At 40.5% G+C, this 72,089-nt stretch overlaps 1 protein-coding gene, 1 long non-coding RNA gene and 1 pseudogene across 2 annotated transcripts; 1 reads left to right on the top strand and 2 right to left on the bottom strand.

Moving 5' to 3' along the window:
* LOC119245560 (uncharacterized) overlaps positions 1-10,835 on the top strand; it is a 24,637-nt pseudogene extending 13,802 nt beyond the window's left edge.
* Positions 10,836-28,077: 17,242 nt separating this feature from the next.
* On the bottom strand, positions 28,078-31,874 carry LOC119246583 (cilia- and flagella-associated protein 251-like). The gene is made up of 3 exons (XM_054695623.1): positions 31,014-31,874; positions 29,123-29,336; positions 28,078-28,297 (listed from the first exon to the last, which is right to left on the bottom strand). Exons 1-2 carry the CDS (start codon positions 31,600-31,602, stop codon positions 29,155-29,157), a joined length of 771 nt encoding a protein of 256 aa, XP_054551598.1. The 5' UTR covers positions 31,603-31,874; the 3' UTR covers positions 28,078-28,297; positions 29,123-29,154.
* A 9,639-nt stretch (positions 31,875-41,513) lies between these two features.
* Positions 41,514-64,406, bottom strand: LOC129145865 (uncharacterized). The gene is made up of 3 exons (XR_008551988.1): positions 63,747-64,406; positions 61,246-61,302; positions 41,514-42,052 (listed from the first exon to the last, which is right to left on the bottom strand). It is a non-coding gene; the product is annotated as an uncharacterized LOC129145865 (long non-coding RNA).
* Positions 64,407-72,089: the final 7,683 nt, after the last annotated feature.

Genomic DNA, 72,089 nt, shown 5'->3' with positions numbered 1-72,089 from the left:
CTTTGTGCCCTGATCATATCATATCTCTTACCAGAGTACTCTATGTATATGTCTTATTTCCCTTGAAGTCTGTAAATTTCACTTCTCATATCGATAGCTGAATTCTTTCCACATTCTTTCTCATTTTAAACACAAACTCTTTTTGTACACTATGATTTATATCCTGAATTCTTACCCCCATTTTACAAATGAATACAATTGGAGCTTGTGCGGATTATACTGAAAAGTTATTTTAACATCTGATATCCAAAAAAAAAAAAATTAGGGAAGTCATTTTAGGTACTAATTGACATTGTAAAGATCTGAGTGGGAATAAAAAATCAAGCTTCAATTGATCAATTCCACAGAATGTTGCCTAGGTGTTCTTAATAAGCAAAAAGCTACATTTGCTTCTCTGGTTCACTTTTCTCTTTTCTAGAAAAGTCAAACAGAAGAGGAAAGGTTATGTGAACTGTTTATTTGATATATTTCTCAGTTTGTGTGTTTGATTAACTTAAACCATTGGTTTGTTCTTGGATATTATGGGATTGTAAAAAAAAATGAGCCATCTTCTAGTTTGTTCTTCAGGTTGAGGGCATATATACATCCATATAATCCCTTGAATTTGTAGAGTGCGCTAACTTAGAAACCAAAGGTGAACTAAAACCTCATTTCTTTGAACAGCATTATTTCCCATACAACAGGATGACAGGAACCCACTGCTGCTCTTGTAACAATTTCCATGGTCGTGACATTGTTTACTAAAGAACTGCTCTTTAAAAATTCAAATTATAGTGAATTACTTGCCCTAGATTTCATTTCTCCTCATGGAATATATTGAGTTGAGTTGAAGCATAAAGGGTCAACATGCCTCAGTACACAAAGTCACCAAGGCTAAGCTTGTTAATAAGATACAGCCAAAGTTGCACAAAGGGCATTTGGAACAGAGTGCACACATATTCAAGTGCATCAACCTATTTCAAAAGCTGTTAGGTCCAGAGAAGCTTTGTTGTGGCTTTGTAGATCCGATGTGGGAGTCAGCTATGGAAATGAAGTCAGAGTGGCCGATCTTGTGTTCCATTAAATGTGAACATATTAAGAGATGCACATGACATAATGTTCATCCTGACTTATCATCTGGGAAATGCAAAACAAAACCATGATGAGATATGACCTCACACCCCGAAGAATGACCCATGTCAAAAAAAAACAGAAACAAATTATTGGGGAGGGCATGGGGGAAAAGGGACCCTCATCTACTTGTGGTAGTAATGTAAACTGGCCAAGCCCCTATGGAAAACAGCATGAAGGTTTCTCAAAATACTAAAAATGGATCTACTGTATACCAAGTAATTCCACTCCTAGGTAGGTATGTACCCAAAGTATACAAAAACACTAATTCAAAGGGGTATATGCGCTCCTACGCTCACTGCAGCCCTATTTACAATAGCCAAGTTACAGAAATAGCCCAAATGCCCAATGACAGAGGAGTGGATTAGATGAACACTTGCCATTTGCCACAACATGGACAGAACTTGGAGAGGATAATGCTAAGCAAAATGAGTCAGAAAGAGAAAGACAGATAATGGGTGATCTCTTTTATGTGTAGATTATAAAACATAACAAAGGGTCAGTCAAAATAAAATCAATAATAAACTCTTAATATCTGACTGTAAAACCAAGACATCCAGAAGGGCAGAGTGATGGGGTGAGAGAAGGGGAGGGAAGGGACCCAGTGGAACATGGTGGAAGATTGTTGGGGCCCTGATGGTGGGTAGAGTGTGAAAATATACATTTGAACCTTTAACCCTCAGAAAATATGCAAAGATGTAAACCTATTTTACCTCAATAAACATAATTTGGGGAAAAAATTAAGTTAAAATATCCCAGTCACGAACCACAACTTCCTACTCATGCTGCACTCCCTTCCTACTCATGTACACATGATCTTTTATCTCACCGAGACCTCCTATTCTTTGATCTCTATTTTCATTCCATCTGTTCTCTCCCTGTTCTTTCCCTCCCCTCACCACTGATTAGGTGTGGGGGTACTTTACCTTCTTCTTTCTTCTCACACACAGGCTTAGCAAGTTGCCAGTCCACCCACTTATTCTCCTACATTTTCAATACCTCCTATATACCCACACCCTGCCACAGCGCATGTGCAGTCACTATTGATTTTCCATTCTCTCACTTCTCAATGTGCTTTCTGCTTCTATTTTAGTTTAGACCATCACCTTCTCTCATTCAAATCATTGCTATAGTTGGCACTCCATTACTGTCTTTCTCTAATCCTTTCTTCAATACTGCTTCTAGAATGACATTTCTAAAACACAAATGACTTCTCAAAGTAGAGCCCTTTGGTGACTGGTAGTAGCATTAAGGATGAAGTATAAACTACTGTTTCTGGAAACTGAGGTCCCTGCCTGCTCCTTTACTCTCACCTCTTACCGTTCTATCTTATAAAGCCCTTTACTGAAGTCACACTGAAACATTGGCAGTGCCCCCAAATATTCTTTCGTGCCTCTATGACTTTCTCTGAACCTGCCATATCTTCTGCCCAGGAACCTCTCTTTCATATCATTATTTTGCAAACTCCTCATCTTTCAAAACTCAGATTACCTGATACCACTGAGTGTTTACTTTGTACCAAAATGGCACATACCCCATTAAATTTGGTCATTGCACTATCAGTCAATAAACTTCGAGCTAGCCATTAGACTTTTTGCTAGATATTGAGCAACACTGAATTCGGAGACCATGTCTTTTACTTTGCATCCCCAGGTACAAGGTTAGGAACAGGTATATAGTAGGTATTTTTTTCAATAAATTTGTATAGGTTAAGTGAAGAAATAAACTACTTTCTCACCTCTCTTAGACTTCAGCATGATCCTGATGATAGCAATAAAACTATTTTCCAGGCCTTAGGTAATTTCTTTAGCACAAGACAAAGCTAAATGAGTATAAACACCTCTTATGATACCTCAAATAAACTAGAATGCTGCAAATGTTACCCAGTGATCTAGCTATAGCTTGGCACAAGACCACCCCAAAATGAGTCCTTGAATTATCAATGAATCTTCAGAGACAAAGAAACAAATTTTAATTCAGCATGAAAATAATACTTGGAAATATGACTGTTGGGATTGATGATGACCAATCCTTAAGGAGACTTGTCCAGTTTAGTACCCAAGCAAGTCAATTTAGAGAACAACACTAAATAACTCATGACAGGGACCTCCCTGGTGGCACAAGGGGTTAAGATACAGCACTATGAAGCTATCCGCAGCCACCACAGCACAAGTTCAATCCCCAGCCAGGGAGGTGACCCACAAGACCTCTCCCATCTTGCCTGCTGCTCTGCTCAGCAGTGTATTTCAGTAGATCTGCCTGTTCTGCTCCCCACTCTGTCTCTGGTGAATCCTCTCATGCTCCAGCATCTCTGGCCTACACCCCAGCTCTTATATGCATAAATAAATAAATCTTCAAAAAACTTCAGGACAAAGTGCCATCAATGTCACTGACTTTCCTCAGCCTCATGCTGAAGTGTCCCAATGCCCAATTTCACTGAAAGACAAATCTGTTAACTCTAGTGCACCTGCAAGGAGACTTGCAGGACAGTCTCTAAATTTAAAGTGCCAGAAAAAGAGGTTTTATTTTTTTATTTAAATTTTATTTTTATATTCCCCATACAATTACAACTCCCTTATTTTGACCCCAAGCCCTCCTTTCCCCGCCCCCCACCCCCCATAGAATGTCTCTTGATCATAGTTGTTTGTTGATTTTAATATTTTCTTTCTTATAGTTATTCTTTTTTCTGGTCCCTTATTTAAGTTTTCTAGATTCCTGCTATGAGTGAGACCATCCGGTATTTTTCTTTTTCTTTCTGGCTTATTTAGCTGAGCATGATCCCTTCCAGCGCCATCCATGTTGCTGCAAATTGCATGTGTTTATCTTTTTTGAATGCTGAGTAATATTCCATGGTATATATGTACCACATCTTCTTGATCCAGTCATCTATTTTTGGGCATTTGGGTAGAAGAGCTAAAGAGAAACTTCTCTGAAGAGGAAATGCAAATGGCCAACAGGCATATGAAAAAATGTTCAACATCACTTGTAATCAGGGAAATGCAAATCAAAACTACCATAGATACCATCTTACACCAGTGAGAATGGCACATATTAAAAAAGCTAGCAACAACAAATGTTGGCGAGGGTGTGGAGAAAAAGGAACTCTCCTGCACTGCTGGTGGGAGTGCAAACTGGTCCAACCACTATGGAGAGCTCTGTGGAGATTTCTGGACCTACTAAACATAGAGCTTCCATATGATCCATCCAGCAATTCCACTCCTAGGTATTTACCCAAAGGACCCAGAAACATCAACTCCAGAAAAAGAGGTTTTAAAGAAATACATTCACCTTATCTCATTACTCCCATTGTACATGGACCCAGATATAGAATAAGGGAAGAATAGGGCAGAACTTGGCAACCTTTCTGAGACCTACTTCCAAAATGTCTTTTGTTCACTCTTTTCCCCAAACCAGGGAGTTAAAGGCAACAGTTCCTTTTCTTGTGAGAAGCAAAGTAGCATTTTAAGGATAAAGAGAAATGGGAAGCCTTTTCCTTCCTTCTACTTTCTGTTTCAGACCCAGATTGTCATCAGGATCCCTAGTTAGAACCTTGTGTCCCTCTGGGTAGCCCCATTGGGTCTAAAAAAAAAGACCATGGGGGCCTCCCTGGCGGTGCAAGGGACTAAGATGCAGCACTATGAGGCTATTGGCAGCCACTGCAGCACGAGTTCAATCCCTGGCCAGGCAGATGACCCACATGGCGCAGCAGACCTCTCCTGTCTCACCTGCTGCTCCCCCCAGCAGTGTATTTTAGTCAATCTGTCTGTTCTGTTCCCCACTCTGTCTCTGGTGACTCCTCTCACCCCCCGCTGCTCTGGCTTGTACCCCAGCTCTTGTATGCACAAATAAATAAATCTTTTAAATTTTTTTTTTAAAAAGACCATGGTATATGGAATTTATTATTCCTTTTCTGCTGCCTCCCCATAGCCTTCTCCAAGCCTTCCTGATGACCATAAAGGATAAGTAGAGCAAGATAGCAACAGGAAGGAATTAGAATACCAAAGACTCAAGGGGAAGCCCACCTAGACACTAGGCAGTCAAGGCCAACCCTGGCAGGACAGACAGGAAACAGCCCATTTCTCTTCTACCCTGGGGTCCTTGTCTCCTTCCGCCTCTTTGGATATCCACAGCACAGGACTGCTTGGAAGTGCAAGACTGATGAATGAAAGACAGAGTTAGAAGTTGGAAAACTTCAGCACCCAGAAACTGGAGTTTCATGGGATCAACTATGGGGGCAAAGTGCTTATAAACTCAGAGGATTTGGTAGTGAGGGAAGCTAAAAGAGGAGCAATCAGAGAGCTATTTTGGATGTCCTGTTTACTGTTACATCTCCAGCGTTTAGAATGATGCCTGGCACATATTAATTGCTCAATAAAGTAATTATTGATGACTGAATGAACAGACACATAAATGAATGAGCAAATAACTACATGAAAGGGTAACTCTTCAACAAAAACAAAGATGGCACAAAGAACAGAGAAAGGGCGGGGCTTATTTGGGTATAACCTAATAGGTTGGTATTACTAGATGTACCAGAGCTAGTGGACAATTTCTGTGTGGATCTTGAATGCTAGATTCATTGTGTATGCTTAGAATCATCATCAAATTTTTTCCTTACAAGAATTTGGTATGATCAGAGTTGGGTTTTATGAAGGCTAACTTAGCAAAGATATGGAGAATGGATCTGTGGGGAAAGTGGAGGTAGGAGAAAGTTAAGAGATGATGCAAAGGTCAGAAAAGAAGTGATGAAAGTAATTATACCAAGAATTGGTGAGAGTGTGGAATAAGCTGAAATGTCATCCTCTGTTTTGGAAATATAAACTACTAGCACAGAGACTTTGGAAGAGAATTGGCATTACCTAGCAAAGTAGAACTTGAGAATACCCTAATGTCCAGAAATTTCATGTCTAAACATATCTCTTGTTCTGGACTTCTTAATCCCAGTCCTGTTGACATATGGGGACAGATAATTCTTGGTTATGGAGAGCAGTCTTGGTTATGGAGAGCAGTCCTTACAGCAGTCCTGTAAGATGTTTGTCAACATTCTCAGCCTCTACTCACAACATCCTCAACCAATAACACACCCCCAGTCGCATGACTTTGTTTCTAGACACTACCAAATGTCTCTAGGGGATGGAGTAATTTTTCCCTCAATTGAGAGACTCACTGGCCTAGATAAACTTTTGTACATGAATATCAAGGGCAATGCATGAAAAGGGTTCATAACACCATAATTTGTTAAAGCATAAAACTGAAATCAAACCCACATGTCTATCAACAGGAAAATAGATACAATGTTGGAGTCTCATATAATGAATAACTATAAATTAGTGAAGATGAATACAGTGACACATATAAACACAGATAAATTATACATACATCAAGATGAGAGGGAGGAAAGAAACAATCAAGCAATATATATAGTATAATTGCAATTAGATAAAGTTTAAAAATGGACAAAAGTAACATTATTTAAAGGAATAAAGAAAGAAAATAAGTGAATTATTAAGAAAATTGAGAATATCAGTTACTACTGAAAAGGAATGAGAGGATGAATCAGGAAGGGTTCAGGTGGGCTTCAAAGGCATTAACCATGTAGCTTTCAAGCTTGGTGATGGCTATACCGTTTTTTATGTTATTATGGCGTGCCCTCCATATATGCTATTTTATCTTCTGTATACATGAAATAGCTCACTATTTGTAAGGAAGTTATGAGATCTAAAATAAGGTAGGAAAGATGGAGAGGGTCAAGCCAGAATAAATGACTAATTGTATGAAGAAGAGAGAAGAAACAACTTATAGATGCTTGAATAATTTCAAGCTCATTTTCCTTATAGATTTCAAAATCAAATCAATGATTTTTTTTTCTTTTCTAAATAAACACATGTAACCCATTGCTTAGAACTCTGAGAAACATACATTCCATGCCACAAAACCATCACATTATCATGATGTGATTCACTGGAGTAGATAATGGTCTGTTTAACAAAAGTCTATTGTCCAAGAAATCAGCTGTTTGACGTCTAAAATGTGTACTCATTTGCATTCCTTGAAGCCATAAGCTTCTTAAAATAGGGGGATTAGGGTAGAAGTGGCTCTTCATCTCTAACATTTATCATCAGAATACCCCAACTAGTGCAGAAAGCTGTTTCCATCTATGCCACCCATCCTCTCTCTCCCCCTTCCTTTTCTCTCCAAGTGGACGAGGTAGTGGAATAGAAGAGAATTTTTTGATCAAATTATTTCAAAAGACTGAGTCATGACCAAGTTAAAAATCAAAACATCTTAACCTTCCCTGGGCAAGTCAGAGTGGGGCTAAATCGGCCTTTCCCTAGAAGAAGTACAAAGTTTTCAAGGTTGAAAGACTCACTGAGAACATATTTTACATATTGTGAAAATAGAAAAATGCACAAACATCCAGAGAAACAGGATATGTAGAAATGTCCCTGACCTGATTTAGGGACAAAGTCTCAGAAACACAAGTAGCCTAATATGCTAGAGCTATAGCAAATCCTCAGAGTGGCTAAGTGTAATTTCTGGGACTTGGGAGGTGAAGTGGGACCCAAAGAGGAGAAATTTTTTGACTGAGTTCCCCTGGCTTAACAGAGGCAAGATGAGGCCAGAGTCCATTTCTCTTACTCCCAACTCGATGTTTTTTACCATTCCAGAAGTTAAGAATTTTGCAATGGAATACTGCTCAGTGATCAAAAAAGATAAACACCTACCATTTGCAGTAACATCGATGGAGCTGGAAGGGACGATGCTAAGTGAAATCAATCAGAAGGAGAAAGACAAATACTGGATGGTTTGACTTACATGTAGAATCTAAAGAAGCCAAACAAAGGATCAGACAAAGACAAATTGCAAGACTGACCCTTGAAAGGAGAAGTTAGATCTGAGGCAATCAGGAAGGGAGGAGGAGGAAGAGGGGAGTGGAGAAGAGTAAAGATCAGTGGTGGAGGGGTGCGTGGAGTGTGGTCGAAGATTGTGGGCATTTTGGTGGTGGGAAAACTGTGGTGACAGCACCTGAGGGGAGAAATCCTATATTGTGAAAAAAAAATAGAGGATGTTTAAACAAATAAATTTTAAAAAAATTTCAGAAAGAGCCATGATTATTGTTATTTTGAATGTTAGAGCTAGAAGTGCCCTTAGAGATCGTTTGATAAAATTGCTGACTTATATTGGTGGGCAATTTAGACCCAGAGAAGAGGAGACTTGCAAAACTCGTAGGACTGACACTAGAACTCGGTCTGCAAACTTTAAACACTGCAATTAGCAATATTTTTTGGGTTTTGACTTCCAATTCAAAATTTTCAGTTTTTAGCAATATGCTTAATGGTCAGTGATTTTTAATTACCTGTGATAAAACACCTCTCAATTGACTTAAGCTGAAAGAATCAGTGATTATGTAATTGGGAATTCAAGGTATCCAGTGAGTTAAATTGTATTATTAGCTCACTTTTTCCTCTCCTTCCATTTTTCACTTCTGCTTTCCTCTTAGGCTTTTTCTCTCATTATAGATGGAATTTCTGCAACAATTTTAGCAGCTCTAGGGGAACACCATCTCTCAAGAACTTTATATTTCATGAAAAGCCTCTGATAAACCCTTGCCTGGATCATGTTCCAACCCACAGACATTTCCTCAACCTGGATGTCTTTCACCATTTTGTTCCTAGCGTGATTTTGCTATGGAAAGGGCAAATGTCAACTCATCTCTTGATGGGTGTTTCCTTTGGTTAAGTAGACTTTACTGTCAACTCACTCATAACTGACTTTGAAGGCAAAGGGAAATGATAGATAGAAAAATAGGAGAATGAGGGGCATCATAACCCTGATAGATCTGGAATAAAGAGTTGGTCCTTTTGCAAAATAACAGAGTAGACAGCCCGACCTGTGCATCCAGTGATTCTGTTTCCTATTCATTGCCTGATACCAGGCAAGTTACTTCATAATTCAAATGAAGCAATCTCCCCGCCACTCTGGGCCCATTATATTTTCTCATCAGAACAAAGAGGATAAGCATCTTTGTGTAGTCTACTGCAAATGGCTGTGGTGACCATAATTGGCATATTGCTCAACTAGAAAGAAGTGACAGTCCCTTCAAACTTGTTTATCAGGAGGGCGAGGAGGGGCACGGTGATCAGACTGAAGGCAGGAGGAGAGAATCGTGGTCACGCAGCAGCTGGCAGTAAGCCACAGGGGGAGGGCGTCCCTCAGTGGCTGGGCTGCTTGATCAGGGTGCCCTGAAGAAGTGCTGCAGGAGCCGGGCCAAGGGAGGGGGTGGGGGCTGTAGGGAGGCAGGAGATTGTAAGAGGCAGGAAGATCCGGGACATCCATCATGCAGGCTTTGTTTGTCAGGCCCTTGGGTGAGGAGCATGTTGTACCCCCTACTGCTTGGGTTATTGTACCATCTGTTGCCCATTGAAGAAAGGGAAAGGGGCCTCCCTGTGGCCTAGGGGTTAAGACTCAGCACTATCACCACTTCAGCCTGATTTCAATCCCCGGCCAGGGGATAGAACCTACATTTGACATGGCAGACCTCTCCTGTCTCTCCCGCTGTTCCCCTCAGCTGTGTATTTCAGTAGGTCTGCCTGTTCTGCTCCCCACTGTGCCTCTGGTGAATCCTCTCACATTCCACACCTCTGGCCTACACCCCAGTTCTTGTGTGCATAAGTAAATAAAAGTAAATCTTTAAAAAAAAAAAGAAGAAAGGAAAAGGTAAAATGCTCCTTTGATATGGAAGCTGAGCTCATGTCACTGAAATCAGCTATTAACGTGCTGGAGATGACTGAGACAGAATTTACACTGGCAGGGACAGTGATGGGATCCAGTAGAAACTTGATCAAGAAGGCTGCTGTCATTATTTGCATTCAAAACAAAGACTTTGACAAGATTTCCAAACTTTAGGAAAACATGCCCAAAAGCCCTACAACTCAGAAGCTGAGAAATGATCTCCTGAACATTATTAGTAAAAAAAAAAAAAAAAAAAAAATTTGGGCACATCCTGTCCTACAGAAATTGTCCTGTGACATCTTTCAGATGAAGATACTGTGCTTCTTCAGAGTCACCAGAGTCTGTGGAAAAGTCACTTAGGGAACCTGCACGGCAGCTGCGGAATACTCTAACCACCCCTGGAATTAAAGACTCTGAAAGCAGCTTTTAAGATTGTCAAGTGGACAAGATTCTGAGGCTGCGTTCTCAAACTGGACCAAGGAGATCGGGTACTTCCTCATCAAGTATCCCCATTATCATCCTCAAAAATAAGAGACCCATAAAAGATGAAGATGAAAATTCAGTCTCTACTGAAGATGAGGGTGTCTCCGCAGAGCTGCAGCTTAAGACAATGCACAAGAAAATGCACAACACTAAGTAGGTTGGTTTTTGAGGACAGCCTTACCTTTCTCAACAATCCCTTCCCTGGGGAGAAGAATCCCAATGTACCCAAAGGCAAGTGGAACTGCTCTAATAGGGTTGAAGAAAAGGAGTCTTCGGTGAAAAAGGACAAAGTGTTTCAAGTTCAGGGTGTACAGATGAAGACAGTGCAACCAGAGTAATAAAAAAAGCAGAAGTGGGCTGTAGAAGAAATTGAGTGGGGCAAGGCTCGAGGGAAGAAATATGGGGAAGGAAACCGGGCTGCCATTTCTAAAAATTACCCGTTTGTTAACCGAACAGCTGTGATGATTAAGGATCACTGGCGGATCATGAAAAGACTTGGCATGAACTGAAACAGGCTTTCATTTCCATAGAATTCACAGGAGCATGGTTCTTAATAATAGCCCCTGGTAGTTTGCTATTTCTTTCAGAAGCGGGACAGGGATGAGAATTTTGGGCATCCTTTTCTGACATGGGGGAGGTCCAGTTTCACTTTACCACTGTTGGAGATCATGGAGATGACAAACAAAGCCAAGTCCACCCCATGTCCTTGGCAGTAATGACAGGCACGTAGCCTGCACACTGCCAGAATATCATAGTATGTCCCTTCTTTAGTGGTTTTCTTGAATTTAAATCCCCTGCAATTAGAAGACCTTCACCTAGGAAATGGTGGAGTCTTTTAGGAACCACTTATGATTCTACAACCTGGTAAAATTAGCAACATAAGCATTATTTGGAATGAACTTGATCAAAGTAAATCTTTGGCCTGATGCAAATTGCAAAGGAACTTTGTTATGAACCCAACTTGATGAGACTAGTCCTGGTGGAATCAGTGTCCCTTTAAAACTGATTTAGCCCATTGTGACATCAACACTGAGGCCTGAATTCCTTGGTATTTCCTTGTAATATTTGCTGGACTATATAGGCAGGTTTAACCTCCACTTCTCATATGGTTGAACCAAAGTGGTTTTTTTCTTTGTAAAATGGTGATTGTAAATAAACATAGCCCCTCCCTTGTCCCCTGTTCACAATTCCCTTCCTTATGATGGATTTTTAAAGCTTAAAAAATCTTGACAGGGAAATTCAAATAAAAATCACAATGAGATATCACTTCACACCACTAAGAATGGTCCATATTAGGGCCTCCCCTGGTGGCGCAGCAGTTGAGCGCTGGGCTGTGAGGCTCTGCAGCGCCGGTTCGATCCCCGGCCACCAGCGAGGGTCCCACATGGTGCACAGACCTCTCCTGTTGAGCCCACTGCTCCTCTCAGCAGTGTATTTCGTCACTCTGCCTGTTCTGTTCTCTGCTCTGGCTCTGGTGAATCCTCTCACCCTCCTGCGCTTCTGACTGTACCCAGTGCTTGTATAAATAAATAAATAAATCTTTAAAAAAAAAAAGAATGGCCCATATTAAAAAAACTGACAACAAATGCTGGCGAGACATGGTGAAAAAGGAACTCTCCTACACTGCTGGTGGGAATGCAAACTGGTCCAGCCACTGTGGAAAGCTATGTGGAGGACCCTCAAATTACTAAAAATGGATCTAACATATGACCCAGCAATTCCACTCCTAGGAATCTACCCAAAGGACACATAAACATCAGTTCAAAAGGAAACTGCATTCCTATGTTCATTGCAGCACTATTCACAATAGCTAAGATATGGAAACAACCTAAATACCCCAAAACAGATGACTTGATCAAGAAGATGTGGTACATATACACAATGGAATACTATTCAGCAATAAAAAAGATAAACTCATGCCATTTGCAGCAACATGGATGGAGCTGGAAGGGATAATGCTCAGTGAATTAAGTAAGAGAGAAAAAAAAATCAGATCGTTTCACTTATAGGAGGAATACAGAGAAACCAAACAAGGGATCAGGGGAAAAAAAAGACAAAACTTGCAGACAAACTATGAATCATAGACATACCACAGGGAAGGGAGAGGGAGAGAAGTCAAAAAAGGGGAGGGAAGAGCAAAGGAGAGTATGGTGATGGTTTGCGGGTTATTTGGGGGTGGGAATTTTATGGGGATCATGCCTGAGGGGAGAAATCAAACATTATGTAAAGTGAACAATGATGTAAATAAACTTTTTTAAAAAATCCTAATTGAATATGAATGTCTAATTCCATTCTTTGTAAATGGTTGCCTTCATTTGATTCCCTAATTAGTTAGTGTCTTGCAATGAAATTTAATATTCCCTTCTTTTGTACTGGTTTGTGCTTGCTGTTGCATGAACATCTTAAAAGACTGTCTTTTTAGCAAAAAAAAAAAAAATCAGTAAAGTGTTAAAGTGTTCTGTAATTAAAAAAAAACTTAAATGGCAGCATGGTGAAACGAATGTTGGTCAATGCTGACTGCATGTTATGACCCTGATTGTGATAATTCAATGAAACTGTTAATGTAAAAGTATTTTATAACCAATAAAATTTGTCAAAGGTACTGTATCTGCCCTCAAGAATCTCACATTCAAGTTTAACCAGAGAAGCAGAACCACAAAGTGATTTTTTTTTTTTGCTAGACTACTGGGTATTGCACTTTATTATTTTTTTATTTAATTTAATATTTATTTACTTTTATTAACTAAAATTTTTTTACATCATTGTAGCCCCTATAGTTCTCCCACCACATCACCTGTGAACCATCACCTTATTCCCTTGCGTTTAACCCTCCCATGTTTTGCACCCCCCCCTTCCTTTGCTGTATGCTTCAGTTCCATAGTCAGCTTGCTAGTTTTGACTTTTTCTTGACCGTCTGTTTGGTTTCTCTATATTCTACATATAAGTGAGACCATCCAGTATTTAACTTTTCCCTTCTGACTTATTTCAGCTAGCATAATCCCTTCCAGCTCCTTCCATGTTGCCACAAATGGCATGAGTTTGTCTTTTTGATTGCTGAGTAATAATCCATTGTATAAATAAACCACAACTTTTTGATTCATTTGTCTATTTGAGTTGTTTCCATATCTTGGCAATTGTAAGTAGTGCTGCAATAAACATAGGAGTGCAGGTTTCCTTTCCAATTAGTGTTTTTGTGACCTTTGGGTTGATTCTTAGGAGTGGAATCGCTGGATCATATAGTAGCTCCATTTTTAGTGTTCTGAGGAAACTCCACACAGGTTTCCATAGTGGCTGGACAAGTTTACATTCCTACCAGCAGTGTAAGAGGGTTCCTTTATCTTCATATACTCTCCAGCATTTGTTGTTTCCATTTTTTTTAATGTGGGCCATTCTTACTGCAGTGAGGCAGTATCTTAATTGTGATTTTGATTTGCATTTCCCTGATAACTAACTAGTGATGTTGAACCTTTTTTCATATGCCTGTTGGTCATTTGCATTTCTTCTTGGGAGAAGTGTTTTTTTAGTTCTTCTGACCATTTTTTGACTAGGTTATTTGCTTTGTTTTTGTTGAGTTGTGTAAGTTCTTTGTAGATCTTTGATATCAGTCTTTTATCTGTTGTATAGTGTACAAATGTTTTCTCCCATTCAGTAGGGTGTCTCTGTTTTGATTATTGTCTCTTTAGCTTTACAGAAGCTTTTTAGTTTGATGTAGTACTGTTTATCTTCTCCTTTGTTTTCCTTGATTCTAGAGAAGAATCCTCAAAGATGTTTCTGAGGTTTATGTCATTGAGTGTTTTGCCTATGTTTTCTTCTACACAATGGGATTTTTTTCAATACATGGATTTATCACAAGGATTTGACAGCTGTGGAAATGATTAAATGATCTCTTTAGGGGGTTGTCTTTGCATCTGATGTTGTATTTTAAAGTCCACAGGTCAGGCAGAAGGGGAGGGAAGATGAATGCAAAGTGTGGTGAGCAAAAGAAGGTGGAACCCACACGCATGCACTGGAAGTCTCAAAGATGGACTGAAACCATCACCATACTTGCTGCCTCTGACTTTGATGGTATGGATATCCTGGTGAACATGGTGCCCTTTTTCACTTAGCTGAATGCACAACCTGGTCCAAAAGTGAGAAACACTGCAATGGGATACAGGGGAATATAGAGTAGTTGCCCATATGGCTGCTGCCTTACACCCACAAGGTGAGGCAGCAGATATGTGATGATGCTTGTGAGTGGGAAAAAAAATGACTGCTGCCTCCCTTCTGCCCTGTAAATCCCCCACAGGTATCTCTCTTAGGGAAGAGAAAGCATACATTGTACAAAAAGGTAGAATGATGTCAAAAATAGATATATATAATAAAAAATTTAAAAAAAATATTCTCTCTTAGAGCCCACCCTAATCTACAGAAAAGGTAACTCTGGGAAATACAGCTTAGCTTAGACAATTTGTCAAATTACAAAATCGAGTGCTATGTGAAACATTGGGAAATACTGTCTGATTGGAAGGAATAAGCAATTCTCCAAAGAAGAGATAGGTTGAGTAAGGACTTAGACATGAGTTATGGGATATGTTTGAGAATCAATCAGTAGTCCAGGTTTTCAGGCACTTGGTCTATAGGAATTAGGCAAATATGAAGTTGAAAGATAACTAATTTAGTGACTCTTGAGTGACAGGTAATAAAACTAATACTATAATGAATGGAGAAATGATTGAAGGTTGCTGAGCAGGTGAGTGAGATTTTTGGAAATTTAATGTCAGCAAGTATAGGATAGATCAGACTACCACTGTAGCAGGAGAGAATCTTAATGCCAAACCCAGGACTTAAGCTTGTTTTAGTTCCATCCCATCTGATGTTCCAAACATCAGTGTGCTGGGAGGGGGCAAGAATTATTCAGCCGCTTCAGGGCCTACAATTGCCACCTCTCCTGCTCTGCGTGATCTTTCAGTCCCTCTGACTCTCATCACAAATTACTTGTTTCCCAAATATCCCTCCCCATGCCCAAGAGATCTTTTACAACCATTAGTGGTTGTTCTGAAAATGAGAGAGGCATGTTTTCCTGAGAGGATGGATGTTCGGGGCTATCTCAAGGGGTTGTTGGATGCTGGTTGCACATTTGGGCCAATTAAGCTCTGTTCTTGGAGGCACAGATGGACATATTTGCACATTAGAGGAAAGGAAGATGAAAGAATAAATCCCCTACTGGCTTGAGACTACAATAGCTCTTTAGCTCCCATCTCAGCTGGTGGTAGAGAAGAAATGCCTCCCTGTCAGGTCCACCACAATTAATGTGCACTTGCTAAGTCTAAATAGAGCTGCACCCTAGCCCAGAACTTGGAGTCCTGATACTGAGCCCTGGCTGTAAGTGTTAAAGGACAGCCCCGATACAAAACGGGGTGCCTGACCGTGGGTCCTCACCCACGCGTTTAAAAGGACTTATCAATGCTCTACTGCAGGCACACGTGAAAGGTTAATAAAAGGTTTATTTACAAGGGAAGGGGAAATGAGGAAATGTACAGCGCAGGGAGAAAAGTGGGAGACAAAGTTTTAAATGAGTCCTACCCGATCCGCCGATCTGGAATCCCAATGGCACTCTGAGAGCTGGCTGCAAGCCAGGAGCCGTGAAGCCAGGAGGCGAGCGACAGAGAGCCACCCCAAGGCCCACGTGTTTGGTTTTTATATCCAACCTGGCTGCTTAACTTCACCCTCAGGTCCCAGCCACCTTCCCTTTGGTGGTGACGGGATTTGTCTTTCCCAATGTCTTGATGGCTTTGGTCTGGAGTGGGAGTGGAGTCCACAAAGCCTGTATGGGATTAGCTCAGGACATCATTTCCCCCTAACAAAGCCCCCCTTTCACTTTTTGTCACCATTTCCATGGTGATGAAGATCAAACATATGGATGCTGGGATATAGTCTCAGATGAAAATTTTCCAGGGTTCCAGTGTGAAAGAAAACCAGTCCCTCCAGGTATTGTCCATTGTGGAAAGCAAAAGTCCTCCATTCCTGGAAAAACAGTTCATCAGTCCAAGCCGAAAGAAAACATCTGGAGGCATTAGCCAGAACAAGACAGCAAATATAACCTGTATGGGATTAGCTCAGGACATCATTTCCCCCTAACATAAGCTTGAAAGCAGGGAACCTGGCAGCCACTCATCCTCTCAGGGCCTCAGTTTCTTCAAGTGTACTGTTGAAGTAATGGTAATTCCTGCATTGCCGAACAGAACTGCAGTAAGGGTGCCATAAGATGACAGTTGTGAAAGCACTTAAACTATAAAGAGCTGGACGCCGGAGGAGTCATCACTGTGGTTATTGTAAGTGGATCTTTACTGGACTGAATAATACTTTGGTCCCCATGATGCTTAATAAATAATTCTGGGTGCTGCTGCTGCAAGTGACCATTTGATTCTAGGGAAAAAATTAATCAGGAAAAATAACAGAGCAGCCATCAGTGAAAGGACCCTGGGAAATAGAAACTGCTCCTGTCCCATCAATCTCTCAGCATTTCTTTTGGACATTTCTCTCTTTGGCTTTTGCTCCTCTCCCTTTTTTAAAAAGCTTTATTTATTTATGTGTCCGGAGCCGTCCGGAATATGTGCTGTGTTGCATATGCGTGCCATGAGTTCGCTTTATCGTTTCGCCTTCGGAGAACCACAGGTTTTTCCTGTAAAACACATGAGACTGGGAGATACGGGGGGAGGAGCTACGAGGGTATAAGAGGAGAACGCGGGAGAGAGAGGGGGAGAAGAAAAAGAGATTTAAGAGGAGAACCATGAGAGAGGAGAGTACTGCGAGAGGAGCAGAGAGAAGGCCAGGGAAGCAAGAAAGACAGGGAAAAGAAAGACATGTAAAAGTAGGAAAAGGATAAAGGAGAAATAAAGAAGCAAACACTAGCGTCAAGTTGTCTCAAGCCCCTCATTTCGTGCCCTTCTCTTTTCATGCCTCCGAATCCCGCGGGTCGGGACATTTATGCATACAAGAACCGGGGTACAGGCCAGCGGTGTGGGGTGTGTGTGTGAGAGAGGATTCACCAGAGACAGAGTAGGGAACAGAACAGGTGGAATGACTGGAATACACTGCTGAGGGGAGCAGCGGAGGAGTCAGGAGAGCTCTGCTGCGCCATGTGGGCAGCTCCCTGGCCGGGATAGAACTTGTGCTGCAGTGGCTGTAGACCGCCTCATAGGCTGCGTCCCAACACCTTGCGCCACCAGGGAGGCCCTGGCTCCTCTCCCTTTCATTTTTTTCTTTAACTGAGTTAATATCATAGCCCATTCCCTGACTCTCTCCATTTCCTCTTTCCCTTAAACCTTCTCTCATACTCTCTCATTTCTTTTATTTGCTTTACACTAAGCCCTCTCTTTTGCCTACCTCTGCCTCTGAATTTCATTCTGTCTCTCTCTATCCCACTCTTTCTCTGCTTTCCCACATAAGTCTCACATATACACATGAGTATTTTTCTGATTGAGATAATATTGGTCTATAACCATCATATATTGATAAGTTTCAGGTGTACATTATAATTTGACATCTTCATACAACTATTTCACTTCTAGGTATTTATCCAAAGAATCCATAAACACTAATTCAAAAATATACATGCAGCCCTATATTCATTGCAGCATTATTTACAATAGCCAAGATTTAGAAACACTCTTACCCACTTTTTAAACCAATTCTCTCTGCTGAGAGATTCACGAAAGAAAGCCTTTCAGCCAGTGTTGCTAAGCAACCCAGTATCACCTGGTCAATCCCATGTTTTTTTTCTGCTTCTCCTTCAGAGCTCTGCTACTCAGACTCTATACTATAGCTGAGATTCAGCATATCCGAGAAAAGAATGGGTCTGCTGGCTCACTGACAGTTGGCCAAAGGTGTCAGCTTTACTCTAGGATATCTAAGTTGCTGGAAATATAGTAGGGGGAAGAAAGCTGAGCAAATGAAAAACCAGTATAGGATTCATTCCTACATACTGCTTGACAGAGCAGGGGTTTTTAAACTTGGTATCCATGGAACCCCAGGGCACACTACTGAGAAACTACAGGGGCTGAAACCCCCTTGAAAAGTCTTGCAAAAATCAAATATTGACAGCTATTGATATTTGTACTTTGTGTTGTTATTATTTTGAACATTTATAGCTTTTATCAAATTGTCAAAGGGAGCAATGTGTTCCAGTGATAAATAAAATAAAGCGAAATGAACATGGGGCCATCCTGAAACAAGATAACAACCAAAGAGAGTGTGGAGACTGTTAAGGGTTGGACCCAAGGCATGTGTGGGCACCCAGGCATGTTCAGGCTTGCACAAACTCTTTTTTTTTTTTTAAAGATTTATTTATTTATTTATTCAAGCACTGGGTACAGTCAGAAGCGCGGGAGGGTGAGAGAATTCGCCAGAGCCAGAGCAGGGAGCAGAACAGGCAGATGGACCGAAGTACACTGCTGAGGGGAGCAGCGGGTGGCAGGAGAGGTCTGCGCGCCATGTGGGACCCTCTTCCGGTGGCCGGGGAGCAGCTCACAGGTAGGAAGTAGTAACACCGCAACTGGCAAGCCACGCCCAGGATTGAAATTCAACCAATCATTGCTTGACAAACTTTCCACCAATCAGGACTCATTGACTGAAAACCTCATTTACATAAAATGCACTGAGCCCCACCCTCTCTGTCTATATAAGAATCCTCACAGAGTGTTCTTTGAGTTATCGCCTGAGGTAGTGCTTGAGTGTGTATCTCCCGGTTGCAGTCCTGTAGGCTGTAACACTTATGGTGTAATACTTAGCAAGAGCTGTTACACCTGTGCTGTAATATTTGTACTATAACACTTCCGCTGTGACACATGCGGCTGTAACACTCAAGTTGTAACCCCGTTGCTGTAATTGAACCAGGCCAAAATTCACTATCACAGTGGACACTAAGACCTTTTTTGTGTTTTCAACTCCTATCGGGTTGTGCTGAATGTTTTCCATAGCCCCTCCCCACCCTTCTATATCCAGCTCTGATCTGCATGGATTGCTTCAATGTGCCCCTTCATCCTAAGGTTTCAAGTTGATTTCGGCCAGTGGGAAGTACTTCCAGGAGATAAGATGGAGAATATGGCTATTTCTCCATACTGACGATCACATATGCTGCCGGGCAGCTCTCTCAGTATGGCGATGATCCTTAGGTCCTGACAAGTGCTCCCTCCCTTCTCTTATTTTTTCAGGCCTAAGAAAAGTAAGGATTCCAGCAATTAATAGACCCAGATAACTTTATTGGTTTCCTTAAGCCCTGCCTACACTCCTGTTAATAGTCTATTAAACCCTCAATTACCATTTTGAAAGAACCATGTTTCCTACTGAAAACCTGACTAATAGGGTATTACAAAATTAGAAGGTAGAGACTAGATAAAAAGATTTGGAAGTTTTCTGCAAATTAAATAGATATAGTGTTTTCAAATCCCAACTTTAGTGGCCAGACCATTTTATTTTATGTGACTTCATTTTGTTCCACCAGGGTTCATTGCTAATAATGGATAGAGCATGATTAGTTGAGGGTTCTTAGCCCTCAACAATTCCAATAGAACAACTGATGATACTTGCCTCCGTAACAATGACACGAGATTAAAAGCAAAATCTTGTCATTTCTTTGTCATCTCACCTTGCTTACATGGTTAAGAAGTTGAGTAGTGGAACTAAGAAGAAAAATTATGTTTTGTCTCAAAGACAATTTTGAGACAACAAAAGCTTTAAGTTAAATATTAGAAGGAGGTTTGTGAGGAATATCTTTTTACAAACATATAACTATATAGGGGAGTAGAGTTGGGAATCTTGAAGGGGCTTTAGGAAAGTACATATTAAGCACCTTAAACTTGGGGCAAGGATTTAGAAACAATTGAATTTCCTCAAATTACACTTACTGGAAAAAAAGAGAATGTAGCCTCCCCAGTTGCTCTCTGTCTAACTTGGACCCAAACATCACCGCTGTCAATGTAAAAAACTCAAGAATCAGGCCAATGACCCCAATTTGTGTTTTAGGAATTAAATTGTGCCAAATAACAGATTCCTTCTGCTTTTACTGAGCCTCTTTCACTATCGCTTTTCTTGTTCTCCCTCTTTTCCCTTTCTGAACTTTTTGGTCATGAACCTGAGAGCAGTTAATACCTTCTATTTCAGATTGCTTTGTGCCTCTTGGCAGTGACTCCTTTTAAGGAGACATTTTTCTTTCCAAATAAGTTTGGTCAGAGTGCATTGGTGGTTCAGTGATAGAATTCTCACCTGACAAATATATTTAGTCAGGAAGTACTTTTAATAAGAGTGAATTTGAGGTTGAAAAAAGAAAGAATCCAACAGTGTTCTGTCCTCCTTACTAAACGAATTCTATTTAAAAACCATTAGTACTTGTTAAACACTTTGTGCTTTCTTACTGAGTTTGCACTTGTCCCTACCAGAGCCTTATTCATTTTATTTCCTTCTGGACTTTGGGCATCTTCACAACAAAGCCTGGATCTTTTCACTTTGTCACCCCTAAGGCAGTAGCAAATGCTTGAAAAGGTATTTCTGAGTGAGTACTAACATATTCCTACTCTATCATCATAATTAGGTCTTTAAAATGATCAACTCTCCCCGGTGGCGCAGCGGTTGAGCGCTGGGTTGCGAAGCTGTCCGCAGCCTCTGCAGTGCCAGTTCGATCCCCGGCTGCTCCCCGGCCACCGGAGGAGGGTCCCACATGGCGCACAGACCTCTCCTGCCGCCCGCTGCTCCCCTCAGCAGTGTACTTCGGTCCTTCTGCCTGCTCTGCTCCCCGCTCTGGCTCTGGTGAATTCTCTCACCCTCCGGCACTTCTGACTGTACCCAGCGCATGTATAAACAAAACAAACAAACAAACAAATAAATAAAAAAACATGCCTCTAAAAAAAATGAAAATAAGATAAAATGATCAACTAACAGGCAATCAATTAATCAAATACTTTCATATTACTGTGGTAGGGACTTTGCTTCCATGAAGGCCACAGGCAAACAAGAAAGTCAAATGACAATCTATTGTAATATGGAAACATAAACTCGACAATAGTATGAGTGTATGCAGAACAGACCCAAACTAGGGAAAAAGTGTCAGAAAATGTAGGTGATATTTGATTTTAGTCCTGAAGAATAGGTAGAATTCGTTTAGTCAGGTGAAACAAGAGGATGGTGGGCAGGAGGAGCAGCATGACAATGCACAAAAGCATGAGAGAACATTTTATGTTATTCAAGATGACTGGTGAGTAGCACATGAAATGGAGAGATGAGATTGGAAAGGTAATCAGAACTCAGATAATTCAGCACATTAAATGACAACTTGATGGGATTAAACTTTACAACACATGCAATGGGAAGTGACATCAATTTATAATATAATTTATGACGATGAAGGCACTCCAGAGGACCGATTGGAGAGAACTGGACTGATTGCAGAGAAGTAGGTAGGAGGCTAATACAGTCATTGAGGTGAAAAATGTTGATTTGAACAAAAATAGTGGCAATTAATATGGAAATGAAGAAATGGGCTAAAAAGATACTTGGTAGTTCACCCAACAACAGCAGAATACACATTTTTCTCAAACACACATGGAATATTCACCAAGAGAAATCACATTCTGGGTCATAAAATACAACTTGACAAATTAATTTGTTTTTCTCAAATTTTATTAACTTTTCAATTGTTTATATAGCTATATAATTGGGGGGGTACATTTTCACATCTCCGTATGTGCACATGCTTCACTCACCCTCCACCAAAACTGTGCCAATGTTAGTATTGCGTGCAAAATTTTTCTCCCAATCAGTGGGGTGTCTCTTTGTTTAGGTTAATGTCTCTTTTGCTGTACAGAAGTTCTTTAATTTGATGTACTCCCAGCTGTTTATACTTTCCTTCACTATCTTTTCTAGCTTGCCTTTACTTTGTTTGTGCTGAGCCTAAAATAAGCCAGAGGTAAATGCAGAGCCCTTTCTAAAGACATGTCTGAAAATGCATCATGCCCTGGTGGTCTTTTAAATCTCCCATTATATGAGAAAGTTCTCCAAAGCCCTATTCCAAGTAACACTCTTCAGCTTTTCCAGATTTTTGGTGATTTTTTTTTTTTTTACTCAAATTCTAATCTTTTGCCCCGAGTACTAAAGGCTTGTTCATTTGCCTTTCAGTATTTTCAAGGAGTACCCCCTGCTTAGCCATTTTTCTGCCCTGAAAGAGCTTTGAATTAGCAAAACAAAGACAAGTGCTTTTTTGGCATGAGACCTTTTAAGGGGTCCCCAGACAGATCAAAACAGACAAACTTAATTCCTTGGGAACAAGTTCCACTCTATTCCTTCTGGAATCAGGTACCCATACATACTACCATCTTTAGACTTTCATCACACTGGAGAGGGCAGTGGAGCAAGGCCAAATCAAACGTCACAAAGCTCTCCTATATTTGTCCCCTTTTTCTGAATCCAACATTCACTTGGTCACTATAATTCTTTGACTACATTCCAGAATTCTGACACAGTTGATTCTAAAGTTTTATTTTTTTGGTGCATCTGTGGAGGTACAGGCCTTTGTTGCTCCTTAGTCTCCCAGTTTTTGTTGAGCAAAGATGGGTATTTTACAGCGTAACTACTGACACTGAACTCAAGATTTCATCTGTTGCTTGACCTGACACAGTGGTCTTTTGCAGCACTAAAAGCAAGGATGGCACTGGACTTAACTGATATCTGAACACTTTACTTGATGACAACAATCAAAGCGAGCTTTTTAAAACTGAAGTCCCATTAGGAGAAGCAGCTTTATATAGCAGCTAAGTGGATGGACATTGGGTCCAGACTGTCTGGCTTTGCAATCTGGTTCTTCCATGTAGTAGTTTTGTAGCTTTGGACAACTTTCCTAATCAATTTTGCCTTCTTTTACTAATTTGAATAATGGGGATGGTGATGGCACATACCTACTAGAGGAATGTTGTAAGGATTAAATACATTAATACCTGTCAAGTTTCCAACAGAGTATTACACGGAGTAAAACCTATGTATGTTTGTTATCACTGCTTTGTTACTTCTCTACTTAGAATGCTAAAACTGTTTGCATATTTTTTCTCAAAGTAAAAGCTAAAATTCTTCTGGTGGCCTTGTATGACTCATCACAATCTGGCCTCATCACCTCTCTGACATCATACATCATCTCCTACTACTCTCTTCCTTACTCACTCAGTTCCAATCTGGCTTCCTTGATTTTCCTCCAAAGTGCCAAATTTGCTCCTGCCTAGAGGCTTTGTCGCTGGCTGGTGCCACTTTCTGGATTTTTCTTCCCAAAGATATCATCTCAATTGTGAACTCTCTCATCCCCTTCTTTGGACTTTGTGACATATTTACTGAGCTATCCTCCTTACTGTTGTAGCCTCTCGCTACACACTTAATCCAGCACAAAATATTTTATTAGTTGCTTGTGTCCCTGTGTTATGTTACAGCCTATGATAGCAATGGAATGTTCTCATTACTCTAGTACATTACTGCTTCAAATAGCCCTAACTACCAGATAGAGAAAAAAAATTCACCAACATAGAAAGTTCACACCAGGTGTTGAGGGATGTGTGGATTTTCTCCAGTAAGTACTCTGACAGGTATTATATGATAAAAATGACAGTCTGAATTACTGACATTGAGTTTGGCTTCTTAAACTCAGTGAGGATATTGTGACCCCAGGGTAACAGAGACTAAATAACAATACGTAAGCAACAAAGACAAAGTGGGTAAAGTTACTGTAGTAAAGGGGAGAGTAGATCAGTAATCAGAATAATCTTACCCACAGAGATAATACAAAGGACTATATTAATGCTCTAGCCCTGTGTCATTCATAATCTAGTCTGCAGGTAGCTTAATTGCCACTTCACTTCACAGGACATTATTTTATTCCACAGGATACTGACTCATTACATTGATGCTATCATGCTAATTGGACCTAATGAATAAGCTGTAGCAACTATCTTAGACACTGTGGTGGGATGCATGCCACAGGATGTGAAATAAACTCTACACAACTTCAGAGGTTATCTTCTTTGGTGAATCAGCTAGGCATCTAGAGGTCTACAGTATATTGAAAAATCCCTTTCAGGCCTCAAGTACTATTAAGAAATAGGTATAATGATTACCAGGATTTTTTTAATTCTGAAAGCAACATATACCTTATTCAGGAATACAACTTCTACCTATTTACTGAGTGGCTTAAAGGCTGCCAGTTTTTAGCAGGCCCCAGAACAAGAATAGACTCTGCAACAGGATCAGGTTGCTGGGCAAGCTTCTCTGCCCCCTGGTCAATACCGCTCAGCATATCCAATGGCACTGCTAGTGACTGGCAAATCAGGATGCTGTGTGGAGCATTTTAAGGCTCATATAGGTGATGTATTAGCTTATATTTCCTTCTTATTCCTATAGCAAATAGTTTATTGAGCCTAAAACGGATTCTGATCTTAAAATGAGCTCCATACAGGTATACCTGAAGTAGCTGGTGGCTGGTCGCCTCCTGGGGACTATTCACATGAGGAAGAAGTGGCCTTGAGTAAGAGAATTTAGGTATACAGCATGCGAGGAGAAAGTGAGATGACTGGGAGAGAGGGTGGATGTGTTTAAGCCTGGGCAGAGAAGCAGGACCGTTGATTGTTATATTTTATCTATGCCAGGGGCCTAGGTCCTAAAGTCCAAACCCTTTAGAAAGACTATGGTATCCAGCTACAGAGGACATTTCCAAAACAAGAGGCAGCATAGTTTTCTGTGCTTAAGTAATGAAATGTGATAAGGAGTAAAGAAGGGGAAGGGATAATAAACAATTATTTAAAGTGGACAATGTGTAACATTTGTACATTCAAAGGTTTCAGAGGGCTTACATGTCATCTATAAAAATGTTTGAGCTGAACTAAATAAAATAAGAATAAACATCTGGACTATAAGAGAAATTAATGATTACCAGAAGGGGAGGTGGAAGGGAGGTGGGTGAATTGGGACAAAGGGGACAATGCGTGGTGAAAGAACTAGACGTTTAGTGGTGAACTTAAGTAGTATATGCACCTTGATTCTAAATCATGCACATCTCAAATTTATATGTTATAATGCAATGTTACTTTAATAAACTAACAACTTAATGAAAAATATATTTGAAAGGTTTAAATTAATTAGTAAACCATTAAATACAATATCTTATTCTAATACTATGAAAAATTTACCTTCATAAATGACCTGATAGACTGGGGTCAGATTTAGGACACTGAGTATATTTTCGTAATATTTTTTCTTATTTATCGAGATAATTTAAAAACACAAACATGTCAGTAACAGGTGTAAGTTTGGAATGGTGGATTGGGTGAAGTTCAATATTTACTACAACTATCTATCTGCATACCTGGAGTCCCCAGGGATCCCCTCTGCTGGGTGTAGAAGGAAGTCATAGGTCCTGCCCAATTCAAGGGCAAGAATACGAATGCTAGTGTTTGGGATTACTGAGCATTAGCTTAGGGTCTGGCTGCCAAATTTGTACTCCCCAAAGTTCCATTCCAGTGATGTGAGTAGAACAGGTTCCCCTACCTCAGATCTCTGGTCCACACCCAACTCCTAGTATTCAGCCTGCCCCTCCTCTATGTATCCTGAGCTTCCTCTCACACTAAGAGAGGCTTCCAAGCACATATGTGGATGACGTAGCCAACCTGCCCCCCCATTTCCTGCATATAGCCAATACCTCTTGGTTTCCTCTCAGTTCTTGGAGTAAAATATTGATAGTACCACTTAACCCTCAGAAGCGCAGACCTGGTGAAGAGGAACATTCAGCACTCTTGGGGCTTGGGACATGGCACCACTTGAAGTGGATGCCTTGCATCCATGTTTAAGTTAGACATTTGCATTATAAAGAGAACTGTCAGGTTCTGTCAGCCAACTATCAGGTTTTACATTACAGAAACACTTAAGATTTTAAAGCCCACATAGATAATTTAATATAACATGTACTGAATATATGCAGAAACACACACGCGTGCTCACATATGCAGACAAGAACACTGCCAGCATGGTATGAAGCAAACAGAACCAATACGAAGTCTTCTAAATGATACCACAAAGATACCCTACTTGAACTGCTCTTTCATTAAACAATGGTGACCAAAACTCTTACACATTTTTTTTTTGCTCTAGCCATAAGAGATACTGCATGTTGCTACATGATAACACATTTTAAAATGTCAACACCAGTGACAGAAAAGGGTTGTGGATCCATTACAATAACTTCAGTTTAACAGACCTTTATGAAGCACCCATTAAGAAAAAAAGAGTGCTAGGTTCTGTCAAAGACACAAATAAAACCCCGTAAGATTTTAGCCATTCAGAAGCTCACTCTTTAGTGGGTGGAAAGATATATGCATACAAATACTGTTAATATACACTAGGTTAAGAGACATGCTACCACAGCAAATAGAAAAGGGACCTGATGCTAAGTAGCAAGCACTCAGGCAGCCTTTAAATGAACCTGGAAAAAAGGCCTTCTACCCTCAAAGACTTGGCCCTCCCCTTTAATCTTCTACTCTGGTCAAATACAATTTCCACTTTTTGTTTTCCTTCAACAACTTACAGATATTAGCTTATTTTTTCCATTTCCTCTTAATTTTAATTAGAAAATATCTTAGACCTATACAAAAGTACAGATAATACTACATCCGTGCACCTATCACCCAATTTAAGAAACATAAGACTACAAATAAGTTAAAAACTCAATTGTACCCTTCCACAATTCAGTTCTTCCCTGCTATCCATAAAATTTATCGCATTTTATAATTTTTTTTTTTTTTTGCTTAGAAGATCTGGGGTGTAGGCCGGAGGTGGGGTGTGTGTGTGTGAGAGGATTCACCAGAGACAGAGTGGGGAGCTGAACGGGCATATCTACTGAAATACACTGCAGAGGGGAGCAAAGGGTGGGACAGGAGAGGTCTGCTCTGCCACTTGTGGGTTAACTTGCTACCTGGGGATTGAACTCAGGCCATAGTGGTGACAGTGCTGAGTCTTAACCCCTAGGCCACCAGGGAGGCCCTTCCCTAAAATTTAAACAGTCCTGCTGACACCTTGATTTCAGGTTTCTGGCCTCCAAAATGTGAGAGAATACATTTCTTTTGTTGTAAGTCATTTGGTTTGTGGCAATTTGTTATGGCAGCCCCAGGAAACTAACACATCCCCTAGGGGGTCTTTTGTATGTCAGGGCCTTGAGATTTCCAGGTTCTTTCTAAGATCCTTCTATCCTGTTCAGTTTACCTACAACAGTACCAAGTCACTGAATGAAGTTTGGTCCTTTTGTGGGTAAATTTCAGTGTCTTCTCCCATTGCTCTAAACTCCTGGTTCTCAAACTTCAGTGTGCTTCAAAAGCATCTGGAGGATTTGTAAAACCCTCATGGCTAATAGCCTATCTTTAGAATTTCAGATTCAGTAGGTCTGCGTGGGTTCTGAGAATTTACTTTCTAACAAGTTCCCAGGTGATGCTGATGCTGTCCGCAGCAGCCCAATAGCATCATTTGGTCTCCAGGCACTGCAAGTCACCCATCAATGTCTTTCAATAAGTTACATTAGAGACTAGACCATCTTTTCTATTGTTACACACAGCTCTATTTTATTCAACTGGGGTTGCAATAAAAGAACTCATAACAGGCTTGCCAAATAGTTGAAAGAGATTCCTTTCAATGACCGTAAGGGGGGCCGAAACAAATAGAAAAGATACAAAGATTTGTGTCAGTGTTATTTATATAAAAAAAAGTCTGGAGCTTATTCATTTCAAACAAGCTTTTATTTAATGTGAACAAATGTTTTCAAGTATGTCTCTCAGTAAGAGTAAAGTCAGATGACATTTCATAACATTTTGGGATGTTGAACTTTGAAACAAAACCAGTATGTTGGGATACAGAAAACCAGAAGCTCCACGAGGAACAAATTCATTTTTTCTTTCACCATCCACTTTCCTAAGCCTTCCAACTGTAAAATGAAATTAGACTCAATTAACAACTACTCATTATTAATATACAAGTGACTTTCTGAATATAAGAGTTAATCCTATATAAACCTGTAAACTACTGTCTCTATAGAGGAAAAACAATGTTTACATCTTGTAATCCTGACTAATCCTGACCCTTCAAACACGATCACACCAACCTCGTTACCTTCTTGCCCATCACTACGCTTAGTTTATTTCTTGTGCGGTCACTCTGTGATTTAAATAAAGCCACCTTTAAAACCTGTCCTCTTTACACAAATAATATATGGTCTTTCATGCCCTCAGACCTATAGTTTTCTTATCCATAAAGTAAAATGTTATCAGACACCCACAACTATGAAAATCCAGAGGAGGGGGGATAGAGGAAATAAACTATGACTTAATTACAATTCAGTGGTAAATAATCATAACTAATTTCCTTTCATTTTGAATGCTATATGAAATACAAAAATCTAAACTGAATATATTTTAATCATGAAATGCAGTCTTACTTGAAATCCTTAACTTTTTACTGTTTTGTAAAAGGTTAACATTTCAGTCATTGATATTATAAGAGGCTACGCTTCTATGGCCAAGTGATGAAGGCACATATAGTGCATGGCTTAACCCCTTTAGCTGCTTCATCTGGTGACCATTCTCTAAAAAACATAGCGCTGTCTGTTGTCGGGTGTGATTAATTTCCCATCTGTAGTGGTCTTATAGCTACAAAATAAAGAACTTGCTGCTGTAAATGAAGTACGTAAAGTTGTCAGTATAGATATGTGTTAGGGTTTGGTTAATTAATCATCAAGGCCACACATTAATACCTGTATGCTCCCTCTGTTGGGTTCACATCCATTTAGGGATCTTCTTCCTCTTCCCCACTTTCAATCACTTCAATCTCTTCATCAGAGCTCTCAAACTTATATTCAGTTGTTTTTTCAGCCAAGAATGACATAAATTTCGGGATCAGAAGATGGCGGAAAAAATATTCCAGTTTAAAATCAGTAACGACATCCACTACTGTGCCTTCAGGATAAACTGGAGAATAGAAATACATTTTTTTTTTTTTTAGAAATACATTTTTTAAAAAATAGCTGGGCATGTTCCTGTTGTTCGATACAACACTTCATGGTCCTCATTTCTGCTGCTTGATAGTTTTTCATGTTTTTTTTCCCTTTCCAGCATATCTTACACCCAGTGCTGCTGATGACTTCTAGCTCACAGGAGAAGAAAAGATCAGAATCGGCTGGTTCTGATTGTATTTGGAATATTTTGTTAGAACTTCACTGGAAAATGTGTTTAAAGAAATTTTAGAATATAAATCACCAATGAGGCAAACCAACAAAACAAGAATAATTCTTAAACTCTATAACAAATATACTAATTTCCAGAGGGAATGGAGGGAGGGGAGGAGGGGAGGGGGGAGGGAGGAGGGAAGGGAGGAGGGAGGCTGACAAGGTGGTGGCACTGGCGCTTTGGTGGAGGGCAAGGCGTTGACACATGAAGGTGTGAAGCTGTTCTTCCAAAATTATAGTTATGTAAACTAACTATAATCATTAGTTTTATATACATATAATTAGGCAGATCAATAAAACTCAAGTAAAATGAAGACAATTTCTATGAGGAAGCTCACTGGTTTCTCAATCTCTAAAAAATACTCCAGTTGCCATTTCATCATTTTCTCCAATCATCTTACCAAGAATCTTCACATTTTTAATAAACCATCAAGCCAAAGTGAGGTAGGTATGTACCATTTGTTTGCCTCTTTTCTTCAAGTTCTCTTTCCATTTCCTCCCAACCTACCTCCCAAACACTCACTTCCTTCTCTGGCCTCATAAATTGCATCATGACTGCAAACCTCTTTTCTGAGAGAGGCAGGTAAAAATCATCCCTTTTTCTCTAGACTGTCAAGGTCTTTACAGAATTGGGTCCACTCAGCCTGAAGTTTTGTTTTGTTTTGCTTTTAAACATTGACCTGTCGCGGGCCTCCCTGGTGGCGCAAGGGGTTAAGATGCAAACTACTAAGTTATCTGCAGCCTCTGCAGCACAAGTTCGATCCCCAGCCGGCCAAGGAGCAACCCACATGGCGCAGCAGACCTCTCCTGCCTCACAGGTTGCTCCCCTCAGCAGTGTATTTCAATCTGCCTGTTCTGCTCCCCGCTCTGTCTCTGGTGAATCCTCTCACCCCCCGAACCTCTGGCCGGTACCCCAGTTCCTCTATGTATAAATAAATAAATCCTAAAAAAAAAAAAAAAACACAAAACATTGACCTGTTGCTTAACCACCTAAGCAAATGCGAAGAGCAGCCTGCAAGAGGACCAAATGCGAAGAGCAGCCTGCAAGGGGACCAACCACGTAAACAGAGGCTAAAGAGCCTAAAGGTGTTGCTTCCATTCACCACCCCCTGGCCTCCTGGGGTCCCCAGGCCCCAGGAATTCGAGAAATCATGCCCCCAGACCTCACCCTCCATGAAGTGATCTCCGCCTCCCGAGCATGCAGTCCCTTTTGCAGGTTGCTCCAGCCCCGAGGTGAGGTATCCCTTTTGAGGTCCTGGCCCTCCCAGACCTCGGTTCCCGGGATGGGGTTCCCTCTCCCAGGTTCTTGGGCTCCAGAGAGGGAGCCTGACCACCACGTGGCCGGGGGCGCCACACGGTCACCAGAGACGAACCCACTGGACCCCGGAAGAGGAATCAAACCGTGCGGTGGGGAACTCACAGAAATCCTCCAGGAATTCTACACCCGGGTCGTCCTCTTTGTCCACAACATTCTCAATCTCTTCTTCGTTGCAGTACTTCTCCTTTCCTTCCTCCTCCTCCTCCTCGTAGTCCTCCTCTTCTTCTTCTTCCTCCTCCTCCTCTTCTTCTTCCTCCTCCTCCTCCTCTTTGTCCTCCTCCTCTTTTCCCTCCTCCTCATCCTGCTCGCCTCCTTCGCCCCCTTCCTCATCCCTATCCTCCTCCTCCTCCTTGTCTTCCTCATCGTCATCTTGCTCCTGCTTCTCCTCCTCATCTTCCTCCTCCTCTTCCTCCTCCTCAGCTTCCTCCTCCTCAACTGCCTCCTGCTCATCTAATGGCTGTACATTCCAGTTTTCCTCAACCATCATCTGAATGGCCTCCTGCCCAATATCTTCCTCCCAGAAGTTTTCCACAAGCGCCTGGAAATCCCTAGGGGCTGCGGGCTCGGCAGCCACGGCCAACAATTCCGCAGGCACCGCCCCGCCCCTGATGGACCCCGGGTCACCACCCATCCCACCTGTGGCTTGGTTCGAGTCATTTGGGGGAAGGCCTCGCTCTTTTGTGGAAGACATGCTCGGAGAGAAGCCCCACTTCGTGACTAAACTGGAGACAGTATGTGGCTGCCGGGACCAAGGTGGTGAAAATGGCTCCCAGCGCGGTGACTGGCGCTCTTCTGAAGCTGTTGGCAGCAGAGCCTGATGGGAAGTGGGGTGGGGGAGGGTAGTCAAGTTGTCCTCCGAGGGCACAACTTAACGGTCGGGTTGCGAGGGGCCTGCCAAGGTCATGTGACAGGAAGTGCAGGGGCGCAGCCTGGGGAGCAGCCCAGCCAGGCTGTGCCTGAGGTGGCGATAGACAAAGTGGGAAAGATTCTGATTGGGCAGAGGATGGGCGCAGGAACCGCCACCTCCCCAACATGAACTCTAAACTCATTGGCTGAGAGGTGATGATCGACAAGTCCTAAGACCAATGGCTTTTCAAGACTCTCAGCTACCAGAGTTCGGGTTGTTCATCGCTTTCCCTTTAAGACCTTAGAGTCTGGGTTACTCCTTAAACCCAGAATGTCCTGTTCTTTAAATTCTGCCAGAACTAGTAAAACTAAAATGCCCTGATTTGGAGGTGCTGTGTTGCACAGGATGTGTAAATTGTTCCTCGATTTCTGCCTGGAGACAGCTTGTGCCAAATAGGGACAGAATTTTTTTGAAAAAGTAAAATTCAGATCTCAGCAATAGTAAAAACCTACCAGATGAGAGGGAAAATTTAGTTTGGACAGTTTTACAGTATTAAGGCTACGTAAGAAAAACCATACAGGGCCTCCCTAGTGGCGCAGGCGGTTAAGCGCAGCGCTTGTGAAGCTGTCCCAGCCTCTGCAGTGCCGGTTCGATCCCAGCTGGCCAGGGAGATCCCCACACGGCACAGCAGACATGTCCTGTCTTGCCCGCTGCTCCCCCCAGCAGTGTGTTTCGGTCCATCTGTCTGTTCTGTTCCCCGCTCTCTCTGGTGAATCCTCTCACATCTCCCCCCCCACACACACACATCTGGCCTGTACCCCTGTTCTTGTATGCATGAATAAATAAATCTTAAAAAAAAAAGAAAAAAATACAACACTGAAATGGATGCAGTTAGAACGGAGCTCAGGTGTTAAACCGGAGCTGAAAGGTGTTTAAACAACACTGCTGAATTTGCTTCAAGCCTCTAAAGAATGAAAAGAGAGAGAGACACTTCTTTTAAAGGAGTAGACTAAGCATGATACACATTAAAAGGCAGACTTCCTAGAATCATTTCTGACAGAACACTACAAGATTTTGTTGCACTAAGCCTCACTTAGACAAAAGCCAATTCTTAAAATTATGAAGAAATTAACAGCTATTTTATACTGATTCTGTTTACGATTGTTACTGGGCACAGCGCAGAAAGAATTCCTGGTGAATTCTCTGGGTTCCAACATACTCCCCCCATCCCTACTACATAGCAACAACTCATGTCTCTGCATGGTGATCAGGGTCAACTTGCTCCACCTCTCCAAGAACTCCTTTCTTTACCTGCTGACCCAATGCCATGAAAAGATTGGAGTGACCAGGTAGTAACTGTAGCATCAAATTCAGTCGAACCCAACCTGTATCCTCTGTTGAAAGGTTCCTCCTAAGACCCAGAACTTTTAATATGGCAGACCCTAATGTTTCCAGGATGGGAAGCATAGATATCTGCAAGCATACTGCATGGAACCATGGTGAGGGGAGTTATTGTAGTCACTCTACTAAGAAAGGCTGGACTCCCCCTTCACACCTAAATTTTGCTTCAGATAACAAGACTGATGACCCCACTCCTACACATACCAGGAAGGTACATCATGAGGATTTAAGGAGAGTAGAGAAACATTCTTAAACTGATCTAAAATGTCTCCATTTTAGAGAGGGGGAAAGGAGACTGGCTTTAGGTTTTTGTTTTGATTAGGGAATGGGGTCAAAGATGAGGGTTCAGATGCACATGGTTCCAACCTTCTAACGGGTCTTTTGATGACATTACTTAGGGTTTCTTGTCAGCCTCCCCAGATGTGAAGTGGAGGGAAAGAGGGAAGGCTGAGGCCTAAGAGTTTACAACCATCAAATGTCAGAAGATGGAATCGGACTCCCGCACATCCCACACATTTTCATTCCTTCGTTCCCAGATTCATGTACACTAAATTTGGGAACACAGCATCAAGTATCTGTTTTTGATTCAGTGTGTCTACCAGACTGCAGAGAAAAGTTCTGTGCTTGAACTGATGCATTAGCTGAGCTGTTCCATCTGGTTGCTAGAATACAGACAAATGTGAAGAAGATGTGGCTGACCATATATAGTCCTCCCTATTGAGCCTGGACCACCCCCGTGAACTGACTCTCAGTTATCTATTTACAGCCCTACAAGGAACTTTAGACTCATTTGCTGATCTTTTAGAGCATGTGCCATCTTATTGACTATGGCAGTTAAAGACAGGTTCCTTATCATAGTCTCTAGGGAGTGGCTATTGATGCCAGGGATATAGAACCAGAGTCAATGTGTTCCCAGATAGGACATCCCTCTTCATCTGGTGTAACAAGTCATCCAATCGGTCTGATAATTCCAGGAGGCAATACATGAATTTAAAAATCACCTATATGCCCAATGGAAAGATGTCCTGTGGTCTATAACCTAAAGGGACTTCTTACACTTGATTTGGATCACCTTTATGTTGGTGTGGTAAAGCCACATGGGCAGTGCCTCAGAGTAGATGCAATTTTAATGTCCACATGTGCCACGGGTGCCATGGGTACCTCAGGAAAACCATGTGGATTTGCATCAGTCATACTGAAACAGGTTGTATGGTCAGCATGTTTGTATATGTATGAAAGGGTTTAAAGTTGATGGCCATGAGCATGGGATATTTTCTTGTTTTTTAAGATTTATTTTTTATTTATACAGTATCTGGAGTATAGGCCAGAGGCGCAGGAGGGTGAGAGGATTCACCAGAGACAGAGCAGGGAGCAGAACAGGCAGACGGACTGAAATAAACTGCTGAGGGGAGCAGTGAGCGCGACAAGAGAGGTCTGCCGCGCCATGTGGGAATCTCCCTGTCCAGCCAGGAATAGAACCCGCGATGCAGAGGCTGCGGACAGCTTCACAGTGCTGCGCTCAACCCGCTGCACCACCGGGGAGGCCCAACCATGGGATATTTTCTAATCCCATAGCATGTGGCTGGAATGACCAACCTTACAGTGGTTCAGTCAGCTGCCGCCACCATTTAACTCAAGTGGACCATGAAGATATTTACCAAGCTGTGTTGCTGGATACAGAGGAGATAAAGCACTGATTGCTCTCCTATCCCCCTACCTGCCAACATACATGGAGTTCCACTCCAGATACTGGGACTGTTGCTTTCCCTCAGATACTAAGATTATTGTTTTCCTTTTATGAGCAAATAGTCTGTTTGTCCTAATCCAGGAGTCAATACCTCTTCCTTTTATTTATCCATTTCCCAGTTGAACCTACATCTATCTGGGTACCAGGTTACATGGGCAATGGCACAATAGTAAAAGTCCAATGTTCCTAGTTGTCCTTTATTGGTACCCAATGAATTGCCACAAGGGTAATCTAGGTTTCACAAATTTTATCAGTCACTTTCCTTGTGATCATTTTCCTTGTAACCTATAACTCACAATGCCCAGTGTCTGAAGCCAGGTGACAGTAAAAGCAAGAGGATGGATTCACCATCCCCTTGTTATATAACTAAGATATTTTAGGGTGATTATAAAGGCTGAAAAACTGCAATCCCCAATGACATTATTAGCTTTCATCTTGGCGAATACATCAGGAAACCAAGGTCAAGCATCCTCAGGGATTTCTTGGAAGTGTGATCACAAGGTAGCTAAAAGCTTCCCTGTGTAATAATATCAAAGATCTACAAAGAGCTTGCACAACTCAACGAAAAGAAAGCAAACTACCCAATCAAAAATTGGGCAGAAGAGCTGAAAAGATACTTTTCAAAAGAAGGACAACAGGTATATGAATAAAGGTTCAATATCACTTATAATCAGGGAAATGCAAAGCAAAACCACAATGTGATACCACCTCACACCAGTGAGAATGGCCCATATTTAAAGAACTGGCATCAACAAGTTCTGGAGAGAATATGGAGGATAAGGAATCCTCTTATACTGATGGTGGGAATGCAAACTGGTCCAGCAACTATGGAAAGCTCTGTGGAGGATCCCTAAAACACTAAAAATGGATCTGCCATATGATCCAGCGATTCCACTCCTGGGAACATACCCAAAGGATACCAAAACACTAATCCGAAGAGAAACCTGTACTCTTGTTTATTGCAGCACTATTTACAATAGCTAGAATATGGAAACAACCTAAATGCCCCAAAACAGAGAATGGATCAAGAAGCTGTGGTATATATACACAATGGAATACTACAGCAATAATACAGCAGTCAAAAAAGATCAGTTCATGCTATTTGTGGCAACATGGGTAGAGATGGAAGGGATTATGCTAAGCACAGTAAGTTAGAAGGAAAAAGAAAAATATCAATGGTCTCACTTATGGGGGAATATAAGGGAACTGAACAAAGGGTCAGGAAAAAGACAAAACTTAGAGGCAAACCACAGAGCTGAGGCATACAGCAAAGGAGGGGGAGGGGGGTCAGAACAGGGGAGGGAAGAGCACAAGGGACTATGGTGATGGTCACAGGTGCTGCGGTGGTGGGATAATTACACCTGAGGGGAGAAATCAAATACAGTACAAAAGTGAACAAAATGTAAGAAATTTTTAAAAATAAAGTTTAGGAAAAGCGTCCCTGTAATTGAACAAGCAGGGCTGAAACATTCCCTAAAGGGATGCCCATATAAGGAGGACAGTTAAAGAATCAGGCTTGCGTTTCAAATACAACATTTCCATTTAATAAAAGATCATTGAGGGCCTCCCCAGTGGTGCAGCGGTTGAGCACTGGGCTGTGAAGCTGCCTGCAGCATCTGCAGTGCCAGTTCGATCCCCAGCCACCGGCGAGGGTCCCACATGGCGCGACAGACCTCTCCTGCCACGCCCGCTGCTCCCCTCAGCAGTGTACTTCCATCAGTCTGCCTGTTCTGCTCCCCGCTTTGGCTCTGGTGAATTCTCTCACCTTCCCGTGCTTCTGCCTATACCCAGTGATTGTATAAATAAATAAATAAAATCTTAAAAAAAATCATTGTACCTTTCCAACTGTCGTGTTAATATCTGAGTGGAACAAACTCAAGATGAGGCTGTGCGGATGCGATATTACCTGTCATTTGTGAGAAAGGCTCTCATGTCCCACAAATGCCCACCAGCAGGCCAATACCTTTTCCCAAGTCATGTAGTGGATGGCTCTGTCAGTGAATCAGTGAGTTCAGAACTCAAAGAAGCACTTTCAGATGGAGGTGGTCTCTCTTGCTCGAAGTTCAAATCACCACAGCTATCAGTAGAAGATACCTAAAGTTCCAAGAGACCCTTGGTGTTTTACAGGCACCAAATATAAGGTTGCTGAGGTAGCCTTTAAGTCAAGCCTTTGATTGCATTTTCTCCTCCTGGAATTCTACATCGTTTCTGTAGTATAATATGGAGGACAGGTGGAAGTCTACTGGCAGTTTTGGTGTAATCTTCTCACCATCACTACTGTACAAGGGATTCTTCACAACTGCAAGTGTCTCCCCTTAGGCTGTCTGAGTACTCACAGTACATCCATGTAAAACTTCGATAGCAAGTTATACGTGAAGCAGTAAGAGTGAGCAATAGCAGTTATACATTAATCGGAAGTGCACAGACAGAGTCTAAAAGGCCCCATCCAATGGTTACAGTTCATTTCCTCCCCTATTTTAAATCATTTCTAAGTTCAGGCAATTCAGTAGTGGCCTTTGCACATCTACAGAATGGATAGGACAGTTGCTTGGACATAGTTTCCAAACAAATCACAAAAGATTGTACCTCTTGCTTTTATTATCTGCCCTATTATGCCCTTGCTGTAGCTTATGGCCTACTGGGGGCTTACTTATAGTCCCCACTTCCTATCAGGATACAGGTGCACTGTATCAGGTCGGATACAGGTCAGAAACTGGAGGTACTTCTAAGTAATTCCCTCTGTGGTAGCCAGTTGGCTTCTTCATTCTTCGTGTGGAGGGAGATTGATTTCCATGGCTCTATAGAGACACTTTCCTTTTAAACTGGATAGACAATTGCCTTTTTGTGTCCCATTCTACTGCCTGCATAGTTCCTATTTGGACCAAACTCTTTTGATGCTCAACCCATTATTAATCTCTTGTTAAACTCCCCCCCCCCACAAATTTAGCAACAAATCCACATTGACTTATGACTACATGTTTTTAAAAGGAATTTATTCTTACTCCCATCCTTGGTTTTATCTCTAATTGAAGAAACTAACTTGGTTGAGGCAGTGTCTATCTTTTCGGAAATTTCTGAACTAATATCACCATGGCCACCCGTGCAGGGTCTCCAGTTACTAACAACAAAGTCAGTAGAGTGCTCTACTTTGGGGAGGGAGAACTTAAGTATTCATCAATCAGCCTCTGGGCGAGAAACTCATTTTGAGATGTCATTCTGGTCACAATACAGTCAGTCTGGAACAGTTTCAGCCATTGTGCTTTGAACACCTTCCTCCTTGGTATTTTCCCCAGGATGACCATTAAGTTGTAGAAAATCTTGTTGTAGGATAGTATTTTGTCTTGACTGAATATTCTGTATGAATTACGGGGTTGTAAGTGAGGGTACTGTTACCATTCACCCCTTAAAAGTGTAAGAGTTCTTATTCTGGCCCTACATGTTTCAACTGAATCTCTATCAGCTCCCATGTCTTGACAAAGGTGGGCTCAAATTTCCCTCCTTTGCCTCTTGAGTGCATCTTACTACTCTGTGTGTGGTCGGTCATGTTGTTGTTTTCAAACAGAGTGCATTTGTGTATTTTTCTCTGACAGAAATCAAGGGTTTACCACTTGTTTTTCATTCTGTAGGGGAGCAATCGACCATGATGGCACCTTTTGGGCAACTGGTTGCAATCATGTCTCTTGTCACTTAGTATCTACCCATCAATTCATCTTCTGTTCGAGAAATAGACTATTGATTCTCTCCCTAATCTATTATTTGAGCAAACACATTGCTTCCTAAATCCTAAGGCGTTTCCTCATATCTCTGAACTTAGCTCATGGGTCCCCTGCTTTTCTTTTCCAATAAGTCATTTTCTATATTGGCACCTTGCTTGCTGTGCCAATCCTTGCAGGAACCCAACTTCATAAAGGCTGTAAAGGAGTAACTAGACTCTAAAGGAAATTACTAAGTAAGAAAACATATTGGCTTGTTATACTCCACAGGTACCAAAAGAAGACAACAAAATTCAATAGATCAGCTCAAAACAGTTTATTACCCACAGCATAGCAAACAGCAGGAGCATCAACCTGGTAGCACCAGTCCCTCTGTGGCCAAGTTCTACTGTGTGACACTAAAAAAATATCTTTCCACTTATTTATTGCTTCTTTGATTTCTTTCACTAGTGTCTTGTAGATTTCCACATATACATCTTATGCATGTTTTGTAATATATATGTGTGTATGTATCATCTTTCAAATTGGAGATATTTTTGTAAATGATGCATTTTCAAATTTCACGGTCTAATTGTTTATTGTTGTTGGATAAGAAGCAACAGAAATCAAAACTTTAAAACACAGGGTTATGATCTGTTAAGCTAACTTACAAAGATTATTTATTTATTAAAGATTTATTTATTTATGCATACAAGAACTGGGGTGCAAACCATGGGTATGGGGGGGCAAGAGGATTCACCAGAGAGAGTGGGGAGCAGAACAGGCAGATCTACTTGAGAATATTACTACTTGAGAAATACACTGCTGAGGGGAGCAGCAGGCGAGACAGGAGAGGACTGCTGTGCCATGTGGGTTAGCATCCTGGCCGGGGAGCAGACTCATGCCCCAGTGGCTGGTGATAACTGGATAGCACTGTCTTTAACCTCTGCGCCACCAGAAAGGACCCACAAAGATTATTTAAACATATACACGTGTGTCTGTATTTGAATAAAATAAAAACTTTCGAGTATATTAACCTGAATTTTTACACTCACAATGTCTCTGTGATGGAATTTCGAATGAGATATATTTCCTTGATAATTTTTAATATCTTGTTTGATGTTTTAATAAGCAATTTTATAATCAGAACAAAAGTAGAAAATAGCATGCCTTTTGTTAACACACACACACACACACACACAAACACACAGCCTTGTCTTTAAGTGAGGGTGAAATTTTCCATGGACTGGAGAGTGATTTCTATATGCCTGTGGTGACTAATTTCCTGAAGGACTGAGTTGTTTCCAACACCTGAATGTTCACGTCACAAAGCTACCTTCTGTTAAGCGGTGATGTTTACTGTAAATGTGTTTCTCTTTCTCTTTCCCGAGAAATATAAAGGGGATACAGATAAGTATCAAATTTTGAGTTGTAAACTTATAAAAAAAATAAACTGTACTAATTCAAAATGTAGAGTTCATTGAGTTTTGAAAAACATACACCCCCTTGTACCCACTACCAAACCTAAGATCTCGAATATTTCCATCAATCTCAAAAGTTCCCTTTCCCTCCTATTCTGTCAATACCACCTCCACACACTAGGGAACAAATAATATATGATCTGTTACTATAGATTGGTTTACAGATGTTTTCTTTCACCCAGCTTAGTGCTTCCAACATTCATCCATGTTGTTGCATTGATCAGTATTTCATTTCTTTTTATTTCTGGATGGGTAGTTTGTTCATTCACCAATTGATGGACATTATGGTCATTTCCAGTTTGGAGCTATTACAAATAAAACTGCTGTGTGTATTCATGTTCAAATCATTCTGTGAATTTCCTTTTCTCTTGGGTACATACTTACATATGGAATTGTAAGTCAAATGGTAAATATATGTTTATATATTCTAATGAAAAACATGTAACAACCCCACAATGTTGCATCCCTGAAAAACAGCAGCAGCTGAGACTAATCCTGGATATCTGATTATTGCTGCTCCTTTTCTGAATTTAATTTGGTTGCAGGTTTAATTCTAGTGTAGCCTTCTCCTATATACTGCAAGGGGTTAAAGATAGCTTTTTGTTCCTATAGATTATTTGATTTATATATTATTAATCTACACTATTTTTTCTAATGACTTAGCAGAAGTTCCCATTGGCAGATGGACTACATTTCCTCATCCACCAATTTTGAGTTTGTTCATTTGATTGCATCGGCCAATGAGATATTAGTCATACTGCAAAATTAGAGGCATGGGAAAACACTTTTGCATTTCAGTCTTAGTTCCTGCACTTTCCCATCACCATGAGAACATGCAAAGACTAATGGTGTGTAAAAGACAAGTGAACCAGAGTCAAATAACCTAGTTTTCTGAAGTGAAGTTTGTCCAATTTAGTGAACAGAAAAATAACACACACGGTGCAAAGAAGCCCAGCCACAATCATTAAAACTGCCCAGTTGAATTCTGACCAATATTCTCACCCATAGACACATGTTCTGAATTGTTATTGTATGTATGTCTCTGAGGTCAGTTTTTGCTTGCATGCATGTGTGTATGTGTGTATGTGTAGCACACCTGACGTAGAATGTAATGTTGAAACTCAAAAACCCTGAAAAATTATGCTAGGGGTTCCTCCCTGGTGGCACAAAGGGTTAAGTCTCAGCACTATGAAGCTATCCACAGCCACTTGCAGCACAAGTTCGATCCCTAGCCAGGGAGCTAACCCACATGGCACAGCAGACCTCTCCTGTCTTACCTGCTGCTCCCTTCAGCAGTGTATTTCAGTCAGTCTGCCGGTTCTGTTCCCCCACTCTGTCTCTGGTGAATCCTTTTACCCCCACACCCCTGGCCTATACCCCAGTTCTTATATAAATAAATAAATAAATAAATAAATCTTTAAAAATTATGCTAGGAATTGGGTCTCCTAAGATGATTTAAAGCTAAAATTAAGAAAATAAATCTGGTTAATGAAGACCTCCCTACTGCATCACCCCATTGCACACTCAGATTAATAAAACTAGAGAACAGAGATGTAGTATGAAACATTTTATCCCGACATTAACAAACAAAAAGTAAGTCACACTCTGCTCTAACTAGGTGACTCTAAAGTAAGAAGAAATCATCTCAATTCTCATGGAATTTGCAGGTAAAATGTCAACATGAAGCAGAATCATTTTTATCAACACTCTGAATAAAAATTTCCAATCTCTACCTAGTTGGGCAGTAAGAGTCATTTATATCTTGATACCTAAGATCCTAGCCATTGTATTTTGTCATGGAGCATTTCAAATGTTATAGTTCCCCCACTTGAGTTTTCTATTTAGATAGATCTTCAGAAAAAAAGACGTGGTTTTGAGATCAAGTCTTCATCCCAACCCAGGCACATCGAGTTTTATGGCCAGCAATAAGACACTAATATAGAAGGTAAATTTTGTGCTTGTCAGTCCATCATCTGTGGAAACATAAGGAAATAATATCCATGCTATGTAAATTATTACTGAGAAAAAAGAAGAGACAAATAATTCCCAAGTCTTTAAATGAGTTACCCTGAAATCAAAAAGGAGAACTGATGCCATTAAATGAAAACTACAGCCTAATATTCTTCATTATTTTAAATGTATTTTATTTTATTATTTTTTTAAGTTTTTTTTTTTAAAGATTTATTTATTTATGCATACAAGAACCGGGGTACAGGCCAGATTCACGGGAGGGTGAGAGGATTCACCAGAGACAGAGCGGGGAACAGAACTGGCAGACTGACGAAATACACTGCTTAGGGGAGCAGCGAGACAGGAGAGGTCTGCAGCGCCATCTGGGACCCTCACCCGCCGGCTGGGATCGAACCGGCGCTGCAGAGGCTGCGGACATCTTCACAGTGCTGTGCTCAACTGCCTGCACCACCAGGGGAGGCCCTAAATGTATTTTAACAGATTAAACTAGAAATATATAACAAGAAAATCACACTATGATGAAGTAGAGTTCCCAGGAACAGAAGTGTGGTTAATTTGCTTCCCTTCCTCTAGATACATGTCTGTGTGACCCTCTGTATGAACACAGCCTAACAGTGAACCAGGTAGCAAATTGAATATAAGGTTAACAAAGACCATACCTTACTATCACAAAGCAGAATCAAGAATGTGGAGTTGAGAGACTTACATATATGTTATACCAACTGCTTACTAAGGCATATTTCGTACAAAGAAAGTAATAATGAGTACTTTTAATAATTTGTCTTTCTTCTGAAGCATAATTAATGAGTATGAAAAAAACTAGATCAATAAAAATCACAATCAGGGCCTCCCCGGTGGCGCAGCGGTTGAGCGCTGGGTTGTGAAGCTGCCCACAGCCTCTGCAGCGCCGGTTCGATCCCCGGCCGCCGGGCAAGGGTCCCACATGGCACGCAGACCTCTCCTGCCACGCCCGCTGCTCCCCTCAGCAGTGTACTTCGGTCCTTCTACCTGTTCTGCTCCCTACTTTGTCTCTGGTGAATTCTCTCACCCTCCCACGCTTCTGACTGTACCCAGTGCTTGTATAAATAAATAAATAAATCTTTTAAAAAATAAAATTGAAAAAAAAAATAAAAATCACAATCAAAACTCAACTGCTGAGACCAGAAGCTTTATAAGGAGCTTGCACCTCATGCACATAGTAATGGAGAGCTGTTTACAAATTTTAATTAATGATGTAACAAGTGAAAAGTTTTTCTTTAGAGCACTCATTTCCAAAATGATGTCCAGATACTGGAGTCCAGGAAACAATGTATTAGTATTCCCATTATATTCATTGTATCTCACATTTCATTTGCTGCAAAATCTGTGCATTTATAATTTACCGTCCCCAATTTTCTTTAAATATATGTAGATATATTATAAATGAAGATACACCTCTCAGGTGCACTGCAAAAATATTTCTTGAAGAGGGATGCATACTCAAAAAGGTTTACTAATTTTGACTCTCCAAAATTCAAGATCACAAAGCGCACACACAGGGAGTCATCTGAGGATACAGAAGAAAAGGAATAATTTGTGACTCAGCCTCTTCATTCTGCTCTTCCTTCAGAAAGAAAGACTTGGTTTTGGGTCCAAGCAGTGCCTGTCAGGCTCCCCTTACAACGGGAGTGACCTGCCCTTATATCTGCAATCATATATTCAATTACTCCAATACCCTTCCATACACACACACTCATGTGATGGTGGGTACTCACATGATCTCATTTCTTGCAAACATCACACACTTTCTGCCTATACACATCCATATTAATGGTTCTCTCAGGGAGAGGTGGCATAGTCCAGTTGTCATAGAAACCATGTATTCATGGTTGATATCAGTTTTCTATGGCAAGTGAATAGTGCCTCCTCAGAAGCAACATTTTAATCTCTACCTTGGAAACTTGAACCCCTCCCAATGCAATAAATGAATGAATAAAAAAATTAGAGGAAACATCAGAAACATACCAAAGCATGTGCACTGAAGAAAAAATGCTTCGATACAATGGTTTAGGGAATGATTTCAGACAGAAGGGTTGACTAGTTTGACTTTCCTGTCAGACACACACCTGCATTCTAGTCCCAGTTCAGGATACACTTAGAAGCGGTCCCTAAAATTCTGGGGCAGACGGAGATCTCAGAATCACTCAATTCTTATTCCACCTTCATTTCCATGTGGCATCCGATGATGCCAATTTTGAAGGAAAGGGAGAATGGAGAGCTATTCAAGAGACACCTGCATGCCCTCCATAAGGGCCTTGGATGTGAATCACATGGCTGAAGTGCTTTAAAATTTAAAGTACTACACTTAAAAATTGAAAGGTGAAATACCTGTGTAGTTCTCCTGAAAGCCAGAATTTTGATGTATGTTCCACTCTTTTCTTTCCCTACCCAGGAAGAAGCCAAATCTTGGGTGTTTTCTCCTGACCATGCTTTGCTGTGCCAGGGGTAAGAGATTTGGTGAGTAAATAACACCAATTTTCCTACCACATCTACATGACCACCAGTAGGAACTTAAGTGGTTTCTGGATTTCTCACAAATGCAGTTTGTCTGTGCAATGTTGTGCCACTCTCTGCTGGGTGCAAGAGGGCCTGCCATTTTGGTGAAACTCTACTAACATTCCTTTTAAGGTAGATTTGGGAATTTTTGTTGGAATTCCATAGAATTTACAGATTACTTTGAAGAGAATGTATTAATTTATAGGTTTTCCCCTCACATTGTTAATAAGTATTCATATATTACTAACATATAAATGGTAATTATTACAAACATGAAAATTGTGAAACTTCTCTTTCTTTTTAAAGATTTATTTATTTATGCATACGAGAACTGGGGTACAGGCCAGAGGTGCGGGAAGGAGAGAGGATTCACCAGAGACAGAGTGGGGAACAGAACAGGCAGACTGAGTGAAATACACTGCTGAGGGGAGCAGCGGGCAAGACAGGAGAGGTCTGTTGCGCCATGTGGGTTGCTCCCTGGCCGGCCGGGGATTGAACTCGTGCTGCAGAGGCTTCCGGATATCTTCATAGTGCTGTGCTTAACCCCTTGCACCACCAGGAGGCCCACTTCTCTTTCATTTCTTTTCTTTTAGAGGGGAAAGTTTCAAATCTATTTTATTTGTTCAATCATGCCACATTTAAATGGGTACAGTGTTTTTTCTTGGCTCAATTATAATAAATTGCCTTTGAAACAACTCAGTATTATACCAACTGGGATGAATGTTGATATCCATTCCCTTGGGATAACTCTGCAAACAGGGGACAGATTCCATTTTACTCCAACTGTGTTTGTTGTGTGTACATCTATACAGCAACACAAAAAACAGTTCCATTAACTGATAGAGCATTATCATATTTTCATGGAAATCAGGTCCATTTTTAGCAGCTCTACCTCGCCGTTGTTTGCTGAATGTTTTGAACTTGGAGATGATTTAAAGTGTTATTGGCTAAGGGAAACATGGAGAAGCTGAAGACAGAATTGCAGTAACTATAGGTGTTGGTTTGGTGTAATTTCACCTCAAGTACCCTTGCCCTGCCCTCTTATTTCTTAAAAAAAAAAAAAAAAGAAGATGATTTTAGAGTCATTACTTATATTGTAAAAATAAACTTGTGAATAAAAGAGGTATAACTATTCCAATTAAGAAATTTTTCACAATGAAATCTTCATTTTCCCATCCATTCTTTAAAAATAAACCATCACAGAGACTTTCAATTCTGCCAAAGTGAAGTGGCACCACTCCTCCCAGTATCTACTCATACAAAAAAAAAAAAATTCTGGAAATAGCACAACAAAACAAGCATAGAAATACTCTGAAAGGAAGAAAGAAGATGACAGACTCTAGAAATATGATTGCAGAAGTGAGGCTAGTAGAAGGGGAGGGAGGTTGGGGGCCCAGTGGTCTATGGTAAAGGATTTATGGGGTACTTTGGTTGGGGAGGTAGTGTAGAGACATACGTATGAAGAAGAGTAAACTTCAATCATATACAATGTGGTAAACCCATGTTAACTCAATTAGAAAAATATATGAATGGGGCCTCCCTGGTGGTGCAAGGGGTTAAAGCTCAGCACTTGAAGCTATCAGCAGCCACTGGAGCATGAGATTGATCCTTGTCCAGGGAGCTACTCACATGGCACATCACACCTCTTCTGTCTCACCTGCTGTTCCACTTAACAGTGTATTTCAGTAGATCAGCCTGTTCTGCTCCCCACTCTGTCTCTGGTGAATCCTCTCACCCCCGCCTCCCACACCTCTGGCCTACACCCCAGCTCTTGTATGCATAAATAAATAAAATAAATCTTTAAAAATAAAGATATGAACAAACACAAATAAGCCTGTTCTTCCTAATGAAAGGATTGGAGAAAGAGTGTAATAGCAATAGAAAATCTTTTTGTAATGCCTTTCCTATTCCAACCAAACACCAGTGATAAAACGACCTCTCTACCATGATTTAAGTAGGTCAAAGATAAAAGAAGCTGATCATATACTCCACCCTACTCCTGTCCCCCAGAAATTGGCAAGAGTACTCCAGTTTCCCCACTTGTCCCTGGTAGTATCAGAACAGTCAGAGAGCTAATCTTCCATCTTCCACCTCCCACCTGGCAGAGGCAGGCAGTGCTCTGATTCCAGTCATGGTAGTGTCAGCAAGTTCTAATAGCCATCTAAAAATCCACCCATACACAGCATCAATGAGACTGAACGAGGTGGTGCAAATGAGGGATACTCAACACTCCACTTTACTCTGACACTTATGTCAAGGAGACCTAGTAGGAAGCTGAGCTTGCACACTTATCCCCATAAAATCCTCCAGCATTGACAAGGGCAGGTGATAGGTGGTGGAGCTAGTTGTTATTATGCCCATCCTCTGCCAGTATCAATTTGGAAGCTTTCCCTCTTTCTCAATGTTCTAGAAGTGTACAAATAAGATTGGTATTAATTCTTCTTTAAGGGTTTGGCAGAATTCACCAATGAAGCCATCTGGTCCTAGGCTTTTCTTTTTTCATGATTCTTGATTCACTTTCCCTACTCATTACTGTTCTCTTCAAATTTTCCATTTCTTCATGATTCAATCTTGGTAGGTTGTGTGTTTTCATGGTTTTATCCATTTCTTCTAGGTTATACAATTTTTTGGCATTTAATTGATCATAGTAATAGCTAATGATGCTTTTTATTTATTTGGCATCTGTTGTAGTGTTCGCTCTTGCACTTCTGATTTTATTTGAGTGTTCCCTCTTTATTGTTTCTAGCTAAAGATTTCTAAATTTGGTTTATCTTTTTAAAAAAACACTTCAGTTTTGTAGATTTTTCTATTGTTCTTCTATTCATTTCCTTTGTTTCTGCCTAACTGTTATTCGTTTCATTTGTTTTGCTAAATTTGGACTTATTTCGTTCTTTTTTTTCCTATTTCTTAAGGTGTAAAGTTGGGTTGCTTGGTATCTTTTTTCTTTTTTTAATGCAGGCATTTGTCACCATTAAAAGTCCCTATTCGCATTGCTTTTGCTGTACGCCATGAATTTTGGAGTGAGTGAAAAGTCAATATACAGAATGTGAGATATCTGCAAACCATGTATCTGATAAAGACTTAATATTCAAAATGCACAAGGAAGTCCTACAACTCAATATTTAAAAAGTGGGGCCTTCCTGGTGGCTCAAGGGGTTAAGCACCGCACTATGAAGCAGTCCGCAGCCTCTGCAGCACGAGTTTGATCCCCAGCCTGCCAGGGAGCAACCCACATGGCGAGGCAGACCTCTCCTGACTTGCCCGCTGCTCCCCTCAGCAGTGTACTTCAGTCAGTCTGCCTGTTCTGTTCCCCACTCTGTCTCTGGTGAATCCTCTCCTCTCACCCCCCACATCTCTGGCCTGTACCCAAGCTCTTGTATGCATAAATAAATAAATAAATCTTTAAAAAAATATTTAAAAAGTGACTCAAAAGTGGTTAAAGGACATATAAAAATGGCCAACAAATATATGTAAAGATACTTAACATCAGTAATTATCAGAAAAACGTTACTCAAAAAAACACAAAGAGATGTCATCTTAATTAACAAGTGGTATTGAGGATGTGGAAAAAAAGGAGCCCTTGGTGTCATTGCTATGGGAAACAGTACAGAGTTTCTTCAAAAAATTCAAAATAGAACTATCATGTGATCTAAAAATCCCATTTCTGTATATTTATCTTAAAGAATTAAAAGTAGGACCTCCAGGCCATATCTGCACTCCACGCTCACTGTAGTTTTACTCATAGTAGTCAAGATATGCAAACAAACTAAATGTCCATCAAGGGAAGAATAGATTAAGAAAAAGTGGTATACTGGAAACAACCCAAATGCCAAAAAATAGATGACTGGATCAAGAAGATGTGGCATATATACACAATGGAATATTATTCAGCAATCAAAAAGATAAACTCATGCCATTCACAGCAATGCGGATGGAGCTAAAACGAATCATGCTCAGTGAAATAAGCCAGAAGGAAAAAGAAAAATATCAGATGGTTTCACTTATAACAGGAATATAGGGAAACCAAATAAGACATCAATGTAAAAAAATAACAACATTACAAAACACAACAAAGCAAAAACAGACAATTATAAACCAGAGACATACTGCAGGGGAGGAGGAGGGAGAGGGATCAGAGGGAGGGAGGGAGAGAGGAGCACAGGGGACTGAGGTGATGGTGCATGGGTGCATTGGTGAAGGAAATTCTATGGGGACTACACCTAAGGGAGGTGGGGGGAAGCAAATGTTGTTTAAAAATGAACAATGATGTAAAAAAATAAAAAAAATTAATTAAAAAAATAAAAAGTCTCTAAAAAAAGAATATGTGGTATATATATATATATATATATATATAGTAGAATTTTACTTAGCTTTTTAAAAGGAAGGCAATTCTACATTTTGGGGACAATATAGATGGACATTATGATAAGTGAAATAAGCCAGTCACAGAAGGACAAACGCTACAAGATTCCACTTATATGAGGTAAATAAAATAGTCCAATTCATGAAAGTAGAGAGTAAAGTGTGGTTTCCAAGTTGCTTGGGCAGGGGGAACTGAGTTACTATTCAACAGGTATAAAGTTTCACTTATACAAGATTAACAAGTTATAAAGATCTGCTGTGCAGCATTGTGCTTATAATTAGCAATACTGTATTGTGCACTTAAAGAATTTAAGAGGGCAGAGCTCATGTTAACTGTTCTTACCATGATAAAAGAAGGAAAAAAATGAAAGAACGTCCACTTGTTAGTAATTAGTTTAAATGTAAGCATATTAAACTTTCCAATAAAAACTGAGATTAGCAGATGGATTTTTAAAAATGATCCAATTCTGCTTAGAACAAACACTACAGATCCAAAGATAGAAATATGCTGAAAGTAAGAGGATGGGGGGGGGGGGGAACTCTTGCAAATAGTAACCAAAAGAGAACTAAGTTGGCCATGTTACTATCAAAGACTTTTTTAAATGTCAAAAAGACAAAAAAAGGCTTTATATATTTATACAAGGGTAAATCCGTCAGAATGATATAATTAACAACACATACAATATAAAGCCCCAAAATAAATGAAGCCAAAACTGACAGAATTATAGGAAGAAATAGACAGTTCTCCTATAATACTTGGAGACTTCAATATTCCAATTCAAATAACACAAAGAACATTAGACAGAAAATCAACTAAGTAATAGAGACTCTGAACAACACAATAAAAGTACCCAATAGTTTGACCATAAGGCAAAACATACCACAGCAGGGCCTCCCTGGTGGTGCAGGGGTTAAAGATAATGCTACCAAGCTATCACCAGCCTCTGCAGCACCAGTTCTATCCCTGGCTGCGCAGCCAGGAAGCAACCCACATGGTGCAGCAGACCTCTCCTGTCTCTCCCTCTCCTCCCCTCAGCAGTGTATTTCAGAAGATCTGCCTGTTCTGCTCCCCACTCTCTCTGGTGAATCCTCTCACTCCCACACCTCTGGCTTACACCCCAGTTCTCATATGCATAAATAATAAATAAATCTTAAAAAAAAAAGAAATTGAATCAGTAATCAAAAATCTCCCAATACAGAAAATCTCAGTATTAGATGGTTTTACTGGGTGAATTCTACCAAACTTAAAAAGAAAATAATGCCAATCCTTCTCAAACTCTTCTGAAAATCTAAAGAGGCAGGGATACTCCCAAACTCACATAAAGAGATAAGTGTTACCCTGATACCAAAGCCAGATCGATACTACAAGATGGGAAAATTGCAGACAGACATCCTTGGTGACTACACATGCAAAAATATTCAATATTTGCAAACTGAATCTAACAGCTCATTAAAAGCATCACACACAATGATCAAGTGTGATGTAAGAATGGTTCAGCATATGCAAATCAATAAATGTGATACAGTACATTAATAGAATGAAAGGTACAACCGTATGATCAGCAATTAGATATAGAAAATGTATTTGATGAAATTCAAATTCTGTCATGATAAAAATGCTCAAAAATGGGTATAAAGGGGTCCTCCCTGGTGGCTCAGGGGTTAAAGCTATCAAGCTACTGCCAGCCACAGCTGCATAAGTTTGATCCCCAGCCAGGGAGTTAAGCCACATGGCGCAGCTGACTACTCCTGCCTAGCCCTGTATCTAGTAAATCCTCAGCCCCTGCACCTCTGGCCTATACCACAGTTCTTGTATTGCAAATAAATAAATAAAAATCTTTTTTTAAAAATGAGTGTAAAAGGAATATACCTCGACATAATAAAGGCCAAATACCACTAGCCCATACTAACATCATACTCAATGGCAAAAGTTTGAAAACGTTTCTCTAAGAAAAGAGAAGGGTGCCCAGTTTCAGCAAACTTACTCAGATTGTACTGAAAGTCCTAGACAGATCAATCAGGAAAGATAATGAAATGAAAGGCATCCAAATTAGAAAAGAAGAAGTAAAATTGTCATTATTTGCAATAATATGATCTACTTAGAAAATACTAAAAGCTTGACTGAAAAACTTATACCTAATTAACAAATTCAGTAAAAATGCAGGATAAAAATTCAACATACAAAAAAAAAACCCTGAAAAATAAAGAAAACAATCCCATTCACAATAGCATCAAAAACAACAAAACATTTATGGATAAATTTAACTAAGGGGGCTTCCCTGGTGGCTGGGGGTTGTCTCAGTGCTATCACAGCTACCACCTGAGTTCAATCCCCACCCAGGGAGTTGACCCACATATGGCACAGCAGACCTCTCCTATCTCCCCCGATGCTCCCCTTGACAGTGTGTTTCGGTAGATCTGCTTATTCTGTTCCCTACTCTGTCTCTGGTGAATCCCCTCACCACCCCCACACCTTTGGCCTACACCCCAGTTCTTCTATGAAAAAAAAATAAATAAAAATAAAAATAAAAAACACAGTTTCTAGGAGAATAAGTAGATCTGAAATGTTTCTCACCACACACAAATAATGATAATTATGTGACAGGACAGTGTTAGCTAACTCTGTAGGTTATGATGGTAATCATATTGCAATATATAAATGCATTAAGTCAACCCGTCCTACACCTTAAACATATACAATGTTATATATCAACTATACTCAATAATGCCGGAAGGAAAATGTGATAAAAAGAAAGGAGGGGTAATTTCAAAGAATTACATATGCAAGTACTTGGCCCCAGAAAATATTTCCATATTGTTTTGTGTGACATAGTCCAGTGATTAGGGGTCCTATTTGAACCTAGGCTAAATGGTTAAACTGCTCTCGGACCTTAAGAGCACAAAAGAGAGAGAAAAAAAACTTCTCTAAGCTTTTCTCTTAGACTTGTTTTTACAGACATAGCAAGGCCGGGAGGCTAATCTACTAACCTTGAGCTGAGCACCGAGGTCAGTTGGAGCCACAAGACACAAATAAAGAAGCAGGGGGGCTATCTAGTTGGGAGGGACCCACCAAAGGAAATTCAAAACTCCAGTCTTCTGCATGTATGAGCTGCTCTGTAACTAACCAATGTACTTCAACCAAGTTCATATTTCTTTGTCCCCAAACTCCTTAGCCAGTAAAATGTAATTCCTTTTTTTCTCCACCCTAGTCCCCAAAACCTAATAACTTCATTTCTTTTCTTAATAAGGATGGCAGATGTGATTAAGTCAATTAAAAATATAGCTTCTTTCTCTTCTCCAAGGTCCTGATGTCATAACCTGGTCTATGCACATGGGGTAGAGAGCCCATTCACTCAATAGCACTACCAGTAGGTGGAACCAGATCAGAGCTTGCAGGGACCTAACCTCCCTGAACTAACGGGAAAACTGTGACCTTTCAAGGATACCTGCTGCTGTTACCTGTCTGTAGCTGCTAGTGACTTACTTTTTCTACTTACTTGTCTAATGAAATGAATGAAGACAAGTTTATTAGTGGGAGTAGCACTGGCGGTGTTTATAAAGATGACACAAGCAAACAAACAGCTGTATGTTATTCCTGGTACTAGGAAATAGACGCAGAAGACGATAAGGGAGACCTAGTCTCCACCTTTCAGTAATACCTGCTCTCACGATGCTCACAATGAAGGTGGTGGTTTTTTTACCTCTAGCTGCACATTAAAATAATCTGAGGTTTATAAAAAATGCTCATGCTTGGAGCCCATCTCCATTTATTATTTCAATTAAACTCTTTAGTTACTGACTAGGGTGAGTTATTTCCTTTTTTTTCCAAATGGAGATAGTAGCATGTAAGCTAATAGGTTACAAAGACAGATTGTGATTAAGGCTACAATAGCTGGTGTCAAGGAGAAGACACTGTGGGCATAGGGATAAGAGAGCTACTAGGTGCACTGGAAGGAATCAGGGGCCACCCCATCAAGAGGCTCTATTTGAATTGAGTTTTCTTGTATAAGGTTTAAAAGTTTCAAATTTATAAAGAAGTATCAAGATTAATATAACAACACTCTGATGCCAATTACACAGTACTGAAAAAGTTTGTGTTTTCTTCTCGTATAGTTCCCTGAGAAAGACATAAAAATTAACAAAATATGATATAGTTGGATTCGTCTTTATTCCTCTATTCAATCCTCTCACCATTCTTCTGCCTCCAAAAGTAGACATTATCATAAACTTTCTGTGTTTGCTTCGGCAGCACATATATCATAAACTTTATTTCCAATTCATATTTTTACACTCCTTACTTCATATATATGCGTACATGAATTATTTAGTACTGTTTTGCATGGTTCTCTAAGTGTGTAAATAATGTTATACTTTGTTTTGTTCTTCCCTTTAGCGTTTATCAGGTATCATTTTTAACATACATTCATGTTGAGATGTGTAGCTTTAGTTCATTATTTTGGGTGTTAGAATAATATTCTATTCAATTACACCACATTTTATTTACCCAGCCCCACAGGGATGGATAGTTCAGCTATTCATAGTTTTTTCTTATTACACTGTTGCTGTGAACTTCATAGCACATGTGCAAGTATTTCTCCACGGCAATGGTTCTCAAATTGTCATAGACATGAAATTAACCTGGAAAGCTTTAAAGAACATACAGGCAATTTTTCCTTCCATTTAGATGAAGTCATGGTAGGCTCATGAGACTGTAAATAACTGGAAAAGCCAGATACATTACCAAGATCTAGTTTTAAAGCCATCAGAAAACTAAATGCAACAAAGACTAAAGAAACAAAAATCCCAAGGAAGGTGGAACTTTTCCAAGTTTCTTGAAGTTCTACAGTTTCTTTTTTTTTCCATGAACATTTTACCAATTCCGGCAAAGGAAGGCATACAGGAAATAAGCCAGATGTGTTATGGGTGGTCACAGGAAAATGGGATAACAAGATTGGAAGCATACAACCAGAAACTTTCTCTAGAAATTTGCTAAATTCCAAAATTCAAAAGAGAGGGAAGATAAAGGTTATGTAGAAATCTCTCTGAAAAGTAGAATGGAATTTCCCACACTCTCTCAAGACTTAGGAGACAAAGAATCCCTCAAGGAGAAGTGATACTAAATATAGACCTTCATATTCAAGAGGCAGGAGTTGGAAGCCTCTGAAGGACTGAATTATCAACTTCAACAAAGTGCAACAGCTTTCCCTGGAGAAGCCTCTCCATCTGAATGATAAGATGCCGACAACCAAGATTTGAGCATACACTGAGGAATGTCTAATGAAGGTGGTTATAGACACACCCTATGGCTCAGCAACTTCATTCCTTCATTGCTGTCTACAGGAAGGCATGCATTTATTCACCAAAAGACCCAAACAAGAATGTTCAGAGAGGCACTATTCATACCCCAAACTGGATACTATCCAAATGTTCATCAACAGTAAAATAGGTAAAATATGATATTATCATATGACACAATACCACCCAACATAGAGATTGAACAATCTTTAACTACATGTGAATATATGGATGAACATGATAAATAGAGTGCTGAGTAAAACAAAAAGTCAGACACCAACGAGTATAAACTACATGATTCCATTTATATGAAGATAAAACTAAGTTATGGTGTTAGGAGTCAGAATAGTGGTTACCCTTGGAGGTTTGGAACTGTAAGGGGGCATGAAGATTGATTCTGGGATGCAGATACTATTCTTTGGATGCTGTTTACAAAAATATGTTTGCTTTATTAAACTTCATTGAAACTAAATGCTTGTAATTTGTACACTTCTTATATTTTTTGTAGTACAATAAAAACATCAAGACATTAAAATAAAGCAAAGCAAAACAAAACAAATAAACACTTGTACACAGACCCCACCTCTAGAGGTCTGACTTTAATAAAATTGTGATGGATCCAACCACCAGCAGTTTTCATAGATTTATTGGACATTTTTTCCCAAATTATGTTTATTAAGGAAAATCAGTTTTATGTCATTGAATTTGCTTTAGGTGTGAAAGGTTTAAAACTCTACAAATGTATATTTTTACACCTTGCTCACCTCCAGTGACCCAATGGACAATCTTTTATCCTTCTTCTGAGCACCAATTTTTCAAATTTTTGCACATTTTCCTTCTACATTATATATCATTTTGTTATTACTTTGTAAACATTATATCACTACACCTGATGTATTTATTACAAACATCTTATTTATATAGTTTTATTTTCACTTTGTTTAACAGGTGTTTTGATCCATCATAAGGTTTTATTCTTTTTTTTTTTTTATAGAGGCATGTTTTATTTACCTATTTGTTTGTTTGTTTTGTTTATACAAGCACTAGGTACAGTCAGAAGCGCGGGAGGGTGAGAGAATTCACCAGAGCCAGAGCAGGGAGCAGAGCAGGCAGAAGGACCAAAGTACACTGCGGAGGGGAGCAGCGGGCGGCAGGAGAGGTCTGCGTGCCATGTGGGACCCTCCTCTGGTGGCCGGGGAGCAGCCGGGGATCGAACCGGCACCGCAGCAGCTGCGGGCAGCTTCGCAACCCAGCGCTCAACCACTGCGCCACCGGGGAGGCCCTAAGGTTTTATTCTTGAGGTAGAATTTTAGAATATATTCCTGAACGTGTTTTAACTTTTGTTATCATTTTTAAAATCTTTCCCAATTCACCACACTATAAAAATATCCTATGTCTTCAATACTTTAAGCATTTTTTTATATTTAAACCTTTAATATATTTGGAATTTGTTTTATTATGTAGTGAAAGACAGGACTCTAACATTTTTTTCACATGGTAAGCACATCATCCCACCACCAGTATTGATCTGTGTTATTCCAACACTTTCGTATACCAATTTCCAATTTATATTTGTTTCTGTTTCACTGCCTTATCTGTATACCAATAAGTTATCGCTTCTATCTATAACTTTGTTATAAATACCCTCTTGCTGGTTCCCAAATTTTCTTGGCTATTCATGAATATTAATTTTTTTCATAGGAATTTTAAAGTAAATTTTACCAGGTACACAAGAATTCCTATTGGGTGTTTGATTGACATTACACTGCGTCTATATGTTGATTTAAGGAGAAATTAAACTTTTATAATATTCATTTTTTAATCCAAAAACACAGTACATCTCTCCACTTATTTTTGGTCTAATTTTAATTATCTCATTCTAAAATTCTCTCCATAAATATCTTAACATCTGTTATGCTTTATAGATGTCTTGCTATAGTAAATACAGTAATTATATTTTAAAATTGCATTAACTAAGTTGCCATCTATAGTTTAAGAACACTATTAACATTTTTATTGATGTATAATGTACACACAACATTGTATTAGTTGCAGGTGTATAGCATAATGATTTGATATTTGTATACAATGCAAAATGATCACTGTAATAAGTCTATTTCCCATTTATTCAAAGCAATTTTTCAAATTAACACTATTATGTTCTTGCCTATGGATACTGTGCTGTACACTACACCCCCATGAATTTCTTATTCCATAACTGTAAATTTGTAACTCTTGATCCCTTTCATCATTTCACCCATTTACAGATGAGGAAAGTAAGATGTGCAGAGCTTATATACCTTGTCTGAGGTTATAAATTAGTGTAAGCAGCAGGGCCAGGATTGGAATGTAACTTCCATGAAACTAAACTGTGTTAGCAATGAATTTTCTGTGCCACAAGTCACATTCCCTTTCTGTGCATACAATCTCTTATCCAAAAACAAAAATATGAATTATATCAAGGGTAAACAAACCTATATGAAAATGGATCTGATGAGATAAAAACTAGAAATGTTTGCAGATTGCCTATTTCTCTTAAGAGTGTATATTTGTTTCAAATGGAAAGCACAATATCTGCATCAGCACTTAGGCATTTGTTAGTAGTTCTCTTTCACTGAAAGGGTTAGAATTTCAGATACTACGTCATTAACACTCACTATTCTGTTTATGTGTGCTGAATTCTAATATTGGGGCTTTGAATACATATTGTCTGAGATGAAATCTACTTTGGTGGGTGGAGTAGGATGGCAAACACAGACAAGGGGAAGTTGTTGAAGGATCTGGTGATAGGACGGTATCAAACTTCAATGAAACTAGAGACAAAAGACAGATTAACCAGGACATTCATACTTGAGCTATTGGGACAGAGGTACAGAATTTAGAAAGGGGCAGTGGGATGCAGAAGAAGAGGTATAAGATATAATGTGAATTAATTACTTTCCTTCTCCACTCCCAGCTTATAAATTAACAATAAAGGAATTTTGGGGGAAGGAGGTGGGGTTGAACAGGAAAGTTTGCTGTTGTCTCTTCTTTATTCTCTTGCTTGTTAGGTCACAAAAACCCCATTCTTAGAGTGGCTCTCAGCCTTGTAGTGGAAGCATCTTGCAACAACCCACCAATTGCAGTTCTGGAAAGTACACAGAACAAAGGGGCAGGTCTCACCCTTTCTGATTTCAAATATTACAAAAAAACACTACAATAATTACATCAGTGTGGTACTGGCATAAAGACAGATAGATATATAAAAGATAAAATAGAATGGAAGATAAATAAACACACAAACGGTGAAATGTCCTTTGACAGGGATGGAGGACTATTCAATGGGAATAGGACAATTGTTTTTTAAAATGATATTGCGAATATCCACATGAAAAGAATGAAGTTGGACCAATATTTTACACTAAATGCAAAATTTAACTCAAAAAATGTATAAAAGAACTAGATGTAAGAATTAAGCTCATAGAAGAAAACATAGAGAAGAAGCTCATGACATTGGATTTGGGAATTTCTTGAATACGATGTCAATAAATAGAGGTAATAAAAAGATATATAAAATGAGCTATATCAAAATGAAAACCTTTTGCTTATTATAGATGCTATGGATACAGTCATACATGACTATCTGGAGGTAAAGTTTTTAAGAGATAATCAGTTTCAATGAAGAGATAGATAGATAGATAGATAGATAGATAGATAGATAGATAGATAGAGGCTTAATTCAATAGGAACTGGGGCCTTTATAAGAGGAAATCTCTCCCTCTCCCTCTCTTTCTCTCTCTCTCTCTCCTTTCCCCCTCCACACATACATGCACTGAGGGTACAGGAAGATCATATCAAGGATGTGTACACATTAAATGTGTGATGTGAGGGGAGGGAATGGGGCCTAGTTTGAGATAAGCCTGAATGCAATCTATGTTGGGATTTGGAAACCAAGTTGAATAGGGCAGGCTTTAACTTGAGGATATTAGAAAGCCACTGGAGACAACCTTGAAGAAATGGACAGTTTTCTATAACAATACAGTTTCCCAAGAAACAGAAGAGTTGATTGAACTGTGATGATTGTGGAAATTGAAACAGTAATCAAAAATTTTCCCAAAAACAAAAACTCAGGACCAGAGAGCTTTAGTAGCAAATTTTATCAAAATTTGAAACAACTTATGCCCATTTTACTCAAATTATTGCCAAAAATCCAAGAAGAGGGACTCCTTCCTGATATATTTTAAGATGTCAGCATTACCCAAATGCCAAAACCAAACAAAGCACAGAAAAAGAAAACTACAGACCTGATGACTATGAATGCAAATTTCTTCAAGAAAATACTAGCAAAATTGAATTCAACAGTGCCTTACAAATATCATATATCATGACCAAGTGGAATTTATCCCAGGGATCCAAGGATGTTTTAACATACAAAAATCAATCAATACAATATCAATCAAAGACAGGATAAACATCATATGATAAATCAACAGATGTAGAGAAAACATTTGACAAGATGCAACACCATCTATGATTAAAAACTCTTAATATGGGAACAGAAAGAACCCACGTCCATATTATAATGTTCATATATCACAAACCTATGATGAATATTTTACTTAACGGTGAAAAACTGACAGCTTTCCCTTTAAGATCAGGAACAAGGCAAAGATGCCACCACTTGAGAGATTTTAGCTACAGGAATTAGAGAACAAGAAATAAAAGGAATCCAGAGTAGAAAAGAAGTAAAACTTTCATTATGGTATTTCTATACATAGAAAATTCTAAAGACTCCACCAAAAAACTATTGGGAACAGGGCCTCCCCGGTGGCGCAGTGGTTGAGTGCTGGGTTGTGAAGCTGCCTGCAGCCTCTGCAGTGCCGGCTCAATCCCCGGCCACCGGGTGAGGGTCCCACATGGCACGCAGACCTCTCCTGCCATGCCCGCTGCTCCCCTCAGCAGTGGACTTCATCAGTCTACCTGCTCTGCGCTCTGCACTCTGCTCTCAGCTCTCAGCTCTCCGCTCTGGCTCTGGTGAATTTTCTCACCCTCCCGCGCTTCTGACTGTACCCAGTGCTTGTATAAATAAATAAATAAATATTTAAAAAAAAAACTATTGGGAACAATAAATGAATACATCAAAGTGCAGTTACAAAATTAACATGTAAAAATGTGTCACATTTTTGTATACAAATAATGAGCATGAAGAAAAAGAAATTAAAAAATAATTCCATTTACTGTCACATCAAAAAGAATCAAATACCCAGGGATTTTATTAACTAAAGAGGCAAAGGATTTATACAACAAAAACTATAAGACTCTATTAAAGGCTATAGAACAAGATTTAAAGAGCTAGAAGATATTCTGAGTTCAGATGTGGGGAGAATCAATATAATCAAAATGACTACCATTTAATTTAGCAACAAAACCAACCAAACAACAAAAAACCCTCAAGTAATAAATGAACAACATATCTGAATAGACAATTATCCAAAGAGGACATCCAGAGGCTAATAAATGTATGGAGGCATGTTTAATATCACTTTTAATAAGGGAGATGTAACTCAAAACCACAATGAGGGCCTCCCTGATGGTGCAAGGGGTTAAGGGTTAAGTCTCAGAGCTATCAAGCTATTGGCAGCCACTGCAGCATGAGTTTGATCCTCCACATGGCACAGCAGACCTCTCTTGTCTAGACCGCTGCTCCCCTCAGCAGTGTATTTCAGCAGATTAGCCTGTTCTGCTCCCCACTCTGTCTCTGGTGAGTCCTCTCATTCCACCAACCCCACCTCTGGCCTACACCCCAGGTCTTGTATGCATAAATAAATAAAAAGAAATTCTCTTTCTAACAAAAAGTACAACAAAAAACCACAATGAGATATCATCTCACACTCATTTCAATGGTGTCAATTAAGACCAGAAAGAGACTCCCAACAAGTGCTGGAGGGCATATGAAGAAAGAGGAAACTTACCCCATGTTGGTGGGAATGTAAACTGTGCGACCATTTTGGAAAGTAGTCTGGACCTACCTTAAAAAAATTAGAACTGGGGACTCCCTGGTGGCGCAGCGGTTGAGGGCTGCGCTGGGAAGCTGTCCGCAGCCTCTGTCCACAGCGCCAGTTAGATTCCCTGCCACCAGGCAGAACCCCACGTGGCGCAGCGGACCTCTCCTGCCTCGACTGCTGCTCCCCTCAGCAGTGTCGTCGGTCTGTCTGCCTGTTCTGTTCCCTGATGTCTCTGGTGAATCCTCTCACCCTCCCGCGCTTCTGATCTACATACCCCAGTTCTTGTATAAAATAAATAAATAATTTTTTTTAAAGAAAAAAGAATGGAGTCACTAATATGTGAAATATAAAGTAACTAATTTAATAGTCAGATAAAGACAGCTTAATAACTAACTCTTGGTAGATGACTACAGACAGAACTGAAGCACCAAGGGGGGTAGGGGGAGGGAGAGGGGAAGGGAGAGTTGGAGGGGGAGGGGGAGGGGAAAAAAGAAAAAAAGGAAGGAAGCACAATGGTCTATGGTGGTGGAATATGGGTGCATGGGCGGTGGGTGTACTATGGCTGTAATAACCGACAGGGCTATCCCAATATTACCTCAATTAAAAATGAATAAATAAATTTTAAGTTAATTTATTTGGGAAAAAACTAAGAATGGAAATACCATATGATCCTGAAATCCCACTTTTGGACATCTGTCTGAAGAACCATATACTTGAAAATCATATGCTCCACAATGTTAACCTCAGCATTATTTACAACATCTCAGACCCAAAAACAACCTAAATGCCCATTGATAGAGGATTGGATAAAAAGATTTGTTATTTATCTCTTCTTTCCAGTTTTTGACTGGGTTATTTGTTTTCTTTTTATTGAATTGTATTACATGGATGGAATTGGAGAGGGTTACACTAAGTGAAATAAAGCAGAAGGAAAAAGACATATACCAGCTGGTGTCACTTAAATGTGGAATATAGAGAAACCAAACAAAGGGTCAGGTAAAGTCAAATTAAGAACTCACCTTATGATGGTGCATGGGTGCACTGGTGAAGGAAATTCTGTGAAGGAAATTCTACACCTGAGGGGTGGAGGGAAAGCAAACATTGTTTAAAAATGAATAATGACGTAAAATATATATAAATAAAAAGAAAATTTTAAAAAATAATTTATATAAATAAAAAAAAAACTAACCTTAGAAATCTGACTATAGAAGGGAGGCTACCAGATGGAGGGAGAAGGGAGGAGGAGGGGCAGGAGGTGTGAGAACAAGGTTTGGAGAGAGCACAATGGACTATGATGTAGGAATATGGGTGTTTTGGTGGTGGCTGCATTGTAGTTACAGCACTTGAGGGGGGAGATCCTACACTTTTAATACACAGCAAAACAGTGATGTAAACTGATGTTATAACAAAAATAATAATAATAAAATAAGATTTGTTATATCCACACAACAGAATACTATTCAGCTGTAAGGAGAGAAACTGTTACCATTTGCTGTAAAATGGAGGGAGCTTGGGGGAATGATGTAGGCAGAAAGATAAAGACAAATATTGGATGTTTTCATACATATGAGTAAAATAAGAAATCATAGCAGATGGATAAACTAAGCAAACTAATTATAAACTAAGAGATATTCCCAAACGAAGTGAGGTTTCTGAGGTTAATAGAGTGAGGGAGGGATAAAGGGTCACAGGGGTATAAGGGAACATAGCAGGGGACAAAAGCAGACATACAGAGAAAAGAAACTTGGAGATATCTATGTAGGAAGTAGTTATAAAAAAATAAACCATTATGCAAAGTAAAAGAAATCCGTTCCAGTTGTGTAATACCGTCAAAAAGATCTCTCTATAGACACTCTCAATGAATTGCTCTGGAAAACAAAACAAAAACCACTGGAGGATTTTGACCAGGCCCTGACTAGAGGGTGAGGTGCTATGATACTGTTTCTTCTCAAACACAGACAGAGGTCCTACTATGAGGAAAGCACCCACTGACTGGGGTTTCAGAGATGAAGGCTAAATAGAGATGGTCTCTGGAACCCAAGGGATCTCTAACTCCCTGACACCCACTGACCAAGCTGACCAGGACAGGGCACAGCTCACATAAGGGAGGTCACTGGTGCACATGCCCCAACTCTGGTGCCCTGATGCTGAGACTAGCGCCTGCTCACTCCTGGTATGCCGCAGGCTGAACTCTCTTGTGGCAAAATCAAACAAATGCAGAGTTCATTTTATGCTGCATCTGACTCACTTGAGCTTTATCAGCAAATAATAACTACAAGGTCTGTTGCTGACTGCAGGGGCAGAAAGGGCACTGAGCAGGTTTTCTATGATTCAAGCAGACCGGGGTAAAGGAGAGTCTTGGAGCCCTTGGTGGCTTTCTCAGGCTTTTATTGAGCTTTACATGTAGTGTGGCAAACAGGGACACGGCTGGCAGGGGTGCCGGGGGTCCAGGAGGCCAGGAGCCCTCCAAGTCCCCAGCAAGTCTTCACTCTGGGCTTCTATAGCTTTCTTTTCTCCCCTTCTCTCTCCTGCCTCTCTCCTGCTTCTGCTTCTCTTGGTGACTATCTCAGTACCCCTCCCCTGGCCCACAGAAGTAAATAAGAGAGCTTACAACAATGTAACAACTATAGGTGCCCCATCAGGCAGGGCAATCCTAATGGCTGAGGGCAGAAAAGCCTGAAAAAACATTTACCCTACAATCCACCCCCTCAGGGTTTTCTACCATAGAATCCATATACAAGTATACACAAGTTTCCTTTAACAAACACACACAGCAGCCATGGCCCACAAAAGAAAATACAACAGAACACAAATAATTCCAGGCAGGGCACCAACCAAGTGGCAAAAGACGACTATTGGCACCAGGAGATGATCCACCACTTATGCTGCCCAAGGCACTGTTCATAGGAGGAGGGAACCATCCGGCTGTGGTCCCGCCACAAGCCACACACCGCATCCACCCCCAGGATGCGCTCACTCCTGGATTGGCAATTCTGTACTCTTTGGGGGTAATCGCCAACCCTCAGGGTTTCTGTCTGCGGTCACTCCAACACTCGGCTTTCATAGCCACCAATGCGACACGCAGACCCCTGCACTCAGGCCAACCCATTGCACAGGCACATGGGTCGGGGATCCGTGGATACAAGCTCCACATGTGGCCTCTCCTTGGTCCCCACTTTGGCTGTGGGCTCTACCCCAAGCCATGTTCCCCATCCATCCCCCAACGACGGGTTCCTCAACTCCTCACTCTCACTCAACAGTGAGCAGGGCATCACCCACAGGTGATTTTGGAGACTCACTGGCCTTCTTTACTTAGGCTGCTTAATAGCCACTCAGGGTCTCCCAATCTCAGCACCAGCTTTTGCCTTTCTAAGTTGTTTTTCTTCCTCTGCCTGGCTGCTGGGCAGTACACAGGCTGCTTTTGGCCATCAAGGTCCACTGACCACCCCCAGATTCCCATGTCCTGGGGTAAACACAAACAATACTATCCTCCCCCAGGGTCACCAAAACATAACATTACCCTGCCAAAGTTCCTCTGCCTTCTGGTGGGATTGTCAGTCCAAGTCCATCAGTCTTTTCCTGCCTCAGCACTGGGCGAGGTCTGAATCGTGCTCCTTTCTTCCCCTACAATTCTGCTGCCTCAGGGGTCATGGGCTGGTCCTCGGAGGCTGTCTCCTCCTCCACTTGAGGTCTCGTCCCGCAGCTCCCAAACCTTGTCCACCTCCTGTGCTCCTGCAGCATCTTTAGCTCTTTCCACAGCTCCTGGACTCTGTTCACCATCTGTGCTGCCATGGCACGTCCAGCGTTGTCACAGGCAAACGAAGGCTGCTCCTCCTCAGTCCCGCCTGAGGTCTTTGAAGGGTTCCATACCCGTCTGCTTTGAATTATCTTGCCGACTTATGCCAATTGTAGTGGCAGGAAGGCCGCAGAGCAGGATATCTAGGATCTGAGCAGGCCGGGGTAGAGTCCTGGAGCCCTTGGTGGCTTTCTCAGGCTTTTATTGAGCTTTACATGTAGTGTGGCAAACAGGTACACGGCAGGCAAGGGTCCCTGGGGGCCAGGAGGCCAGGAGGCCTCCAAGTCCCCAGCAAGTCTTCACTCTGGGCTTCTATAGCATTCTTTTCTCCCCTTCTCTCTCCTGCCCCTCTCCTGCTTCTGCTTCTCTTGGTGACTATCTCAATACTCCTCCCATACCCCACAGAAGTAAATACAATAGCTTGCAACAATGTAACAACTGCAGGTGCCCCATCAGGCTTGGCAATCCTAATGGTGGGAGGGCAGAAAAGCCTGAAAAACCATTTATCTACACTGACAGGCAACCTACACAACTCTGCAAACTCCCCTGTCCTGTACTCTGGATCTATACCAGATTGGGTCAATGCGATTCCTCCTCGTAAGACCTTAAGAAACCTTGGCTTAGAATTTTGATGACCTTGAATCATTAGTGTGGCTGCTAGATGCAGACTTGCTGAGAAAGTCTGCTTTGCTTCTGTTACCACCTTGTCTCTCATTTTCATTTTCTGGATCTCTGTTTTGCTTTTCTCATACTACCAATTCTAGCCCTGAAAAACAGTGTAGATGAAAATGCTTAGACTGAAAACAGGAGGGGGCGGAGCAACATGGCGGCGAGGAGACGCTGCGAGTAAGATCTCCCATTAAAAAAAGTAATAGGGAGGAAAAGCGGCAGGTCCCAGTGAGAACTGGGACACGGAAGATAAACGGGTGACGCCAGCGAACTGCCCGAAGAAGAAAGTGGCCATAAAAGAGGACTAGAAGGGAGGGAAGCGCAGAACCCTGCTCCCCTCCCCCGCCCACAGAGGCGGCACTCTCCGACCGGCAGAGAGGAGGAAACAACAAACCAAAACAACCAACAAGAACAAACGACGCAGCAAGGGGACTGTGAGTGGAAGGAACTATTGCAGCCACCACACCCCGTGAACGGGAGCTGAGGCGAACCCTGCAGGATCCGCCGCGGCGGTGAGCGAACGGCTCCGGGCGCCATTAGAGAAGAACAAAGACCCCGGGAGACGCGCACACAGCCCGGGCTGCCAGTAAGCCTGCGCGGGAAACGCGGCGCGCTTGGCGCGCTTGAAAAGCAAGTGCAGACCGGGATCGCGGCTGCCCAGGTCCCCGCGCCTGCGACCTAGGCTTGCGGGGAGACGACTAGGCTTGCGGGGAGACGCACGGAGGTCCTCACTGAGGTGAAGGTCCCTCCCTGAGTAAGCAGGAACCAGGCGCCCAGGCACGGGAGCTGTGCAAAAGGCGCCATTCCCGCGCCACTGAACTGGGCTACAGCCCGCGTCCTGGACCTGAGGGCTTTGAACTGAGACCGGGGCACGAAAATTCGGGGCGTGGTTTCTCCACGACGGTGGGGCACAAGGCAGGCACAGCACCCCAAAGCTGTTGAGGTGTACCCTACCATTCCCGCTATGTTCTCTGTCCCACTGGGGGGGGGAGGCGAAAAACAGCCCCCAAGGACAATAGGAGAGATCTCTGGCGCCACCTAGCGACCAGGAAAAAAAAAAGTCACTAACACCCTATAAAACAGGACATTTCTTAAGTCTGCTTGAAAAGGGCAGAAGTTTTTCTGGAGGACCCAGTGGCAAGCCGGGAAGTTATTCCACGCCAGGCCCCTTCGACCAGCAGTCTGAGCCCACAGAGGGAGCAGGCACCCACGTCCGGGCCAGACCGGGTGCGCAGAAGAGTGTGCCTGAAAAACCGGAGGCACAGGGACTGCATCCTGCTTCGCCATTTGAGAACAGGGACATTTCTTCAGTAAAAACTGCCTAAAACCAGCAGAAAGCTCCCCAGAAGACAGAGATGGCTCCTGGAAGAGCCAGAGGGAAGCGGAGAGACGTTCACAAGATGTCAGTCATCCGAGCAACACCGTGTCCCAACGCATACGACAAATTAGAAACAACAGAGTAGGGTAGAAGTAGAAAGACCCACGCAACCTAAAAATCCTCAGGAAAGAGCACACCACAAAAGGAAAAACCACTCCCCAGATTGCAACGACAGCAACTTGGAAGACTTCTGAGCCTCCAGAAAGAGAATTTTAAAAATGCCATGATTAAAACAGTGATAGTATAGATCAGAAGAAGGAAATTGAGTCCCTAAAGAGGGAAGTAAGAGAAATGCAGGAGATCAAAGAATTAATGGAGGAACTAAAGAACTCTGGGAAAAGCAATGAAACAGAATAGATGAAATGAAGAACGAATAAGTAACTTGAAGACACAGAAATAAAAAGAACCAAAACAGAAAAGGAAGAGACGTACGAAGGAAAAAGAATGAAGAAAGACTTCGGAACTATCTGACTCCATGAGGAGGAAAGGAAATATAAGAGTTATAGGAATTCCAGAAGGAGAGGAGAGAGATGTAGGAACAGAGAAAATATATCATGGATAAATGAAGAGAACTTCCCAAATGAGAAGAAGGAGCTGACTGAAAATGATATACAAGAAGCAAGAAGAACACCAAACTTCACGACGAAAGGAAAAAACAACAGCAAGACACATAATAGTAAAGCTCCCAAGAATCCAGGACAAGGAAAAAATAATGAAGCTGACAAGAGGAAGAAAAAACAGATAACATTCAAAGAAAAACCAATCAGGCTGACATCAGACTTCTCTGAAGAAACATACGGGCAAGGAGAGAGTGGAGGGACATAGTCAACAGGACTCCAAGAAAACAGATGCCAACCAAGAATACTCTATCCCGCAAAGCTCTCTTCCTCCATGAAGAAAGACTATGGACCTTCCCAGACAAAGAGAAACTCCGGAATTCATTGCGACTAACCCCCACTCCAAAAAATTACTACAAGGAATCTAAAGCCAGAACCTCAGAGGGACGAATAACAACGAAAGACGACCAAAAAAAAAAAAAAGTTATTAAAAGAATAAATAAATAAAATCAAAGGAAAAGACAAACATAATGGCAAATACAGATGCTAACATATCAATATTAACTCTAAATGTAAAGACTCCTACTCTTCAATAAAAAGACACAGAGTTGCAGCCTGGATTAAGAAACAAAACCCAACCTTTTGCTGTCTCCAGGAAACACATTAGCTACAAAAGATAAAAATAGGCTCAAAGTCAAAGGATGGAAACAATCCTACAAGCAAATGGGCCAAAAAGAAAGCAGGAACGCCTAATACTTATATCAGATAAAACAGACTTCAAACTCAAAAAAATAAAAAGAGACCCCAATGGTCACTACATTATGATTAAGGGGACAATACTTCAGAAGAATATAACACTCATTAACATATACCACCAAACGAAAGAGCACCAAATATATCAGACAACTGTTGTCCTCTCTGAAAACAAGACATCAGAGAAAACACATATGAGTGGGAGACTTCAACCACACCACTATCAACAATGGATAGATCAACAAGACAAAAAATAAGTAAAAGAAACTAAAGCTCTAAATAAGGACCTAGAGCATTTGGGCTTAACAGACATCTATAGAACACTAAACCCAAAAAAAACGGAGTACACATTTTTCTCAAGCGCACACGGATCATTCTCCAGGATCGATCACATACTGGGGCGCAAGACAAACATCAACAGATTACCCAAGATTGAATATCATACAACCATTTTTCTGACCACGAAAGGCATCAAACTAGAAATAAATCATAAAAAGGCAAGGAACTATCCTACCTCATGGAGATTAAAAGCCACACTACTGGAAGGACACTGGACTAACGAGAGAATCAAAGAGAAATTAAAAAAATTCTTTGAATTGAATGACAAGGAGGACACCCATATCCTAAATGTATGGGATGCAGCAAAAGCGTTATAAGAGGAAAATATATAGCAATAGACAGCTCACATCAAAAACAAGAAAGAAACTCAAAGAACAAACTAATCTCGAAGCTCAAAGATCTAGAAAAAGAAACCAAAAAAACCCAAGAACCAGTAGAAGAAAAAAATAATAAAAACCAAGCAGAATAAATGAAATTGAAACTAAAAAAACAATCCAAAAGATCAATGATAACCAAGAGCTGGTTCTTTGAAAAAATAAATACGAAAATTAGACAACCCCTAGCCAGGCTCACAAAGGAAAAAAGGAGAGCAAGCACAAATACACAGAATCATAAATGAAAGAGGAGAAATCACAACGGGACACAGCAGAAATCCAAAAGAATAATCAGTAACTACTATGAACATTATATGGAAACAAGTTCAACAATCTAGAGGAGATGGACAAATCCTCCTACACTCTACAATCACCCAAAGCTAGATAAAGAAGAAATAGAACACCTAAACAGACCAATTACAAGCAGCGAAATTGAAATGGTAATTAAAAACCTCCCCAAAAACAAAAGCCCAGGACCTGATGGATTTACAAATGAATTCTACCAAACATTCAGAGACGAATTAGTGCCTATCCTTCACCAAACTCTTCCAAAAAATTGAGAAGGAAGGACAATACCAACACGTTCTATGAAGCCAATATTACACTAATACCAAAACCGAATAAGGACAACACAAAAAAGGAAAACTATAGGCCAATCTCCCTAATGAACACTGATGCAAAAATCCTCAATAAATTTTAGCTATCAGAATCCAACAATGTATCCATAAGATAATTCACCACGACCAAGTTGGATTCATTCCAGGGGCACAAGGATGGTTTAACATCCGAAAATCAATCAACGTTATCCAACACATCAACAAAAAGAAATATAAAAACCATATGATAAATCAATAGATGCTGAGAAAGCTTTCGACAAAGTGCAACACCATTCATGATAAAAAGCCCTTGAAATTCTTGGGATACAAGGAAATACCTCCAACATCATAAAGGCCATCTATGACAAGCCAACAGCCAGTATCATCTCAATGGTGAAAACGCTGAAAGCAATTCCATTAAGATCTGGAACAAGACAAGGAGTCCACTCTCACCACTGCTTTTTCAATATAATACTGAGGAGCGTCTAGCCAGAGCAATAAGACAAGAGAAAGACATCCAAGGAATCCAAATAGAAACGAAGAAGTCAAACTATCACTATTTGCAGATGATATGATAATATACATAGAGAACCCAAAATCTCCACAGAAAAACTAATTCAACTTATCAATCAATTCAGTAAAGTGGCAGGATACAAAATCAACACGCAAAAGTCAGTAGCCTTCCTATACACAAACAATAAATCTGAAGAAGAAGAAATCAAAAAAACCACCCCTTTTATTATCGAAAACAAAAAAAATCAAATATTGGGAATAAATCTAACAAAAAGAGGTAAAGGACCTATACAAAGAGAAAACTATAAAACACTGTTAAAGAAATAGAAGAAGACACAAAGAAATGGAAAGACATCCCCTGCTCATGGATTGGAAGAATAAACATTATTAAACTGGCCATCCTACCAAAAGCATATACAGATTCAATGCTATTCCAATCAAAATCTCAATGGCATTCTTCAAAGAAATAGAACAATTATTGATGAAATTCATATGGAATCACCAAAAACCCCGAATAGCCAAAGCTCTCCTGAAAAAAAAAAAAGAAGGAAATGGAGGCATCACACTCCCAGACTTCAAACTATACTACAAAGCCATAATCATCAAAACTGCATGTATGGAACAAGAACAGACATACAGACCAATGGAATCGAATAGAAAATCCAGAAATAAACCCACAGATTTATGGTCAACTAATCTTTGACAAAGGAGCAAAGACTATGCATTGGAGCAAAGAAAGTTTGTTCAATAGATGGTGCTGGGAAAACTGGGTCGCTACATGCAAAAGAATGAAGCTTTTGCACCACCTCACACCATACACAAAATCAACTCAAAATGGATTAAAGAACTAGACATAAGACCTGAAACCATAAAATACATAGAAGGAAATATAGGCGTAACACTACGGGATTTGCACATCAAAGACATCTTTACAGACACATCCACCCAAAGCAGTGATAGTGAAGAGAAAGATATAAACAGCTGGGACTACATCAAATTAAAGAGCTTCTGCACAGCAAAAGAGACAATAACAAAAACAAAGAGAAACCCCACCAACTGGGAGAACATTTTGCACCCAACACTAATGATAAAGGACTGATCACAAATCTGCAAGAGCTGATGAGACTCAGCAACAACAAAGAAAATAATCCAGTCAAAAAATGGGCAGAGAGCTAAAAAGAAACTTCTCTGAAGAGGAAATGCAAATGGCCAACAGACATATGAAAAAATGTTCAACATCACTTGTAATCAGGGAAATGCAAATCAAAACTACCATGAGATACCATCTCACACCAGTGAGAATGGCACATATTAAAAAAACTAGCAAAAACAAATGTTGGCGAGGATGTGGAGAAAAGGAACTCTTGTGCACTGTTGGTGGGAGTGCAAACTGGTCCAACCACTATGGAGAGCTGTGTGGAGATTTCTGGACCTACTAAACATAGAGCTTCCATATGATCCAGCAATTCCACTCCTAGGTATTTACCCAAAGGACACAGAAACATCAATTCCAAGAGAGCACTGCACTCTCTATGTTTATAGCAGCACTGTTTACAATAGCTAAGCTTTGGAAACAACCCAAATGTCCAAACAATAGATGACTGGATCAAGAAGATGTGGTACATATATACCATGGAATATTACTCAGCATTCAAAAAAGATAAACACATGCAATTTGCAGCAACATGGATGGCACTGGAAGGGATCATGCTCAGCGAAATAAGCCAAAAAGAAAAAGAAAAATACCGGATGGTCTCACTCATAGCAGGAATCTAGAAAACTTAAATAAGGGACCAGGAAAATGAATATAAGAAAGTGAAAATCAAAATCAACAAAAAAACTATGAACCAGAGACACTTTTTGGGGGGTGGTGGGGGGCGGGAGGAAGGATTGGGGTCAGAATGGGGCGTTGCAATTGTATGGGGAATATAAAATAAAATTTAATATTTAAAAAAAAAAAAAAAAAAAAAAAAAAAGAAAATGCTTAGACTGATATCAAGAAGTTACGTTGGTAAGTTGCTAATCTTCCTGGTTCTTGGCAGAACATCTCCTTCAAGACATCCAATCTCTAAATATGTCTACCTGCAAAATGACACCACTTTTCTGATATTCCCTTCTAGATATCCTAACACATTACCAGACAAGACTATCCATATGCCTTTCTGCTTTTAGATGCCTGGATAAGCCAAAATTTCCCATATAGGCATTTATACTGATGGGAATTTATGGATGAGTATTACTGAGCAACTTCTATATTTGTGAATTCTGGAAATGATATTAACCTACATTAAGTGCTGGTAATAAGTTCTGGGCTGGCTGCCTCTTCTAAACAATGATTTAAAATAGGCATTAATTTACCCACTTCATAAAAAAATTTGCCCACTTCATGTATGAGAAAATAGAGGTTCAGATAGGATAAATGACTTGCAAAATGTAATTCAGGCAGTAGGTACAAAAACCGTAGTATAATTGATTTTATATTGGTCCAGTTTAGCTATAAAGGAAAAACAAGGTTTCCACAGAGGGGAAAAGGGAAACTGGTGCTATTATCCTTTTAATTCTAAGCCCCTGTGATTTTTTTTTAAAGATTTATTTATTTATTTATACAAGCACTGGGTACAGTCAGAAGCGCGGGAGGGTGAGAGAATTCACCAGAGCCAGAGCGGGTAACAGAACAGACAGACTGACGAAATACACTGCTGAGGGGAGCAGCGGGTGTGGCAGGAGAGGTCTGAGCGGCATGTGGGACCCTCGCAGGTGGCCGGGGATTGAACCAGCACTGCAGAGGCTGCGGGCAGCTTCGCAGCCCAGCACTCAACCGCTGCGCCACCAGGGGAGCCCCCCCCCCCCCGTGATTTTTAAGTTTTTCTATAAACGCGAGAAATAAC

This window comes from Talpa occidentalis, unplaced genomic scaffold, assembly GCF_014898055.3.
Source record: "Talpa occidentalis isolate TD23 unplaced genomic scaffold, MPIMG_talOcc4v2.1 talOcc4.15, whole genome shotgun sequence".
In the NCBI taxonomy this organism is placed as follows: Eukaryota; Metazoa; Chordata; class Mammalia; order Eulipotyphla; family Talpidae; genus Talpa; species Talpa occidentalis.
Note: the sequence above shows the minus strand (reverse complement) of the source record. Positions and strands in the feature narration are given on the sequence as shown.

Coding starts and splice junctions, on each gene's coding strand:
- LOC119246583 (XM_054695623.1), bottom strand. CDS start 31,602: ATGTCTTCCACAAAAGAGCGAGGCCTTCCCCCAAATGACTCGAACCAA. Junction 29,337..31,013: donor AGAATTCCTGGAGGATTTCT/GTGAGTTCCCCA, acceptor TCTATTCTCCAG/TTTATCCTGAAGGCACAGTA.